The sequence below is a fragment of the Lathyrus oleraceus genome, chromosome 6 (genome assembly GCF_024323335.1).
Source record: "Lathyrus oleraceus cultivar Zhongwan6 chromosome 6, CAAS_Psat_ZW6_1.0, whole genome shotgun sequence".
Taxonomy (NCBI): Eukaryota; Viridiplantae; Streptophyta; class Magnoliopsida; order Fabales; family Fabaceae; genus Lathyrus; species Lathyrus oleraceus.
Window position 1 is genome coordinate 96926176 of NC_066584.1, and position 64140 is coordinate 96990315.

Below are 64140 nucleotides of genomic sequence, written 5' to 3' on the forward strand. Positions count from 1 at the left end.
ATTTTTTCACTCACTTGCAGGTGTGATGAGAAGCCTTTTTGATAAAAAGATCCCCGTGGAGTCCACTCAGGGACCAGGGATTGAAGAATGGTGAAAAGACGGCGAGGGATGACGATGATCCTGAATATTAATCAAGAAGACTCTTCAAAGTCTGAGGACTGGAAAGTTTGCATAAATCCAAAGAGTTCGATCTCCGTAGAGTATGGAGGAGTCGAGAATACAAGGTGATGAATCAGAAAAGTCCAGACGAGTCTAGGAGCTCTCAAAAGTGGAAAGCTGACACTAGATTTGGATGTTGAATACCAGGGTTCGACGAGTCGACGGGTGTTATATGCCAGACTTTCCTGGTTTCCCCTAGCAGGGTCGGGATGGTTATCTCCCCAGCAGGTTTTAGATCGATGGTTCCTCAGCAGCCAGGCCTGAAGGTTGCTATTTCCCTAGCGGAGGTGTCCGTTGCTGGCTTTTCCCCCAGCAAGTTTGAGACTGTTGTTTTCCCCGCAGAGTGCGGTGGTGGTTTCTTCCCCAGTGAAGTCCCCAAGCGGGTCGGGTGCAGAGGAGGTTATCCCTAGTGAGGGTGGCCTATTTCCCAGTAGCAGTGCTATTCCCCAGCAGGGTGGAGGTTGGAGTGTTAGTGGGTTCCCCAGAAGAGTCCCTTGAGGGGGATACTTTTTATGCATTCATCATGTAGATAAGCATAGCATGTTGCATAGCTAATTGCGTAGCATTCCCATGATTATGGAGCATTACGCTAAAAAAGGTCATCATGCATAAGCATTGCAAGCATAAGCTAGTCTCAAACCGTGGTTATTGTTTGAGAGGTGGTTTCGCCAGAAGGAGAAGATGTTACTCCGAGGAGTTTGGCATCGTAATTTTGAATCAATGAGTATTCCCCAGTAGTGCAATATTGGAGGGAGAGTTTCTGTCAGGCGGAGATGGAAATGATAATCCGAGAAGTTTCGGGGTCCAAAAAGAAAAGCAAAAAGAGAATAATCCCCAGCTGAGCGCGAATTGTTCGTTTGTTAGGGTTGAGTAAAGGATAGCAGGCTCATGGCTTGTTATCCCCAGCATGGGTCGTTGGCACGCGTGCCGCCTCATTTATCACTGTTCCTTATCTCTGCCGATGCTGACAGGCATGACAAGTTTTTCGGGCATTCAGACCGATGTGGCATTCAGGCCAGGTTTCCGGTGTTCAGGCCGAGGTGGGTATTCAGACCAGTTTCTGATTTTCGGATCGAAGATTTTCCGATTTTCAGATCGAAGAAGTTTCCGACGATCAGGTTGAAGTACTTGTGGCATTCAGGCCAGGTTTCCGGTGTTCAGGCCGAGGTGGGTATTCAGACCAGTTTCCGATTTTCAGATCGAAGATTTTCCGATTCTCAGATCGAAGAAGCTTCCGACGATCAGGTTGAAGTACTTGTGGCATTCAGGCCAGGTTTCCGGTGTTCAGGCCGAGGTGGGTATTCAGACCAGTTTCCGATTTTCAAATCGAAGATTTTCCGATTCTCAGATCGAAGAAGCTTCCGAAGTTCAGATCGATGCAGCTTGTGGCATTCAGGCCAATTTCTCGGTGTTCAGCCCGAAGTGGTATTCAGACCGAAGTGGCATTCAGGCCAGTTTTCCGGTGTTCAGACCGAAGTGGTATCCAGACCGAAGTGGTATCCAGACTGAAGTGGCATTCAGGCCAATTTTTTGGGCATTCAGGCCAATCTCTCGGTGTTCAGACCGATATCAATACTCTCATGTTCTGATGCTCAGTATTCAGACTGATGAGCGGCGTTCAGGCCATGATGGTTCCTGTGTTATCATTTATTTTGGTATCCAGGTCAATGTTTCTTTTCGGTATTCAGGCCGACGTTCACCGTACCAGACGGATTCTTCTTTTGAGATTGCTTCTTTGCCGATACTGACAGGCGTTGTTAATTATTTCCCATCAGAGCGCAAATTGTTCGTCTGTTCTTGGTATTCAATCACTCTTCACCCTGAGCATCTGAAAGCCGAGGCTATTCATATCGACTGGTTCACAGTGGATTGAATAGGGGCAGCTGTAACACCTCAAAATTTGCCCTCCTCTCTTGGGACTAGCTTAGCATATTGCATTTCATTGTTTAGGACATTAGGCATTTGCATGTTGCATATCATGAGAAGATAGGCAAGTCATCCTCCTAGGTCTTTCTCAGAAGATGGAGAGGTTGAGAGATGCAAGCCTGAGGGTCTCATAAATTGATCACTAATCATCTGAGGTTTGTGCTTCAATTAGGGTTTCTTGGTTCCTCAAGGAGGTTGAGTATTATCTTGGTTGAGATGGTACCTCATCATCATCATGGTTCATTATTTCTGATCAGATTCCTTGAGATTAGGGTTTTGACCTCTGGTCAACCCTAATCAGTGGCATTCTACCAGTCAGGGTTTTTCAAGGAGATGAGGTCTTTATAGAGATGGAGATCATCATATGATTTTATTGAGCTTGTATAAGCTAGGGTTTCATTTTGGAGTTATTTCATCAAGTGTTGAAGGCTCAAAACTCATCAGTGCATGTGCAAGTCATCTGAGGCCCACAAAAGTCAACAGAGGTCAACTGCAAAGTCAACTGTGGATTTGGAGGTGGGAAGTGGTTAGAGATGATTCATTCATGTTCAAACAAGTCTCATTTGACATTTCAAACATCAACATTGAAGAATTTGAAGTCAGGTCAAGACTTTCCAAAAATAGCAGGTGACCTATAATTTGAACTTTCCAAAAATGGAAAGGTTTTAGACCAACTTCAACTCAAGATTACATCATCAAGAAAGCTTCAAATGAAATTTTGTCAAACATGAAAGTTGAAGATCTTTCTCTCCCATTTCCAAAAAGTCCAAGATCATGAATTTCTCATGTGTGGTTGAGGAGATATGGTCAAATCATGGCAAATTGTGTTCAAAAGTTCAAATGAGCATAACTTTTTAACCAAAACTCCAAAATGAGTGGTTCTTTTTGCATTTTGATCCTTATAACATGTATTTTCCAAGCATACCATTACTTGACATGAATTTCATTTGCATAGGCATGTGCTCACTCATGAAGTTTTTGGAAGAAAATTGCATAACATCTTTTTGATTGATCATGAGCATACAAGACCAATTCACAAGTGTGCATGGACTCATTTTAAGGGAATTTTGGGCCAGAACTAGTACTGTTCACGTGCATGGCATGCATGTGAGGTGAAAAATCATTTTTGCACAAACACCTTCCAACTTGCTAATCACCTTTGGCTTTAGCTTAAACATGATCTAAACATGATTAGTATGAGGTATATATGGTTAAGCATAACTGTTTTTCATCATTAGCAACATTTCAGATCTAGAATCACAAAATCACCAAAACTTTTCTCTCAAATTTTTCTTGCAATTCTTCACACAAGAAGCATTTCTTTTGATTGATTCATGATGCTGAAGCATTTTTTAGAAGATTTGAACGTGAATTCAAGGCAAATCGTGGCACTTTTGTTCAGATTCATAGCTTGAAGGTTCCATGGTGATTCCAAAATCTGTTGGATTCGTGTATACTTGAGCTTCACATTCATCATCAAACACTTCAATAAGCATATTGGAAGAGATCTGAGGCTTGGCTAAGCTTGGAAGCACGTGATTCCAACTTCTGTTCTTCAAGAGGTTAGTTTTCGACCTCTTTTATTTTGCAAATTATTAGGATATTCATGTAGATCCTTGAATGTTGAGAATGCTGGTGGAAAAATCACTTGAATTGGTGCTGTTTTGACAAAGTTATGCTCGATTCAAGTTTTGGTGACAAATTTTATGCTCTTCGATTTGGCTTTGTTATGGTGTTTTAATGCAAATTGATCATGAATCCTTGATGTGTGTAGCATGATGAACCGATTGGTATAGTTTTTTGTGAATTCTGGAACATTTTTTGAAATCTGGAAAATCCAGATGAAGATCTTCATGATCTTCATCTTCCTTGTATGAAGCTCATGCATGTCCAGAATTTGCCACGGTTTGGCTACGAATTAGCTAGGAAAAATTCATGCATTTGCTACGAAACTGGACACACGCTGCATGGCTAGGGTTAAGGCAAAACGCAGTCGTTTTGTTGCGCGCGCTACAATTTAAAAACGCGCCAGGTTCGATTCCTGGCTGGGACGAATTTTCAAATTGCAATGCATTTTCCTTTTCCCTCCACATTATTTCATACCTTAGCTCCATTTTCATTTTCAAATTTTTCTCAACTTCAAAAAATCATATAAAATTGAAAAATGCTCCAATTGATCTCCAGTTTTTTGCATTGCGTTCCTTATCTTGTCTATTTTTTTATGATTATTGAATTGCAAGTTGTGCCTGATTAAAAAATTGATTTGTCCTAGGGTGATTGAACATGTGTCCATTTGTGCTATTGCCTTATTCATTTGATCATAAAATGCTTGTCTCTTATTCAATGCTTCTGAAATTTTGTGTGTGGATTCTAGACATGTTGAGTGGCATTTTGGATTTGGTTTGAGATTTTTTCCATGCTCCCATTCTGTTTTATGCTCATGCTAACTTGGTGTGACAATTTGTGTCACACATGTGATTGTTTGGATTATGCTATGTGATTGCCATGCCTAATGATGTCCAATGCCTCTAATTTTTTGTGTGATGATCATGTTATATGTCCTGTTTACTCATGAATTTTGCCAAGATTATTTGAGTCATTTTTTATTTAATGTGAATTTGTTCCTTCTGATGTCTCAATGTGATCACCATTTACATACCTTGCCATGTTTTGCTCATGAAATGAATTTGATTAATGATCTTGATGTGAGACTTTTTGAGTTTTGTTCTTGATTGAATGAGGATGATTCATGTTAAATTTCAAGTTCTGTTTTGAATGTTTGACCCTCTTTTGACCCTAGGCTTTGACCTAGTGGTTTGGACTCACTGTTTGGATTGTGGATTTCAGGTTCATATGCACATTGCCATGATTGGAGTGGCTCATTCTTTTGAGTTTGATTAATTGGTTGATGTTGGCTAACATTGTGTTGTTTTGTAGGTTTTGAGAACAAGTCCCCTTGTGCTTGTGCCTTGCTCATTGTTGCCTGATTGCTTTGTCTGTTTATTATTGCCTGATGACTGTTGTCTGTTTGTTTGAACTGTGTACTGATTGTCTGGTTGTTTGCACAGGTACCTAAGTTGCTTTGAGTTCTTTTGAACTTGTTTTGCTTTGCTTGGTTGCTTAACCACTGAGGTATAATTCCTTTGACTTCATGTAGTCTGGAAGACCTGTCCTGTTATGTGGGCAGGCACTTGTCTGAAGCCCTCCTTAAGAGGCAATGCTTGTGAATGTTTAAATTTGTGCCAAGCAGGTAAAGACCTCTTAAGAGGCAATTGGCAGATACAAGGGATGTGTAATCCATCCCCTGCTATTCAGTTGTGTCATTCACTTTGCTCACACACCTTGTGTTGATGCATTGTGAATAAAAACCCAAGATCATGTTGTGTCAGTCATCTGTGGAGTAGAGTCCCACATTTTGGACTCTCACACCTTCATTTGTCTGAAGCTCTCCCAGGCCAGGGATAAGAGCTGTAAGGTCTTACCCTCACTTCCCATTTCATCTGCTTCACCCTAACTCTCAATGTTAGGGTTAAAAGCTGATCATACCTCATTCCAGTGGCTTGTTTGTTGAGGTTGACATGACCCATTGACTAAAGCCTAGCCTTGTATGAGCCCATCTGTTTGCATATAGTGTGTGTGCTTGCTTTTGTGCTTTTGATTGATTGTGCTGTGTTAGGATAGCTTGCTTCCTGTGCAAGTTAGATAGAAACCTCAACTTAGGGATCGTATGCATGACAACTTCTAGGCTCGAGTCGTAGTCTCCCTAGTAGTTTGTGTCTCCCTTTGTATCTGGTTAGGATAGAAGTTCTTTCCCTGTTAAGGGGAACTACGTCGCCCTGATCCTCATACCAGATGAGGTACGTAGGCAGGAGATGAGTTGATCTCTCCGGGCGCCCTTTTTCTTTTTCACCCCTTTGTGTGTGTTGGAGTCTGACATAAGTCCAGCGATTGGCAGTCGGTTTCCTGTGTCTTGTTTGCTTGTTGGAGTCTGACGTAAGTCCAGCAATTGGCAGTTGGTTTCCTGTGTGTGTTTGTTGGTTCGGAGTCTGATGTAAGTCCAGCGATTGGCATTCGGTTTCCATGTTTGCCTGTTTGTGGGGAGTCTGACGTAAGTCCAGCGATTGGCAGTCGGTTTCCTGTGTGATTTTGTTTGGCGTGCGTTAGCCGAACTACGGTAGCTCTGATTCTCATTCCAGATGAGATACGTAGGCATAGGATGCGATATCCTAGCGAGTCCGTTCCCCCTTCTTCCATCTGTGTTTTATTCCAGTGTGTGTGTGCAGTTTGTGAGCAGTTTCTAGCAACCTTTCTTCTATTCTTTTGTGCGTGGATCCCGTCGAGTACGACGGATGCGTAGGGGTGCTAATACCTTCCCTTCGCATAACCGACTCCCGATCCCATCTCTCTCTGGTCGCGAGACCATGTCTTTTCCAGGTTTACTTCGAGCGTTTCCTTTCCCTCCGTTGGGATAAATAACGCACGGTGGCGGCTCTGTTGTTTTGTTTTCCCGCCGGTTTTTTCGCGTAATGCGACACATATGAAAATTATTCCAAGATAAAACTTACTTTAAATAACATTCTAAACAACTTCCATGTTGAGACCTAGAGCTAATTTTGCTTGGAAAATCATTTTCTATGTTGAAACATTATAGGTCATTTTGTCTAAACCCTAATTTGAAAGTCAACTTCCCAAGGCCATAACTTGCTCAATTTTTATGAGATGAAATATTTCCAAGTTGCACAATCAAATTAAATGTGTCTAACTCAACTTTGATGTTTGGAGTGAGAGCTAATTATACTTTTTTGAGCATGTGATATGAGGCTACATTATAGGTCACTTTTGACCTATACCATTGATAAAGTGATTTTTCCAAATTTCAAAAATGCATAACTCTATCATTTCAAATCCAAATGACATGAAATTGGTGATCATTTTGAAGGTATTTGAGAGAGCTACAACTTTGATGAATACACTTTTCTCATTTGAAGCTCACATAAAAAGTTAAGCAAGGTGGAATATTGAGACATATGGCTTGACACTTAGAAACTTTTTGATATGTCAATTTTTTCCAAACTTCCACCTCAAATTTCTCCAAGTTCCAAGCTCCAAATGAAAAGGTGTTGAAAATAAAAGTTGTTCCTCTTGATCTCACCTTTCCAAAGAGCTCAAACTCATTCGTTTTGGATGAGAAATGCATAGGCTGCGCATGGCTTAAACAGGTTGATATCATTTGGCATGGATCCAACTTCAAGCATCAATGTACATGTGCCTTGCAATCTAAGCTAACTTCAAACCATTTGATATGCAATTTGGACCTTCAGCTATCATTTCATGGGCCTATGCGCGCCCATGCACCATTGCATCATCATTTGCCAATTTTGGAAAGTGGAAGTGAGTGTGTAAATATCACTTGATTCATCTATAAATAGAGCTGCAATTGCTCAGAATGCACAACACCATTGCGCCAACTTTGATCCCCCATTGAAAACCCTTCACTCACATAGGATAAACTTGATAAATTCGTTTGAATTTGAGCTTGAATCTCCACTATTTTTGGAATTTAATTCTTTAGGAATCCATTGCTTCTAAACCTTTCCATTCTCTTCCTGCAAGCAAGTAGAGTGAGTCCAAGTGCAAGCAAGCTCAAGATCCATCAAGTTCAGACCTCCATTGAAGGTAATTTGCAGAAATTCTAAACTCTTCGATTCTCTCAAATTCTTGCTTAATTCCATTGATTCTTTGGTTGTCTGAAGTCCTACCAATGTAGGCAAGAATATTGAGTTGCTTTGAGGTCAAATCGAAGCAACTCAGTTCATGTACCTCAGATTTCAATTCCACATATCTCTCAATATATTTGGAATTGGAGTAATTGGAGGTCAGATTCGAGCTCAGTGTCATTTTCTCTTTAAGATCATGGCCTTGTTTCTTTTTTGGTGATGGTTCATCTTGACCAGTCCGGTGAGTGCCACCAGAGAAGATGATCGGAGCTCTGGCTCCGGCGATGACTTGGCAAGACTGTGAACCATAGGATCCATGTCTCACGTTCTAATTTGGAGCGTTGGTTTTAAATACCATTTGTGCCACGCGGTTGACTCGGGTTTTTATGGAGCGCGCGTTTTGGATCATCAGATTTGCCACCTCAATTAATGAGGGAGATCTGATGGTCCACGTAATTTAGAATTTCTGAATTTTTGTTTTAATTACATTTTCTTCAATAATTCATATTAAATTTAATATTGATCCAAAAAATATAGGACTTTCACCAAATATTTTCAAATATTTTTCTCTTTCATATTCTAAATTAAAATTATTTTTTGGATCATTATTAATATTCTTCATGAATTAATTGATTTTGTATTTGTTTTTAATTATTTAAAAATATTTTTAAATGTCCAAAAATTATGAAATTTTTTCTCCAAGGTCCTTTGACCTTGTTTGACTTATGATAAATCCCATGACCATTTCTTTGGTGTTTTGATGAGATTTTAGGATTTGGACAAAACATATTTGAATTAAATGCATTATTTTATTATTTTTAATTGAATAAATGTCAATTTAATTTGTGTTGACCTTTTGTATTGACTTGGTTGAGTTTTCTTTTTGTTGTTGGGCCTTGGTCAAGGTTGATTTGACTTTGTCAAGTTAATATCATTGGATTTAGGGGATTGATGGAATGTACATTCCATCTCCCAAAATGAATGAATGATATTAATTTGATAAAAATCCTCCTTTGACCAATTTGTGATCTCATTCATCCCCTCCCCTCTTCATCTCATTCCCCTTCTTTATTCATTTCCATTTGGTCCATGACATCTCAAAGTCATAATGCTAGTTGATTGAAAAATTGACATGAGTATGGATGAGATTAGGCCACACCTTTTGCATATTTTTTGTGTGTGGTATGTTTCATGAGCATAGTTCATAATACTATGTCTCCAACATGCATTAACACCAAAAGTCTATTGTCCGGCCTCAAATAGTTGTGACTTCTACATAAGTCCAATTACGATTGCTTAACATAGCGCTAAATTTGTGACACAAAAGGCATAAGCATTCTAGTTAGTGAGATTGTAAGTCTCCCCTCTTTCATGGTATTGTGTGGAAACTTGGTCTTCTTTCCTTCCTTTGGAAGATGTTTTGGTTCAAGGATCCATGCTTGTGATAAGTGGGTTGAGTGTTCTCCAAAGAATGTCTTGAAATCAAAAGCAAAGCAAAACTAACCTCTAACTTACTAACTATTAACTTTTAATTTCAAGCTTTTACTTTAATGCAATTTACTTTTAGCACTTTATATCATTTGCCATTGTACATATCATTCTAATTATTTATGTTAATGTAATTTTCACTTTGTCCATTTGGACCATATTGTGTGATATATTTTGTTTGTATATACTTTGTTTGCTTATGTGGTCTTTGACCATTAATGTACATAATAAAAACAAAAACCATAAAAAAAAACTTTGAGTGGATTGTTGGCTTGATCTTAGACAAACGGACTTAGAATCTAGGCAACCTTCCTAAGCTAAAGGACTTGGCCAATGCCAATTTGTGAAGAACCAAGTGCTTGCAATTTGAACTTCATCTGATACATCTTTGAAGACCTCTCTAGGATTCATCTACAACATGATCATTGTGAAGTTGTTATTTAGAACCTGTGACTTGTGGAATTCATCTATTACATGAGTTATTTCTGAAGAAGATCATGAAGTGGATAAGCTTGGATGAAGCCATCTTTATTTGATGCCTTTGCTCTTCAAGATAATATAATTGTGAATTTGTGTGTTGCTTGATTCTAAAAGTCCAAGGGAATTCTGGGTTTCTATTGACATTTTTGTCTATTGGATTGCTATCCATTTGGTCAGATCTTTTCAACTCTAAACTTTTAAATTTTGTGCATAGGGTAGTCTCTTCATCTTCTCCCCATTTCTTTAATTTCAAAATCTCTCCCTCCATTATCAAAACCTTCTTTGTGTGAACTATTTTTGTTTTAAACTTTGACCACTTTTGCAAAAAGATAGAAACTTTGGCCTTATGCCATTGCATTTTCAAACTTATTTTCTTAAATCAAACTTGTGAATAAAAATATATATGCACATTCTATTTGTTTGTAAACATCACTTTGTACAAAATACATATGCACATAAAAAGGGCTCCCTAGGAGTACCTAGGACACTTTGGGTGCTAACACCTTCCCTCTGTGTAACCAACCCACTTACCTGTGATCTCTGATTTTTATTAGTTTTTATTTGAAAACTTCTTACTTTTGGGTTTTGTTCGTACTTTTTTCATTTTTCCTTGGAAACAATAAAAGCGCGGTGACGACTCTTATTAATTGATCTCTAGCTTATCAATAGTTTGATGATCATGAATTTCCCGATACACAACGCAACTCATATAAAAGTTTTTGGTGAGTTTTAAAGCGAGGTCTTTGAAAATAGTAAAATATATATTTATTTTTTCTATACAGAATTATTTATTAAAAATTTAATTACGTGAAAACATAATATAATTATAATACATAAAATATCATCATTTTGTCCTTTTATTTTTTATTTTTTTTCCGACTTTTGATCCTCTATTTTATCATCCGAGTTTTTATGTCATTTTTTAAGTTTTTTTCCGGAATTTTAGTGTCAGTATTTATTAAATGAGGTTAAATGTAGTGCACTGTCGGTGTAAAAAAATATAGTATTACACTGACATCCAATTAAAATATTTTATATTATCAAATCATAACAGTATTTTAAAAATAAAAGTGTGATGTGGCGGAATACACGGGTCTTATTGGTTGACAGTATAAAAATATTTTACACTGTCAGCATATATTCTTTTTTCTCTAAATTTATAATACTGCAAATTATTTATATTAATTTAATATTATTAAAATATAAAAATTAACATCAAAATTAATTATTCTAATCTCTAAATCAAAACCAATCAACATCCAAACAAGCATGAACAAAACCCAGAAAAATTAATAAAACAAACTTCAAGTCTCTTCAATTAAATAATGACATGAAATTTAATAAATAATGACATGAAATTCTGGAAAAAAATTTAAATATGGATTAAAAATTTAAAATTTAAAATTTAAAATAGGAAAATCAAAATCGAAAAAAAATATAAAAAAGACCAAAATTGCAATTAAGTCAAAATTAAATAAATGATACGGGTAATTATCACAAAGTAGCAAACTAATATTGTAAGGAAGTAAATTTTCCAAAACTTGTAGGAACCTATGAGAATCATCAACAAATATATGGCAATAAATAGAACAATTAAAGGCATAAGAAAACATTAAAATTTTAACGTGAAAAATCTTCAAAGTGAGAGTGATAAACCACATTTCATCCATATCAAACAAATAAAACCATTATAATCAAATAAGGGTATTAGAGAGCCTCAATGTGATACACAAACTAGTGTTAACAACAATCAAACTATAAAGTAAACTAGCTTACAAATAAATAAATAAACTGAAAATATCCAAATTGCAACTTCATGTGAAGCCAATATCTCTCAGATCAGACCTTTTTTTCAACGATCCGAACAATCAAAAGGTAGACACGTGTGTTTCAAACCTTCCATTCAAAAATGAGTCTGATGCAACGATTAACAAATCTAAGAAAACATAAATTGATTTATGCTCTCTCTCTCTCTCTCTCTCTCTCTCTCTCAACCCTAAAATGACCCTATCCACTTAGGATAAGTGAAACACAAATCAGCTAACATATTTAGGTCTTTCTCAACATAGGAAGGAAACTCAACCCCAATAAATCTCTCCTTATAATTATGTGAAGTAAACCGTCAAACTGACGATATCACATGAAGCTTCAAACTTTCCTCTTGGTAACACTTTAGTCAACATATTGAAACTATTATCATCAATATATACTTTAGTTAACTCCAACAACTTAGTATCTAAATATCATGTATCCAATGATACCTCACATCAATGTGATATCGTCAAACTGACGACATCAAAACAAAACTCCAAACTTTCCCTTTGGTAACACTTTAGTCATCATATTAAAACCATTATCATCAATATATACTTTAGTTAACTCCAATAACTTAGTATCCAAAATATCATGTATCCAATGATACCTCACATCAATGTGTTTGGATCTATTATGAAAAGTCGAGTTCTTACCATGATGAATATCACTTTCACTATCAACAAATAACACATGTTTATCTTTAAAAAACCCAAGTTCCTACAAAAATGTATTCAACCATAGAAACTCTTTGCATGCTTTAGTAATGACAATGAACTATGCCCCTGTAGTAAACAATGCTACATACTTCATTAATATGGACTAACAGGCCACATATCCCCTGCAAATTTAATCATGTAGCTCAAAGTGGAATTTTTGAAATTATTTCTCCAACCATATTTGAGTCATAGTACCCCCTCTAGAGTATGCTTATCTCTTCCAAAGCAAAGCCTCATACAAGTGGTACTACGAAGACACCTTAAAATCCATTTTATAGCATATCAATGCTCTCTACTTGGATTTGAAAAAAAATCTATTGAGTGTACTAATAACATGTGTGATATCTATAATCTTGTACATATCATTGCATACATCAAACTACCCATATCAGACGCATAAGGAACATGTTTCACATCAAATGTTTCATCTTCACTTGAAGGACTTTGATCAGAACTCAACTTGAAATGAGTAGCAAGAGGAATGCTTACCACCTTAGAACTTTACATATGGAATCTCTACAACACTCTATTGATATTATGCTCTTGTGAAATCAAAGTTTTCTTCTTCTTTCTGTCAAGCATGATTCTAATGCCAAAAATATGTTTAGCTGCTCCAATTCTTTCATGGCAAATGACTCGTCCAACTGCTTCTTTAACCTATCAATGTTAGAAATAGTTTTCCTTACAATAAGAATATCATCAATATATAACAACAAGATAATGAAGTCATTGTTATGATATTTTCTAGCAAAGACTCAATGATCTGAAGTAGTCTTTTGGTATCCTTGATCACAAATAACAAACTCAAACTTCTTGTACCAATTTCTTTGAGCTTTCTTCAGCCCATATAGACTCTTTCGCAATCTACACACATATTCTTCTTTGCATTTAACTTGAAAACCATGGTTTGTTTCATGTAGATCTCTTCCTTCGAATCACCATGAAGAAAATTTGTTTTCACATCCATTTTCCCAACCTCTAAATCAAGAGTAATAACCAAACTCAACACGGTTTTGATTGAAGACATGTTTACAACATTTGAGAAAATATCATGAAAATCAACACCCATTTTTTGATGGAAACCTTTCACCACTAATCTGGCTTTATACCTTGGAGACTTATAGCCGCTCTTATGTTTAAATCTATAATTCTACATGTTTTCCAAAGCCTTTGTTCCTTCAAGCAATTTCACTAAATCATAAATGGGATTATTATGCCATGATTTCATTTCATAATGCATTGCACCCAACCACTTTTGATTTTCATCACTTACCATGGCCTCTTGAAAACACTCAGGTTCACCCTTATTAGTCAAGGTAAAATACTCATCAAAATTATACCTTATAGAAGGTTGTCCCTGTCTCTTAGACCTCATGAGTTGAATTTGAGATTATTCTGAAGCTTCGTCGATATTCTCATCATATGACCTATCATTTTCCTCTTCATCATCATTAATTGAAATATTTACCTCATATCCAATTTATTGATCATAAGCATAATCATGCGGCTCATCATTCATGTCATCACCATAAATAATATCCATACTATGAACATGTAATTTAACTGGATACATATTAGATAAACTAATATCTTTCTTGGGTGTAGTCTTATCCACCTTATCGATGTCTTCAATAGTTTGGTCTTTCATGAACTCCACATCTCGACTTCTGATGAGTTTCTTCCTTACAGGATCATATAACCTATAACCAAACTCATCTTGCCCATAACTGATGAAGATACATTATTTTGACTTAGCATCCAACTTGGATTTTTCATCCTTTGGAATATGAACAAAAGCCTTACAATCAAATAGTCTCAAATGATCATACTTGACATTCTTTCCAAACCATTTTTTTGGGAATTCACTGTACAAAGAAACAGTAAGAATGATATTAAGAACATGCATCATCGTGTAAAGTGCCACAACCCAATAACTATCGAGAAACTTAGCTTCAAAAAGCATACACCTCATTCTCTCAATTAGTGTTTGATTCATCCTTTATGCTAAACAATTCAACTGAGGAGTTTTAGGAGGAGTCTTTTCATGTGGAATACCTTGTTGTTTGAAATAAACATCAAAGTGTCCATAATACTTACCATCATTGTTAGAACGAACACATTTCAGCTTTTCTCATGTCTGCCTCTCAACCAAAGCATGTAATTCTTAGAACATTTCCAACACTTCACCTTTTGTCTTCAAGGTATATAACCCTAGTTTTATGGAACAATCATCAATAAAGTAACAAAATCAAAGTGCACCACTAAAGGATTCTACTTTTAATGGGTCACAAACACAAGAATGTACCAATTGAAGCAACTCTAACTTCCTTGAGGGAGGGTGTCTCTTGAAGAATAATTTAGTTTGTTTACTAGTTATGCAATGAGAAAAATTCTCTGTTGATTCTAAGTGTTGGCAACAATTTTGATAAAACAAAGAGTGTTCACAAGATATTGCATGTGATGTCTTAACATAAGTTATCTATGTACCTGCTGGAGTTTGAAAACATAATTATGCAGGATTGTTTCAGGATGTCATACACGATGTCATGACATCTGATATTATGTACCTACTGGAAATTATAAATGGAATTATGCAGGATTGTTCCAGGATGTCAGACCCGATGTCATGACATCCTGTACACAGAATATTCAGGGTAAATGTTATGTGTTATGTGATTGCGCATTTAATGGCTATCTATGTATGATTGAAGATCTAATTTGCAGGTGCATTCAATCATTGATTACAATCTGATTTACTTATTTTCCAAAGAGATCTAACCAGCTGTTATGAGAAGATTTAATTGGAAAATAGTTTTAGGGTTTTCAAGATGTCCAAGCCCAGCTGAAAGCTTCTATAAAAAGGGACTTGGAAAACCTGATTTGATACACAACCAATACATAGCGAAATATTGAGAGAGAGCAAGGGTTTGTGTCTTGTTTAGTCGTGAGACTTGTAAGCCATTCAATTCATCCATAGATGATTGAATTGGTTTGATTTGTGGGTTGTAAATTGTCACTCTAAGCTTGTAAGCAAGAGTGTGTGTCTACTTGATTGAAGTTGTTAAGCAAGATCAAGTGTGTGTCTACTTGATTGAAACTGCTAAGTAAAATCAAGTGTGTGTTATTGAAAAGTGTCTTCTTTTCATAAGGAATTGTTGTTTAAAATCCCAGGTGTGATTAAGGGGGAGTGAGTGGGTTCTCATATCTAAGAGTGTTTAGGTAGAAATTGCACGGGTAGAGATTAGGTGAGAAAGACTGTAACTTGTTGAAGTGTACTGAGAGTCTTTGAATTGATTCTATTTAGTGGATTTCCTTCCTGGCTTGGTAGCCCCCAGACGTAGGTGAGTTGCACAGAACTGGGTTAACAATTGCTTGTGTCTCTTACATTACTATTCTTTATCTTTATCCTGTTTGTGTTACTCAGATATTAGTGTCGTGACATTACCTTCGACATCTCATATCTGATACCAGAATTTCAATTGGTATCAGAGCAGGCATCCTGCTCTGGTTCTGGGTGAGATCTAGGGACAATACTTTATGGTACAATGGAGAGAGATGGAGGATATGTTCACAGGCCACCAATTTTGGATGGATCTAACTATGACTATTGGAAACCTCAAATGGTAGCTTTCCTAAAATCTCTGGATAATAAGGCTTGGAAGGCTGTGCTAACAGGCTGGGTACATCCTGTAATTACTAAGGAAGGAGAAACCACAACTGATAAGAAACCTGAAGAACAATGGTCCAAGGAGGAGGATGATCTAGCCCTTGGAAATTCTAAAGCATTGAATGCAATATTCAATGGAGTAGACAAGAATATTTTCAGGTTGGTAAACAACTGTGAGGTGGCTAAAGATGCTTGGGACATTCTCAAGACCACTCATGAAGGCACCTCTAGAGTAAAGATGTCTAGACTACAGTTGCTCACCTCCAAGTTTGAAAATTTAAGGATGAAAGAAGATGAAAATATTCATGAATTTCATATGAGTATCCTTGAAATTGCTAATGCCTCAGGAGCCCTGGGAGAGAAGATGTCAGATGAAAAATTAGTAAGAAAGATACTCAGGTCACTCCCTAAGAGATTTGCTATGAAGGTGACAGCCACAGAAGAGTCTCAAGACATCTCCAACATGAGAGTTGATGAGTTAATTGGTTCTCTCCAAACATTTGAGATGGAAATGAATGATGGATCTGAAAGGAAAACCAAAAACATAGCCTTCATGTCAAACACAGAGGAGGAAAATAGTCAGGATGTTGATGAGGATCTGGCAAATGATGTAGCAATGCTGGGAAGACAGTTCAACAGACTGTTGAAAAAGACGGATGTAAGATCTAAGGCTAATGTCAAGAACATCTCATCTGACATCAATAAATCCAACAATGCTGGAAGAAGAACAAGGTCAGATGATAAGCCCAAAGAAGAAAATAAGTACAGTGCTATGAATGTGATGGGTATGGACACATTAGAACTGAATGTGGAACCTACCTCAAGAAGCAGAAGATGAGTCTTGCTGTCACTTGGTCTGATGAGAATGAAACAGAAGAGTCTGCAAATCTGGTGACTGCCTTGACTGGAAGATGGGGTTCTGATGAAGACTCAAGTGATGAGGAAGTAACCTTTGAAGAGTTGGCCACTACCTACAAAAAGTTGTGTCACAAAAGTGCAGAGGTGTGTAAACAAGTTGAAAGCCAGAAGAAGGTAAAAACTCAAGTTGAGAATGAGAAGGTAGAACACTTGGAAACCATCTCCAAATTAAAAACAGAAGCAGTGGTTCTGAATGCCAAGCTAGATGAAAGTCAACAAGTTGAAAGTCAGAAGAAAGTGATAGTACAGCTGGAGAATGAGAAGGCAGAACATGAAGAAACCATCTCCAAATTAAAAACTGAAGCTATCTTCTTGAATTCTAAACTAGAAGAGATGACCAAGTATGTTAGAATGTTAAACAATGGATCTGACTCCTTAGACAACATTCTCCTAACTGGACAAATAATAGGAGACAAATTTGGCATTGGATATAATGAATCTAAGGCTGAGTGCAGTTACACTAGTTGCAAACCTAAATCCAAACCTAAGTGCAACCATATTAAAAGCAAACCTAAGATGTCACATCATATGTCACAACATCAGAAGGGAAGACAGCAAAAAGGGAAACACCAAAGATGGAGATGCCATTACTGTGGGAAATTTGGCCACCTGAAGCCCTTCTGCTATAAGCTGTATGATTATCCTAGCCCTGTTCATCATCAGACTCACTATCAACCAAGACCCAAACATCACAGACCTGTCAACAAGAAGCAATGGGTTCCTAAGACTAATGTTACAAGTCTAATAGCTCACACTCCCTTCAGAGTTTCAGCCAAAGAAGATTGGTATTTTGACAGTGGGTGCTCCAGACACATGACTGGAAACAAAGACCTGTTAACTGGCCTTCATCCTCATGAAATAAGCTATGTGACTTTTGGTGATGGAGCCAAGGATGAAATCAAGGAGATAGGTAAGCTTGATTGCCCTGGAGTTCCTGAACTTGACAAGGTCCTACTTGTTAAGGGCTTGACTGCAAATCTAATAAGCATCAGTCAACTATGTGACCAAGGTCTAAATATTAACTTCACTAAAACTGAATGTCTAATTACTTAGAAAGAAAGTGAAGTGATCATGAAAGGAGTCAGGACCAAAGACAACTGTTACATGTGGAGCTCTCAAATTGGTTATTCCTCAGAGTGTACCTTAGTCAAAGAAAAAGGGATGAAGATGATTATATCTGTTAGAGGAACTCCCAAGATTGATGAAAGACAAGTCTGTGGGAAATGTCAGACAAGGATGCCACACCAGAAACTCAGACTTAACATCACTTTCAAAGGAGAAAAGCTCATGATGGCTCAAATAGATAGGAGGTTGGATCAGATGGTTGAACATGTTGCTAGTCATATGTAGTATGAAGTTGGAAAGAGCTTTGTTGGACTTGGGCTACAAGTCAAGCAGATAGAAGGGTCTATGTGTCTATCTCAAAGCAAATGTGCCAAGAACAATGTGAAGAAGGTGGGGATGGAGAGTGAAAGGACACCTGCTCCTTTGAAAGATGAAAATGGTGTTTGTGTTATATATCAAGCTGAATATATAGCAGCTGGAAGTAGCTGTTCTCAACAGGGTTGGTTGAAACTAATGTTGACTGAATACAATGTCACACACGATGTCATGACATTATACCATGACAACCTGAGTGCTACAACTATGTCCAAAAATCCTATTCAGCACAGTTGGACCAAGCACATTGATTTTTGTCATCACTCCATTAGAGAATTTGTGGAAGACAAACTCATAGCTCTAAAGCATGAAATGCAATTAGCTGACAAACTTGCAAGGGTTTTGGATGATAATCAGTTTGAATATTTAAGAGGGAAATTGGGGATTTGGATTCTTGTGAAGTTATAGCAATTAAAGTGGAGTGGAAAAGGTAATAAAAATATTGTCTGCCCACTTAAAAGAAAGAGCCACATTAATGATAAATCATTACCTAGTATTGGAACTAGTATTTATGCCATTTCCACACGCTACCTCAACACTACCATTTCCATCTTCATCCAACTTCTCAGAAAACCTCTGCTAGGGCAAAGATTTTTTTTTCAAAAGTCCAACAAAATGTCACAACATCCCTCATCATCAGGATCAAAACCCACTCACAAAGGAAGGACTCCCTCCATGGAGTTTTTGGATGAAAATATTCTGGAGGTTATCCCCCTCTCTGTTATTCTAGGCGACGTTCTTGGCCCTTCTTCCACAACTGGAAGTAACCAAGGTAACATTCCTAATAAATCTCCTCATAAAGATGACATGCACTTTACAGATCGTGCCATTAGGAACCTAGTAACTAGGATTTTAAACGAAGGGCATGCAGTCAAGGGTGTTTTTACCCCTCTGTCTAGAAGGGACCTCTTTCCTGAGGTGGAACCCCAAGCTGAGAAAGATGATGATTCATCTAGATCAGAGAAGGAGGTGGCTGCTGAGGGATTATGTTCTCTAGGTAAAACCTTACCTAGTAAGAAACCAGCAGATCTGTCTCATGAAACTGCTAAGAATGTTATTGATCTGGAGGAAGAAAGTTATGAGGAAGAAGATGACACCTTGGTCCATCATGTGAAACCAAGTGTAGCAAAGAAACTGAGGAACAGAAAAGGGAAGACTGTGGCTGAAATGTTTGTAGCAAGAAGAGGGAAAAAGGTTGCTGGTGTAGGACCCTCAAAATCATGGAGTAAAGTTGAGGTTAGGAAGAGGAAGGTCAAAGAGAGTTCTGACTCTGATGATGATGTCGAAGACGATGTCCCAGACATCTCTCCTGCTAAAAGGCAGACTGTGAAAAAGTCCCCATCCAAAGTTGCAGTTGTGCACTTAGACAACATCTCATTCCATCTAGAGGATGGTGCTGCCAAGTGGAAGTTTGTCATTCAAAGGAGGGTTGCTGTTGAAAGGGAACTAGGGAAGGAGGCTGTAGAGGTGAAGGAAGTTATGGAATTGATTAAGACTGCTGGACTGATGAAAACTGTGGTTGCTCTGCCCTAATGCTTTGAAGGGTTAGTAAAAGAGTTTGTTTTGAATATCCTAGAGGATATTTCTGAAAAGAGTAGTAAGGAATTCTGCAGGGTGTTTGTAAGAGGTAGATGTGTGAGTTTCTCCCCAAACATAATCAACAAGTTCCTAGGGAGAGGAACTGAAGGAGGTGTGGATTTAGAGGCTACAGACAATGAAGTCTGTAGGACTGTTACTGTTGGCCAAGTTAAGGAGTGGCCTAGTAAGAAGCACCTATCAGCTGGCAAGCTAATTATCAAATATGCCATCTTACATAAGATTGGTTCAGCCAACTGGGTGCCTACTAATCATATCTCAACCATCTCTATTGGTCTTGGAAGAATCATTTATGCTATTGGAACCAGGATAAACTTTGACTTTGGAAGGTTTATGTTTGATCAAATTGTCAGACATGCCTCCACTAATGTAGTGAAGCTGCCCATTACCTTTCCATCTATCATCTGTGGGATTATCTTAAGCCAACAACCAGGCATTCTCAACACAAGTGATATTCCCAGCAGAAGAAAGCCTCCACTATCCATTCACTACAAGTTGTTTGAAGGAAGCCATGTCAATGATGTTGTCATGACATCTGCAAGGAAGGAGCCTGCCTCTCAAGGTAGCTTGATTGATCAATTAAAGGAAACTTGTAAGGAGCTGGATACTGGTATTAGGGTTGCCAAGGCAAGGAAAGAGGCTTTGGAGGTTCTTATTAGTAGCTTAGAGAAGGAAGAGATGGAGAAGGCTAGCGAGACCAAGGATTCAGATGCCAATACCTCAAGTGAGAGGTCCAATGCTCAATCTAGTGGCAACTCTAATTCTGAAGGTGAAGATGATGCTACTTCCTCAGGTTAAGTGGTAATGGTTCCCCCTGTTTTGAAGACTGTCTGTGATGTGTGTTGTGATGAAGATTGGGTTGGTTTGGCTGATATGAAGACTGGTCCCCCTGCTGTTTTGACTCTTTGGATGCTGAAGAATTTGTTTTTTTTTGTTGAAATATTTGTAATGTGTGGCAGTCCTTACTGATGCCTTGTTGTAATATTTGGGCTCTTGATGAGTTCCATGGATTTCTAATTATCTCAGCTATCACAGCTGTGTATAATTATGGTTTGTATCTCCTAACAATTATGTTTTAACATTTTATATGTTATGACATCTGTTGTGACATTCTCTGCTAGGCTGATTGACATTTATTTTGTCTAATTGGTCACCTTTGGTCTATTTTGACTAAAAAATGGGAGAAGTGATTATGTGGAGCAGTTAAATATGTGGAGTTGTGTGGAGATATATGTGCTGGTGTAGCTGAACAGATGAACAACTATTATTGAAGGAGATGTGGTTGATGTAAGACAAAATGTTGTTCTGTTTACAGATGTTGGAGGAGATGTCTGATGTGGTGCACAGGTGATGTTGGAGCAGATGTCAGAGGGTGACTCTGATTGTTATAGGTGATGTTATTACAGGTGTTGTTATTGTTAAAGGAGATGTCTGTATTGAACAGACTTAGGGGGAGAAGAAGTACCCTTGTGCATTTGTGTGTTTTACTAGTTGCTAATAGCTAGTAATTCTGTGTTTGCTTCTGCTGCTGTTTAAACTGTTGTTTAACTGCTGATAGTTTTTCTTGTGAACAAAAAGGACAGATATATGTTATAGCCAAAATTTTCCAAATGGGGAGTTTGTTGGTTCTAAGTGTTGGCAGCAATTTTGGTAAAACAAAGAGTGTTCACAAGATGTTGCATGTGATATCTTAACATAAGATATCTATGTACCTGCTGGAGTTTGAAAACATAATTATGCAGGATTGTTTCAGAATGTCATACACGATGTCATGACATCTGATATTATGTACCTACTGGAAATTATAAATGGAATTATGCAGGATTGTTCCAGGATGTCAGACTCGATGTCATGACATCCTGTACACAGAACATTCAGGGTAAATGTTATGTGTTATGTGATTGCGCATTTAATGGCAATCTATGTATGATTGAAGATCTGATTTGCAGGCGCATTCAATCATTGATTACAACCTGATTTACTTATTTTCCAAAGAGATCTAACCAGCTGTTATGAGAAGATTTAATTGGAAAATAGTTTTAGGGTTTTCAAGATGTCCAAGCCCAACTGAAAGCTTCTATAAAAAGGGACTTGGAAAACCTGATTTGATACACAACCAATACAGAGCAAAATATTGTGAGAGAGCAAAGGTTTGTGTCTTGTTTAGTCGTGAGACTTGTAAGCCATTTAATTCATCCATAGATGATTGAATTGGTCTGATTTGTGGATTGTAAATTGTCACTCTAAGCTTGTAAGCAAGAGCGTGTGTCTACTTGATTGAAGTTGTTAAGCAAGATCAAGTGTGTGTCTACTTGATTGAAACTGCTAAGTAAAATCAAGTGTGTGTTATTGAAAAGTGTCTTCTTTTCATAAGGAATTGTTGTTTAAAATCACAGGTGTGATTGAGGGGGAGTGAGTGGGTTCTCATATCTAAGAGTGCTTAGGTAGAAATTGCACGGGTAGAGATTAGGTGAGAAAGACTGTAACTTGTTGAAGTGTACTGAGAGTCTTTGAACTGATTCTATTTAGTGGATTTCCTTCCTGGCTTGGTAGCCCCCAGACGTAGGTGAGTTGCACCGAACTGGGTTAACAATTGCTTGTGTCTCTTGCATTACTATTCTTTATCTTTAGTGTCGTGAGATTACCTTCGACATCTCATATCTGATACCAGAATTTCATTCTCAAAATATGAATTCTTTAGTCCTAGAAGCACATCCTTTTTGTCCAAAACATATAGCCATTTTTCACTAATATGAATAAGTCTTTGGTGCCACAAGGATGCTTCCACGTCAATAGCATTCACACTGTCTATAGCAACCAAATTTTTTGTCAAGTATAGTTTAGAAAGTTCCCCCATATAACCACAACCAAGTTACCTTTGTTAAGTTTCTACTTTCCATGACCAAAGTGATTGTCATAACCATAATCATCAATCATATGCACATACATCAAATTAAAGTGGTTATCTGAAGAAATTTTGACACCTCCAAGAAACAATTGCATTCCCATGTTGGTTTGCAACCACACATAACTAAGATCAATTACCTTAGATACAACATCGTTATTCATCTTTAACATTCAAAAGTCATCAAAAATATAAGATGTGAAGAAATTCTTCCTCAAAATTACATGTGTTATGCACCTCAAAATAAAGATATCAGTAGACTTCAAGTAGATGCAATATATATATATATATATATATATATATATATATATATATATATATATATATATATATATATATATATATATATATATATATATATATATATATATATATATATATATATATATATATATATATATATATATATATATATATATATATATATATATATATATATATATATATATATATATATATATATATATATATATATATATATATATATATATATATATATATATATATATATATATATATATATATATATATATATATATATATATATATATATATATATATATTATATATATATAAAAGGAGTTCTTAGAGATGATATATAATTTCTTGTTTGCATTTGCATAAAAGCATTCACCCCTACTTAGTTATTGACGCTAATTTATGGGATTGCTTAGCGTATTAGATTTAAAAAAAATAACACCATCTTTTTCTTTGAGAGTTTCAAAATTATTAAAAAGAGGTTTTTCTAAGGCCAATTTGTTTTGATTTTTTTAAAATAATTATTATAGTGTAATATAATTTTATGTGAAAATATTTTAAATTAAAATTTGGTTTGAATGATCATTTTAAAATATTATTTTATTAAATTTTTTTTGAATAATTTTTTTAAAAAATCACTTAATTTTGAACTTTTTATAAAAAAAAAATTTAAAAGTTACAATTTCGATTATATTTTAATTTTCTATATATTTATCTTATAGCAGGGACGGGACCAAGTAAGTAGATATGGGGGCATGTGCCCCTACTATATTTTAAAAAATTAAATATTATCATTATATATTTATATAGTAATTAATAAAATATGTATTTAGAATAATATAGTTTATTAATTAATTTAAAGATATTTTTGTTATAGGAATATTGTTCTTTATGATTCTCTTTAATATGGTTGTGAGTTTTTTATTTTGAAAGTTTATTTTAAAACTAAAATATATTCTGCTAAAATATAATCAAACTTTTTTTGTGCTTAATTTTAAAACAATTTTTTACTATTTTTTTATTAAAATTAAAAATTGTTTTATATATTTTAATTTTAACATTAAAATGTACAAAATACGGCAAAGAACTACTCATATAATCATTAGTTACTTATATGTAAATATAAATAGATAAATATTTTTGTTCATAATAAAATTAAGAAAATTATACAAATAAAATATTGAGAAAATTATTAAATATTTCTTTTAAATTTCTCATAAAAATTAAATATGATATGCTTTAGGAAAATAAATAATAATTATATATTATATATTTATATATTAATATAATGCCCCCATAATTTAAAATCTCAAATCCGTCCTTGTCTTATAGGATGTCAAATTTATTTTTCAACATATAAAAAATAAATATAAAAAAATTTGTAATACTTTAAAAATGGTTTTAAAAAATATATTTTTAAAAATAAAAAAAAATATTTATTTAAAATTGAAACAAACCCTAAAACTTGAGCATAAAGAATCCAATAAACTATAATATTGCTTAACAACCTGTGCTCATATCTTTTAGTAATCAAAAGTCTCATGTGGGTTGTTATCTGAAACAAAAATAGTTGAAGGATTAAAAGGGCATTAGAGTGTACATTTTTCAGTTTTCAGTATGTAGAACCTTTTACTAAAACCATATATCTAAAGGTTACAAGACCAATAAAAATTCCTTAGACTTTAATGTGGACCAATGCATTACAACATCAATGGAAGCAACATACTTAATTGTTGTTGCTGAGATTTCACATATCACTATCACTATACAGACAAAATGAAGCTTCCTTGGTTCCTCACTCTCTCTTGAAATCCATATACAACTTTCTTAATTTTAACAATAATTCTATTTTGACATAAAATCTTACACTTACATTATATGTCACTGTTCACTGAACAATGACTTATTTTAATTTTGATTTTTTAATATTTTTCTCTCTCTTCAAAATAATTTTGATTAACGAAGTGTAAAAACTTGATTAATACAGATTATATTTGAGTTAATATGTGTTATGATATCAAAAAATAGTCTTAAGTGATAAAATAAAGTTGATTAATTAACATTAACTAACACTCGTCTCTTGCATCAAAATTTACTGATTTATTAATTATGGTGAAGTTGGTGTGTAAATGATGTCAAGTTCATAGACTTGATTTGTGAATTCCGTAAGCACAAATGGACATATAGATATGAAACACATATATGGAAAGTTTATGTGTTTCTTCTTTAACAAAGTGTTAATTTATTTTTTGCATTATATGCCTTCATGAGTATAATAACACAGATGGAATTTAAAAGGGGAATGAGTAGCTACATTTTTGCATTTTATAGCCATGCCATCACATTTATGGTTCGACGTCATTCTTTTTTCTAATAAATTTCTGCATAATATAATTTCCAGAGTAAAAGAGATATTTTTTAAGCGATTATATAGATTTGTTCTAGAATCCTAAAATATATATATATATATATATATATATATATATATATATATATATATATATATATATATATATATATATATATATATATATATATATATATATATATATATATATATATATATATATATATATATATATATATAAAAGAACGTATACTATAAGAATGATGTGAATTTAAACAATTTTAAATATATTTAATTTATGATATAAACTTGAATGTAGTTTACACATTAAATATTACTTGTAAGTAATTTATTTTAATTATTAAATTTTTATATGCAAGTTGATATTAATATTAAATATATTAAAATTTGTTAATATATTTAGTGAAATGAAAGAAAATAAAATGGATCAAGAAAGTGAATGATAATTGTAAATTATATATGAGAAACTTCTTTACTTGTATAGCTGTTAATGACATCCTTTTTGTTATACTAGTCTTGAAAAAATGGACGATCTATAAGGCTATTAACAACACTCTTATGACTCAAGAACTTTCGACCTATATCTTATTGCACTACTATATACAAAATTATCTATTAGATTATGGCTACTAGATTAGGGAATGTCCTTAATATTATTGTTCATATGAGTCAAGTTGCATTTGTTTTAGACCAGCATATACAAGATCGTATTCTTTTAGCATATGAGTTTATTAGAAAGCATAGCATCAAAGGTGAAGCTTCTAGATGTATGCTGCAATGGATTTGCAAAAAGCATATGACACTGTGGACTGGAGAGCAATAGAAGACATCCTGAAGGAACTTAAATTTCCCAAAAATTCATCAAGTGGATTATGATTATTGTGATTTATGTATCATACACATATATAGTTAATGGTGAGATCACCAACATCTTGAAGGCCAATACGGGTCTTAGACAAGGGGGGCCTCTATCCCTTCTTCATTTTGTAATTGTCATGGAGTATTTATAGAGAATCTTGCGGAAATTGAAGAGAAATTCCAACTTCCACTTTCACTCCAAATGTGAAAATTTGAATATAATTAACCTCAGTTTTGTAGATGTTTTTTTGCTATTTATAAGAGGTGACACAACTTCTATAGATCTTGTCATGAAAGCTCTTGAGAATTTCTCCAAATTCACTAGGTTAATAGTCAATCCCTCTAAATGTCAAGTTTACTTTGGTAAAATGGAAGATAGTATTAAGCCAGAAATTCAAAAGTTAACATCTTTTTTCAGGTATTTGGGTATTCCTCTAACTAGCAAGAAGTTATTTGTGCACCAGTGTTTAATTTTGGTCAAGAAAATTGTTGCTAGAATTAAACATTGGAGTGCTAAGTTACTCAGCTTTGTAGGCAGGATTCAATTGATAAAGAGTGTGCTATTTTTCGTTAGTAACTTTTGGATGCAATGTCTGCTCATCCCTAAGAAGGTTATTAATAGAGTAGAAGTTATTTGTAGGTCTTTTCTTTGGTTTGGTATGGAGATTATTACCAGGAAATATCCAACTGCTTGGACGAATATTTAATCTCCCAAAAACCAAGGTGGTGTTAACATCATTTTCTTGAAAGATTGGAACAAAGCAACCATGTGTAAATTGCTTTGGAACTTGTGTGGCAAAGCTGATAGTATTTGGATTAGATGGATCCACTACATATACTTAAGGGATGATGATATTATGACAGTTGCAGTTATAAAATCTTGCTTTTGGATTCTCAAAGTGATTCTCAAGATCAGACAAGACATGGGTGCAGCCAATGCCTGGAATACAATGCTGCAGCAGTCGAGATTTCATACCAAAAAAATATACATTTCAATAAGAGGAGAACATCAAGTAGTGCAGTGGGGGAAGATTCTAAATGGCAATGTGGCTAGGTATAAAGCTAATCATATCCTTTGGATGGACTGCCATGAGAGGCTAGCCACAAAGATAGGTTGAACCGGTTTGGCATGCTTGAAAATGAAACTTGTTATTTTTGCAGGGAGAGAGAAAAATTGCAGGACCTCATGTTTTCTTGTACAGTTAGGAGAGAAATTTGGATGTCTGTTTTAAGTTGGGTGAATATCAAGCACATCTCAAAAGGTTGGGAGGAAGAGTTAGCATGGATTATTATCAATTGTCAAAGAAAGGTTGGAAAATTGACATTCTAAAGTGTGATTTAACTTGGATCGTTTCTGAAGTGTGGAAGTTCAGGAACAATAATTGTTTTAAAAACAAAGACAAGAATACGAACATAGGAACTAAAATTATAGATAACATTATGTATATGTGATGGACAAAACCTAGGCTGAGAAAACACATAGGTCGATTGCTCATGCCTTAGGTTGTTAGACATTGATTTTTGGTTTTTTGATTGGCTGGATATTTTTTATTGCTTCTCTTGTATTGTTTTTTAATATTTTAATAAAGTATGTTTTATTTAAAAGAAAAACTTCTTTACATTTATTTCTAAAATAAACCACTTTTTTTTGGTGTTAAGTGTAACTTTGATATTTATTTTAGACTTTTCTATATAAAAAAATACATTGAATGATAGTTAATATTTGAAATAATTGTAAAAATAATGCATTTATATGATTTAATAAAAAATAATGATGTTGAATTAATTATGCAAATTATTTGTAACTACATTGTTTTATAGTAACATGAAAATTGAAAAATAGTGTCAAGATATTAATGACATGATTACCAAATATAATAAACTATTATATTGGAAATTAAGCATATCATATAATATATGCATGATAATTTGAAAGTAGATGTTAATTTTATGTCTATCTTGATGTTTTAATTATTTGAATTTGTTGTTCCTTGAACAAACTGCATTATACAAAATAATTGGAATTTGTTCAAGTTGTTTATGGTGCATAAGCACACATGTGGAATACAATGTTCTAACATGTGTGTTGTAACATCTAGCCTTTGACAATAAATAAATGGTATTGCAGTTTTGGTTCAGAATTATTTTATCTAATATTCATTCTATAAAGAAGATCTACAATTCGTGAAGAATAGTTAATTTGGATGTTTTTGTGTAACATGTGAATACGATGATGTATGGTTCGAAATGTCTGATTGAGATTTAATCAGATTCGTTGTAGATTATTTAACAATGTATGTTTGATTTGTTTGACAACTATTGAAGATCAAATCAGTTTTAAATAGAGATTTAAATTTGAATTTGAAATATAAAAAATCATAGCTTTTGTTGGAGAGATTTATGGAGAAAATCAAATCCAATTAATTCAGCTATTACTCTGGATGAATTTAATTCAGATATCCAAGGAGAAAAAACCCCTAAGACATTGATATATAAGGAGACTCAATTCTCATGTTTGATAAGAGTTTTATCCACAAGATTAAGTTATTTGTACCTAGGGTTTTTGAGTTTGTTGTTTATTGTATTCCACGCTAATACTATCATATGGGTTAATGTTGGATATATTTGTGTACATTACTCTATGTTTCAGTAATTTTGCATAGTTATTGGTTTGTCTTAGTTTAGTTGTAAATTCAACAATCAATAGAGTTGTTATTTAAGTTGGTCACTAGGGATTAGTGATTGAGAGAAAGTGAGAGGGGTTCTCATATTTAGGGTGAGACCTAAATAGAAAGTCAATAGGATTAGGAAGAGGAATTAAACATCATGGGGTTGATGTTCCTATAAGACTAATTTTACTCATTCGAAGTAGTGAATTTACTTTCTTGTGTAGAGTTCCCCCTAGATGTATCTGTGGTTTCACCGAATTAGGTTACCAATCTATTGTGTTATTTTATTGCTTTATGCATTATGTTATTGTTGTTGTTATATTGTTGTCTTAGTGTTTTTACAAGTTGGTCCAGTTGTCACAACATCATGTCCAACATATGTCCCCTCAGGAATAGAATTTCAATTGGTATCAGAGCAGACACCCTATTTTGTTTTGGTGAGCTCCAGGGAAGATATTTTCTATTCAACTGGACAAAGCTAAGGATGGAAGTTCAGTCAACAGACCGTCTGTTTTGGATGGCACAAACTATGACTATTTGAAATCAATGATGGTTGCATTTCTCAAATCCATTGACAGCAAAACTTGGAAGGTTGTGGTTAAAGGTTGGAACATCCTGTGATCACTTTTCAAGATGGTACAACAAGCTTAAATCCTGAAGTTGATTGGTCCAAAGATGAAGATGATGAAGCTCTTGAAAACGACAAAGCCTTGAATCGTATATTCAATGGTGTTAACAATAACATGTTCAGACTAATCAACACTTGTACTAAAGCTAAAGAAGCTTGGGAGTTAGATGTTTTAAATGTGAAGTCTTTGGTTATATCAAAGATAAATGCCCTACTTTTATCAAGAAGTAGAAAAAGGGACTATCTATTACTTGGACTGATTTTGATTCTGATAGTGAAACTGCAAATTTTGTAATGGATTTCACTAGAAAATTTGAATCTTAGAGTGTGTTTAGTGATGAAGATACAAATGATGAAGAACTAGATGCAACATACAGGCTCTTGTACACCAAGTGGGAGGAATCTTGCCTAACAGTGGAGAATCAGAAGAAACACATGGGTGTGTTTCAGAAGGAAAAGGAGAAGCTTATCTCAACCATCACAGTCCTGGAAGAAGAAGTAGCTTTCCTGAATTCCAAACTTGAAAATATGAGAAAATATGTGTGTATACTGAACAATGGTTCAAATATGTTAGATGAGATATTGTAAGTTGGAAATTTGTCCAGAAATTTGAAGGGAATAAGTTTTGAATCTAGCATGAATAAGAAAAGTAAAATTACCTCTAAGAAGTTTTTTCTTCCTAAGAAGAAGACTGGGTTTTAGATATTGAACCACATATCTCAGCATCGTGCTCGACATATGTACCCTTAACATAGAGATTACAAGAGCTCTATAAAGAGATGTCATCATTGTTGTAAACCTGGACATATAAGTCCTTATTATTACAAACTGTATGGTTACCCTTAATCCTATAATCAGCCCAGAATGAGGAGAAAAGATGGTAAGAAGTTTTAAGCAAAGAAGGAATGGAAACCCAAAGCAACTGTAAATAGTTTCATGGCTCATAAATCTCTTAGAGTTTCCTCAAGAGAAGATTGGTATTTCGATAGTCGATGTTCCAAGCACATGACTGGACAAAAGACATATCTTGAGGAGTTGAAATCCTACCCAAATAGTTATGTCACTTTTGGAGATAGAGAAAAGGGAAGAATAAAGGGCATATGCCGAATGGTTAATCATGGTCTTCCTTGTCTTAATGATGTGTTGTTGGTAGAAGGTTTCACTGCTAACTTGATCAGTATAAGTCAATTGTATAATCAAGGCCTGAATGTAAACTTCAGCAAATGTGAATGTATTATCACCATCAAAGATCAAGAAGTTCTCATGAAGGGATTAAGGTCCAAAGATAATTATTATATGTGGATTTCTCAGCCTTCGTCTTGCATGTTATCCAAAGTTGATGAGACAAAGTTGTGGCACCAAATACTTGGTAACCTCAACCTCAAAGGCGTGAAGAAGGTCATATATGTGGAAGCCATCAGAGGTTTTCCAAATCAGAATATTGAAGAAGGAAAAATTTGTGGAGATTGCCAAATAGGTAAGCAGACCAAGATGTCCCATAAAAAGCTCCAGCATTTTTCCACCTCAAAATTCCTTGAGTTACTTCATATGGATCTCATGGGACATATGTAAGTGGAAAGTCTTGGTGGAAAGAGTTGTGTTTTTGTATGTGTGAATGATTTTTCAAGATATACATGGGTTAACTTTATTAGAGAAAAATATGATACTTTTGATGTGTTCAAAGAACTATGCCTTCGTATCCAAAAGGAGAAGGGGATTGATATTGTAATGATTAGAAGTGACCATGGTAAGGAGTTTGAGAACTCAAAGTTCTCTGAATCTTTCTCTGCTAAAGGAATCAGTCATGAATTCTCAACACCTACCACACGTCAGATAAATGGAGTGGTAGAATGCAAGAATAAAACCTTACAAGAAGTTGTTAGAGTCATGTTGCATGCCAAAAACCTGCCTTATCATTTTTGGGCTAAAGCCATGAACACTTCTTGCTACATTCATAATCGAGTGACTATCAGATATGGAACCAATGCTATATTGTATGTGAATGTGAGAAAAACACAAGAAGGGGAGTTGAATTGTGTTTTCTTTTTCTTTCTTTTCTGAAAATCTCTTATTAGATTCTGAACACGAAGTCTAGAATCTGAATATGAGTTGAGTGTTTAGTAGCGAATTAAAAATAGTTCAGAGGGTACAAGGGCAAGAAAGAGAGACACGAGCAATTATCCATGTTCCTCCCACGTCTAAGGGATTTTCACTATAATCACAACTGATTACAATTTTCTCAAGCACATAAGCAAGAGACTTCCAATGCTCAAACACACAGGTAAAAGACTTATATTTATCAAGCACACCAGCAAGAGACTTCAAATGCTCAAGTACACAAGCAAGAGACTTCCAATACTTAAGCACTTAGCAAGAGACTTCTTAAAGTCTAACTAATAATTATGAGACTGTGAAAAACTACACTTGGTATACAATTAGACATGTAGACAAAATACAACACAGAAAGTCTCTTTAAGACTTAAGAATTTATAAAAATATACAAGTGTTAATAAATTCTAAGTTAAACTTGTGTTTTTTGTTTGATAGAGTAACATCTCTTTTATTATTAATAGTTTGTTATATTTCTTCAAGTCTTCAGCTCTTTATATAGAGATAAAGAAAAGAGTCGTTGAAGAGTTTGCACAAGAGATTATTTGAGAAGCTTGATTCAGAGACGTTGAGATGTTTCTTGATATGGTTAATACCATTGAAAGCTCATTTGAAATCACTTTGCTACAAAAGGAATTATATATTGCATCGCAGTTGTCTTCTCTAGATTTTTACTTAAGTCTTCACGTGATCACAAGAAGAAAAAATTCCCTCAAAGCCTGATAGTGACCTATCAGAATCTCCTCGATCCTTGTGTTGACTGGATCTTTGGAGTCTGAATCTCCAGAGTTTGGATCTTCAGAGGCTGAATTCATTTAGAGTCTGAGTCTTCAAGTCTAGTCTTCAGCTTCTGATCTATCAGAATCTAGATCTTTAGCTTCTCTTTAAATGGTTGTTCTCAGTACATGTACTAGGTTCTCTTATAAAAATTTAGTCTATGGTCCTACACACTTGAACATTTGTTAGTATACCATATTGTTCTTTAAATACTTTGTTATCAACAAAATCTTAGAGATATGGTAGAAGCCAATTTTGTTCCAACAGTATGAGCTTTGGAAAGGTAGATAACCAAATGTTAAATACTTACATGTCTTTGGTAGTAAGTGATACATCTTAGCATATCATGAGCAAAGGAGAAAGATTGATCGGAAGAGTGAAGAAGGGATATTCCTTGGATACTCTATCAATAGTAGTGCTTATAGTGCCTACAACACTCATACTAAGACTATGATGGAATCCATAAATATTTTTTCTGATGATAATCCTAAATAGAAAGTTGATGTTGAGGATGAAGATGATATTTCCCCTCAACAAACAGATGTCCTAACAGATGTCCCAAACAAGGGGTCTGACATTGAGACTAAAAGTATAAATTCTAAAGAAACCACTATCAACAAAGGACCATCCATCATAAAATAGAAGGATCATCCTATTGATAATGTCATAGGAATCTGAATGAAGGAGACATCATTGTATCCATAAATATGATTGTCAACTCTTGCTTCATCTCCAAGATTGAACCTAAGAATGCCAAACAAGCTCTAACCGATGAATTCTGGATAAAGTTTATGCAAGAGGAACTATGTTAATTCATAAGGAATTAAGTATAGGAGTTAGTTCCTAGACCTAAAGACATGAATGACATTGGTACCAAGTGGATTTTCAAGAAGAAATATGATGAAAGTGGTAATATGAAAAGAAACAAGGCAAGGTTAATGGCTCAAGGGTACATTCAAATTGAAGGAGTGGATTTTAATGATACTTTTAATCTATTTGCTAGACTTGAGTCCATTAGATTACTACTAGGAATTTCATACATCATGAAATTCAGATTGTATCAAATGGATGTTAAAAGTGTTTTCTTGGATGGTTATCTTAATGAATAAGTCTATGTAGAGAAACCAAAGGGTTTCATTTATCCCAGCTTTCCAAACCATGTGTACAAGTTTAAGAAGCCCTTTATGGTCTAAAATAAGCTCCAAAAGCATGGTATAAAAGATTAACGGAGTTTCTGGTCAACAATGGCTACAAAAGAGGAGGAATAGAAAAAACTCTATTTGTGAAGATAGATGAAGGAAATCTCATGGTAGCTCGAATTTATGTTGATGACATTGTATTTTGTGGGATGTCAGACTCAATGGTGGAACATTTCGTCTAACAAATAAAGCCTGGATTTGAGATAAGTCTTATAGGAGAACTCACTTACTTTCTTGGTCTTCAAGTTAAGAAAATTGAAGACAACATTTTTGTATCTCAAAGGAAGTATGCTAAGAGTATAGTGAATAAGTTTGGTATTGACAATTCTAGCCACAAAATAACTTTTGCTTCTACTCATGTGAAAGTGACCAAAGATGAAAATGGAGTTGATGTAAATAAAAGTTTATACATAAGCCTGATTGGAAGTATGCTCTACGTCACAACAATTAGACCTGACATCCCATTTTTTGTAGGTGTGCATGCTAGATATCAAGTAAAACCCAAGACCTTTCATCTTTCTCAAGTGAAGAGAATCTAGAGGTATATTAATGGAACATGTGACTATGGTATTCTCTACTCACATGACACTAACCCAATATTGGTAGGGTATTATGATGTTGATTGGGATGGAAGTGTAGATGATAGAAAGAGAACATTTGATGGATGCTTCTTCCTTGGAAATGGCTTAATATCTTGGTTCAAGAAGAAGAAAAATTGTGTCTCATTATCTACTATTGAAGTTGAATATATTGTTGTAGGGAGAAGTTGTACTCAATTGCTCTGGATGAAACAAATGTTGAAGGAGTACAGTATGGGACAAGATGTCATGACATTGTTCTATGATAACTTGAATGGTATCAATATTTATAAGAATCTTGTTCAACATAGTGGAACCAAGCACATTTAAATTCGTCACCACTTTATTAGTGATCTTGTTGAAGATAAAGTTGTAGCTCTTGAGCATGTGGCAACTGAAAAACAGTTGGTTGATATTTTCACTAAGGCATTAGATGCAATCCAGTTTGAAAATTTAAGAGGTGTCCTTGGTGTTTGCATATATGACAACCTATAGCAATCAAAGCTCGGGAGATATGCAATGAGACAAAGAATGTATCTCTCTCTTATTCTCTATGGTGCACGTGAAATAAGGTCTATTTTGTGTTATTACAACTGTTTATTTATCTGGTCCTTACAAGCAAGAACATCATTTAATTATTATTATCTTACTCTCATGAAATTTCTCTTTATATTATCCATGAAGTGCTCAGTTTGTTCATCATGAGTCAAAATTTTGAAAATCCAAATATGTGTTCCTCTAACAAGGGAACTAGTATCAACAAACCTATTGATAGATTTCTTGAGGTGGAGAAAAATAAGACAAAATGTGTTAATTCCAATTCTTTTGTAAACGTTGTGGATAGAAATGATGGACCATCTAATGGAACATTTTTGACTGGGAGGACATCTGTGAAGACCGTGGAGAAGGAACCTATGCAAGAGAGTGACTCAAATGCTAATGAAGACTGGTTTACCTTCATGAATGCAAGAGGATTGACTGAAGAAAAAAATCTAAAGGGCACAAAGACTTGTTTCTAGGTGTTTTTTCTTAGTTTGTTTGGCCATTTTATTTGGGATTTTTTTAATTGGGTATGTAATGGCTTTGTTTCCAATAACTTTATCTGATGCTCTAGCATCATGCTCAACACTTGTCTTAATAATTGTTAACATTTGAATACTCCTGATCTGATGTGTGTATATGCTAAGTTACTAACATCTGAGCTGAATGTATGACTTTTTGGTAACACCTTTGTCAAATTGTGGCAAAAAGGGAGAGTAATTGTGTGTGTAGTGGAGTGGTGTAACTACTGACTTGACTACTGACTTTATGATGTATGAGGATTTACTGCTGACCTAATATATCCTAATGTGATTAGTTCTACATGGTATGATTGGTACTAACTAATGTGATATGATTTCTGTATGCACACATGTTGAAGCATATGGCCTGGCATCTGGCCCTCAACCTTGTGTGAGTGTGTGTGCTTACATCTTTGTGTGTTAGTAGTAGCTTTTTTGTCTATTTGTACTTGCTAAAAAATATTAATGATTTTTTCATTGTTTATTTCTATGCTTATTTGTATTTACTATTTGTACTTGCTAAAGGTATAAGTGTGTGACAATCCCTAGTGATTTTGGGTTGTCAGCGACTTTAAGGTTGTTCTGAGGTTGAGAGATAGCTCGGGTGAGGTGACACTACTATAAAATATATATTTTGTAACACACTTTCACATTTGTCATAGTGTCCTCCGTGGTAAAATATATTCATTTAGACGATTTTCTTTCATTTTTATTTATAAGCCATTTTTTACCATATTCAAAGTTTCCAACCGTGGTGAAAAGTGGCGTTTGGTCATGGGTTTGAATTCCAGCACTAGTAGTTTTCGTTTTTAATTTATTTTAAGTTACTTTTTACCATGGTTGGAACTTCCAAATGTGGTGAAAAGTGGTGTTTGGTCGTGAGTTTGAATCCGAACACCAGCAGTTTTGTTTTTTATTTATTTTAAGTCACTTTTCCCAACGGTTGAAATTCCAACAGTGGTAAAAAGTGGCATCTTCCTTTTTTTTCTATTTTTAAATTAAAAATAAAATGGCGTCTTCCTAGTTTTATCTTTCCAATATATATAACGCTCCATGTTCATTCACTTTTTCCCTATATGAACTTAGACGAACTTCATCTTCTAGCTCCAAACTTCATCTTCCATTTACGAAACTCTATTTCTCCATTAAATCAATTTCAAAAACATCATTTCTCCCATAAAAGAAACTCGAAAATATCATTTCTTTTAGTAACAAGTTTTAGAACTCCATGAGATATTCTCCAACTTGAACAAGGAAAGGAAAACATGGATTCAAGTTAGCAATGTTAGTTGTTGTTGTTGTGTGAGGTAAAATGTTCAATGGTGGTATTGTTGTTGTTGATATTTAATATTTAACGATTTTATTAATTTTGTTATTTTCTGGTTGTTATTTTCGTTATTGTTGTTGTTGAGATTTGATGTTTAACGATTCTATCAATTTTGTTTTTATCGTTGTTGTTGATATTGTTGAAATTTAATGTTGACCGGTTATATTTACTTTATTTTTTTGTTGATGGTGTTGTTGTTATTGTTGTTGAGATTTAATATTTAATGATTATATTAATTTTGTTTTGTTGTTGTTGTTATTTTTGTTTTTATTGTTATTCTTGTTCTTGTTCTTGTTCTTGTTCTTGTTGATGTTCTTGTTGTTTGAAATTTTATCCTCAAGAGACAGATGTTGAACTATATGCCTGGGATAACGTGTACAACTAGTTTATGATAGATAATAGATTTTGGGGACAGATGTCTGGGAAATTAAATACCAGAAATTAAAAATCAGTTACACAACCAATTTATGACATATTAACTTATACAATATGATAAAGCAAAAAAGTAGTAAATAAAGCAAATAATTATTAACCTAGTTCGGAGAAACCACACCTAAGTTTAGGGGGGGGGGGGGGGGGGGGGGGGGGGGACTCTACCCAAGAAACGAAATCCACTATCTTGAATTATTAAAATTAGTCTTATAGGAACATCAACCCCATGATGTTCAATTTTTCTTCCTAATCCTAGTGACTTTATATTTAGGTCTCCCCCTAAATATGAGAATTCATCTCGCTTTCTATAATTTACTAATCCCAAGTGATCAACTTCTATAATAATGACATTGAATGTTGAATTTACAACTCAACTAAGACAAACCAACAACTATACCAAGTGACTAAAGCAATAGTGTGATGTACGCATAACAAAATCCAACATTAATCCTTATGATATGAGTGATAGCATTAGCGTGGAATACAAGTAACACAATCACTTCGGTCTCAAGCTTATAGATTTAGTGTCTTGGAACAAAGCTTTACAACTCAACTAACAAACCAAACTATATGCCTTAGGATATGAATTCAAGTGCTAGAGTGGTGCTTAACAATAACTCAAAAAAATACTCATAAATATAAACCCTAACACAAAGAGTCTTCAAAACATGTACACCTCAAGAAAGGAAATCCACTATCTTGAATTATTAAAATTAGTCTTATAGGAACATCAACCCCATGATGTTCAATTTTTCTTCCTAATCCTAGTGACTTTATATTTAGGTCTCCCCCTAAATATGAGAATTCATCTCGCTTTCTATAATTTACTAATCCCAAGTGATCAACTTCTATAACAATGACATTGAATGTTGAATTTACAACTCAACTAAGACAAACCAACAACTATACCATGTGACTAAAGCAATAGTGTGATGTACGCATAACAAAATCCAACATTAATCCTTATGATATGAGTGATAGCATTAGCGTGGAATACAAGTAACACAATCACTTTGGTCTCAAGCTTATAGATTTAGTGTCTTGGAACAAAGCTTTACAACTCAACTAACAAACCAAACTATATGCCTTAGGATATGAATTCAAGTGCTAGAGTGATGCTTAACAATAACTCAAAAAAATACTCACAAATATAAACCCTAACACAAAGAGTCTTCAAAACATGTACACCTCAAACTTTAGGTTTAAGTCTCCTTTAATAACAATTCATTTTAGGCTTTTCTGCTATGGATTTTTGATTTAATTTCGTCCAGAATAATAGTTGAATTTGTTTGATTTGATTTTCTCCATAAAAATCTCCAACAAAAGATATACTTTTTATATTTTAAATTCAAATTTAAATCTCCATTTAAATTTGGTTTGATCTTCAACAATTGTCAAACAAAACACGCAAACATTGCAAAACCATATTCAACAAATTTGATTGAATCTCAATCTGAAATTTCAGACGTAACAATTGTGGAACCTTGTTTGAAAGGTGATATGCTTTTAACAAAGACATTAACTTTTGATGATAATAACTAATGATAAGTCAATCATGAACGATTAAATGGATAAATATGCAAACCTATCTTTAGGGTTTGATAAACTTGACTATCTAATGATGGCAACAAAAATGCAATTAAAGCCTCATCTCAAGCCATTAAAGCATGCGTCAACATAAAGAGAAGTAAGTATCTGAGAAAGTCTTGAAGCAATATGCTGATCTCCTAATTTAGTAATGAGTGAAAGATTGTAAGGAGGAAAATGGACTTTATTGTAAAAGTTTGTGGATAAAGCACACACATACTAAACTATTTCAAAAATGATTTACCAAAAGAAAATATATTGAAAAACATCTAGAAGTTCTGTCAGATGAATTGGGAGCAGTCAAAATAGATATAGGCGAATTTTTGACTTTCCTAATCGATTAGAACATTTGTCTAATCGATTATAAATGAGAAAACTTAAGATCCAATCTATCTTGAAGGTTCCTTGATTCTATGCAACGGTTAGATATCTTAAACTTCCTTTTTGATAACTTAAAAATGATTATTTCTTTCTTCTAGATTAGGAATAGGTGTTAATGGATTAGATTGTTACAAAATGCTTTTATTGAAATTTCCTTTTTTAGTCAACCTCGGGCCTATAAATAGAGGTTCCATTTCTAATTTCAAGTTATCCAGAATCGTGTTTTGACACTTTCATCTCTCACTCTCTCTCTCTTTCTAAATATTTCTTTAACTTTCTCTCACTATGTTTTTATCCTAAGTGCTTTTGTGAGAAAATCTCTTTTGTGAGTGAAATTATTTTTGTAATTCTAGAAACTGTAGAATCGTAAATTTATCAAGGGAAACTTTTGTACACATCTTGGTTGAATACTGTCCATTTAGGGATTTGTTTGGGTTTAAAGTTAAACCCGTAAAAAGCTTTTTTGTTTAGGATAGTGTGATTCAGTCGTAGTTTAGGTTGGAGCAGCCTGTGATAAAGTGTCCTAGGTTCTTGGTCATCCCGGTGCAAAAAGCAAGACAGGTTGAAGCTCAACTCGGTATTAAAAGTTGTATATGTTGGAGATCAGCCTAATGTTAAAATATCTCAGGTTTTTTGTTATCCCGTGTAAAATCAAGGTATTAAGCTCAAAGTTTTTGGAACATTGGCCACTTCAATCCACCATTGGGAAGGAATATTGGCCACTTCAATCCACCAAAGTTTTTGTTATCCAAGGTTCGTGTTTATGGAGAGAAGACTATCCACTTTAATCCACTGTTGGGAAGGAATATTGGCCACTTCACTCTCAAGCTTATTCTGAAGAAAAGATGCAAACGCCCATATCTATCATCTTGTATCTCTTGGTTGAAGATCAACCATTATTCCTTGTATAAGGGGGTTCATGAGCCTTTCCTACTAAAAGATCTTAAGCTTTACTAGAAACTCTAAAGATCAATTCTTGGGGACAGGAATAATTTGTTTTTAACTGAACTTGTATAACTCTTGGTGTTCTTCTTCTTCCCTTAACTCATTTTATTTCTTTATTTTATTTTCTGCATTTTATTTTTTGCTGCTAAGTTTTCTAAAATGTTTTCAAACTCTGATTTTATTTCTAAAAGGTTTTTAAAATCAATTTTTTCCAAACCACACAATTCACCATCCCCCTCTTGTGTGTGAATTCTTAAGTCCAACAAGTGGTATCAAAGGCTAATTCTTGTTTAAGGACTAGTCGTCTCAGGAGGAACATGACTTCCAACAAGAGATCTTTTTTAAATACACCACCTTTTTTTGAAAATAGCAGATTTAATATTTTGCAAGCTAGGTAGAATTTTTCTTCAAAGCATAAACCATTAACTATGGAAAACTATTGTCAATGGTCCATTTCGCTCTACTCATCAAGTAAATGATGAAATAATATATAAACCTGGTTTTTTTTGGACCGAAGAGGAAAAGAGGAAATTGAAATAAATTTAAAAACCAAAAGATTTATAACAATGTCTTTAAATTGCATAATTTTCACTATGTTCATCATTGTAATACCACCAAGGAAATGTGGGGTGCTCTTGAAATAATATATGGCATTTCTCCACGTATCAAACAAGAGAAGATAAACATATGAGTCAAAGAAGATAATCATGAATGTTTTTCTAAATTTATAAGTATTGGAAAGTCTGTTGGTAACTCTGTTACTAAAAAATATCTTAGAATTGAGAATTGGAAGTTCTATCCAAATCTTAAATCAATAAATGGGAGCCTTCATGAATTTCAGGAAAAATCAAGAAAGAAGGAAATTATAGAGAAGATGAATGAACTGGTTGTTGGTGTAAGCCCTAGAGGCCAATACTTTTGGTACTTGTATCGAATTATTTATTAATAATAAAAGGCATTTTCTTTATTATGGTTGATTAATAAAGTCCCTAGAATAGATAGTCCGTTTAATGTATTAAGTGTGACTTAATCATGAGAACACATTAAACATAAGGGCATTATTCTTAAAGTATCGTAGTTAAGCTTTAATGTGAAGTGGGATAACATTAAAGCATTAAGACTATTATGTTTGTAGACTGATGATCACATCTCATGGATCATGGATAAAGAGTTATCAAGTCTTAAACATAGGTATGAATATTAGGAGTAATATTTATACCGGATTGACCCGCTATGAGAATACTATATAGAAAGTTATGCAAAAGTGTCATAAGTTATTCTCATGGTGATAATAGTGTATACCACTCTTCGACCTGAAACCACTATGGATCCTAGATGTAGAGTCGAGTGCTTTGTTGCTGATCTAACATTGTCCGTAACTGGATAACCATAAAGACAGTTGATGGGTACTCCACGAAGAATGCTGAGGGACATGAGTGTCCTAGATGGAATTTGCCAATCTTGCGTAACAGGATAAATGTCTATGGGCCCAATATTGAACTGGACAAGGGTGACACGGTCTATACCTTGTGTTCAATATAGACATAAGGGCAAAGGGGTAATTATACACATAATTATTATCATAGGAGGTTTTGTCAGATCACATGACATTTTCGTGACTTGGGTAGCAGTGATGTGTTGCTAGATACCGCTCACTGTTTATTATGTTAAATGCGTGATTTAATATAATTGCCAACACCGCGAAAACCTATAGGGTCACACACAAAGGACGGATTGATGAGAGATAGAATAATTAAGGAACATCGTAAGGTACGGTGTACTTAAGCAGAATACGAAATATGGTAAGGTACCAAATATTTAAGTGATTTTGGCATATTATGAGATATGGGCCAAAATGCACTTAAGTGGGCTTTTTGGCTTGAAGCCCACACAAGTGGTTCTATAAATAGAACCCCTTGGGTAGAAGCATTGAGACTCTCACTGAGACAGAAAACACAACTAAAGAGTTGGAACTTCGTATCTCTGTCTCACTCAAAGTCTTCATTTATAACAGCTAGCACTGCGATTGAAGGAATCTGTTCGTGTGGACTGAGTAGAGACGTTGTCATCGTTCAACGTTCGTGATCGCCCCGTGGATCTGTATCAAAGGTTTTGATCATTATCAAAGATCTGCACCAAAGGTTTCAATCGCCACAAGAGGTAACGATTCTATCACTGATCATGCCCATTCGTAAGGATCACTAAATGGAGAAATTTTTAAATTCCGCTGCGCCTTGGATGGCAATTCTCCTACAGTGGTATCAGAGCCACTTATGAAACCATGAATCTGATATCTGTTTTTGTTCTGTAATAATATGATTAAAGACAGAATGAATCAAAGATTAAATTGAGATCGATCAAGTTACATATATGTGATATATGTAATCCTGATGCAAAATACATTATATATGATATAGTGTTCTTGTTTCGTTCATTCAAACCCTCGATGATTTTTTTCCTTTGAGCGATCAATGGTCGTTTGCTTCTTGATCCGACATTAGTATGGTGAAGCAATGACGTGTTGATCAATCATACTGAATTAACAATCGAGATGTGTTTGACGATCTGAAATTGGTGCATCAGGGTTAGTGACGACACAAGGGTTGTGTTGTCAGAGAGTTATGCGATTGGGGTATGACTGCACAAGAGTTGTGTGTTCTAACCACTTTTCCGAACAGTGTTAACCGGTTAACGCGTATGGTTAACCGGTTAACGCAATGCGAAATAAAAATTTTTGAGTTTTCAAACAGTGTTAATCGGTTAACGCTTTTGGTTAACCGGTTAACGCAAGACGAAATTCAGTTTTCTGAGGTTTTCAAACAGTGTTAACCGGTTAACGCATATGGTTAACCGGTTAACGCAAGGCGGAAAACAGTTTTCCAAGACATTTTCAAACAGTGTTAACCGGTTAACGCATATGGTTAACCGGTTAACGCAAGGCAGAAAAGAATTTTTTAAAAGTTTTCAAACAGTGTTAACCGGTTAACGCATATGGTTAACCGGTTAACGCAAGGAAAAATTCACCGGTTCGGCTAGAAAAAGTGCTTTGAAGTATCAAGTGTTGATACGAAAAACGACATCAATTTTAAATGAATTGTTCATTAAAATTTTCGAGCAGGGGCGCTGCCCCTTAGACCCCGCTGACCGGGCAGCGGAACACCCGTTTCCGCTGTCCGGGCAGCGGACCCCCGGCTAACTCTGCGTAGTGTGATCGGTCGTCGAAATTTAATTTGATTTTAATTAATTAAAGGAATTAATAATAATAATAATAAAGTGTTTATTATTGTCTTGTGGTGATCGGTTATGACCTTAGTTTTCCTTTGTTTTGTTTTGGGTTTTTAAAATACGACCTGCGTGTCGTGCCTCTCTCTTAATCTCCCAAATGTAACTTCTTTTCTCATCTCACTCCCTCGTATGTAAAACGAGTTTCTTTTATGTAATGTAATGATATGAAGAAAGCAAAGAAGTCAGTGCCAAAGGAGGACAACCTTGAAGATCTTGCTTGGAGAAGCTTAGATCGTTGTAGGTTAGCTTAGGTTCTCTCATTGGCTTGGGAGAACAATTGTGCTAGGGGCCATAACTGTTTCATTTTGTTTGTATGTATGTTGATGCATGTGAATGTATGTTGATGCATGTGAGAGACGGTTTATATGATAAACAAGCCGGTGAGATCAAAAAAATTGCAATTCCCTCAAAATAAATATTAAGTTTTAAGCTTTCCAAGTTTTAACACTCATCAAGACTAGTATCGAATAATGTAGGTTTCGCCTACGCGAGGTGCATGTTCTATATTAGTAAGGTGCGATGGGATAATTGTAATATCCAACTGTTAAAACAATGGGTCAAACTTAACTAAACAAATTATAATAAGATTATATATATGTTTAGAAGCAAGAGTTGGGAATGATCCATATGATGGATTGGAATAAGGAGTTATTCACCCAACTGAAATTTTCGAGAGTTGTATGAGATACAATTGGAAGGAGTTCCTACCTAAATAACCTAGTTTTGTGTAATCCGCCTACGCGGACTTAGAACGAAGTGAAATATGGATCTCGATCCACTAGAAAATCTTCCAACGGGATTTTCCGAATTAGATGATGAGGGTCATTTGTTTTGAGTAAAATAGTGGGAGCATATTTAATTAAAGGCCTAATTGAATATGTCAATGATACTTATATTTTCATTAATCCTTATGTAGATTACCATGACAGCAAACACCTCTAACAACATCCTGCGATCAATCCTTGATAAGGAAAAATTGTCTGGGATAAATTTTCTGGATTGGCACCGAAACCTGAGGATTATCCTCAAACATGATAAAAAGTTGTATGTCTTGGAGACACCTGTTCCTGAAGAGGAACCTCCTAGTTCTGCACCTAAGGTAGAAAGAGATGCTTATAAGAAGCATGTCGATGATGCCAATGAAACTGCTTGTCTCATGCTGGCTACCATGAACTCAGAATTGCAAAAGCAACATGAGAACATGTCAGCGTTCGATATGATCGAACACCTGAAGTTGCTCTATCAAGAGCAAGTAAGGCATGAGAGGTTTGAAGTTTCAAAAGCCCTTTTTCAAAGCAAGTTAGCTGAGGGAGCCCCTGTAGGTCCCCATGTACTCAAGATGATTGGGTATGTGGAAAACCTTGAGAGATTGGGTTTTCCCCTCGAAAAGGAACTTGCAACTGATTTGATCTTGCAATCGTTGCCAGATAGTTTCAGTCAATTTGTCCTAAATTTCAATATGATTGATATGGACAAATCTCTTCCTGAACTGCTCGCCATGTTAAGAACTGCCGAGCAGAATCTGAAGTCAAAAGGGAAGTCCATTCTGATGATCGGAAATGGAAAGAGACAGAACAAAAGGCCCACTAAGCAGAGTGATAAGGGGAAGGGCAAGGAAGTTGCCAATCCCAGATCCACTGCTGCTTTGAAGCCTAGTGGAGGCATAGCAAAAGAAGGCACCTGCTTCCATTGCGGTAAGACCGGACACTGGAAGAGGAACTGCCCAAAGTACCTGGAAGATAAGAAGAATGGAGTAGAGACTTCAACTTCAGGTATTTTTGTTATTAATTTATCTACTTCTGCATCATGGGTATTAGATACTGGATGCAGTTCTCACATTTGTACAAATGTGCAGGAACTAAAAGGAGTAGAGATTTGGCAAAAGGTAAAGTCGACCTACGAGTTGGCTATGGAGCAAAGGTTGCTGCTTTAGCCGTAGGAACTTTTGTATTGACTTTACCTAGTGGTTTAATAATTCAGTTAGAGAACTGTTATTATGTACCTGCAATTAGCAGGAATATTATTTCCATTGCTTGTTTGGACAAGTTTGGTTTTTCATTTATAATAAAGAACAATGGTTGCTCAATTTATTTGAATGATATATTCTATGCTACTGCACGAATGAACAATGGACTATATGTCCTTGATCTTGAAATGCCTATTAATAACATTAATACAAAAGGGTGAAACCTAACGAGTTAAAACCAACTAGGTAAGAATATTAAAACTCTTCGATCAGATTGAAGTGATGAGTATTTAATCCTAGAGTTTGATGACCATCTGAAAGAGTGTTGGATCCTATCCCAACTTACTCCTCCTGGAACATCCCAATGGAAGGGTGTATCTGAGAGAAGAAATCGAACCCTGTTGGACATGGTCCGATCCATGATGAGTCACACCAATCTTCCAAACTCCTTTTGAGGACATACACCATTGACATCAGCTTACACACTTAACCGTGTTCCATCCAAAAGGTTGAAAAGACACCATATGAGATATGAAGTGGTAAGAGACCACATATGTCTTACATGAAGATTTGGGGTTGCGAAGTTTATGTGAAACGACAAATTTCAACTAAGCTTAAGCCAAAATCTGACCAATGCCTATTTGTGGGGGTATCCTAAAGAAACAAGAGGATATTACTTCTACAATCACTACAACAAACAAGACCTTAGACAACGCTTTTTTAGCCTTAGACAGCGCTTTAAAGCACTGTCTAAACCTCCGCTGCTAAAGGTTTAGACAGCGCTTTTTTAAATCTTAAAAGCGCTGTCTAAGCCCCCCCCCCCCCCCTTAGACAGCGCTTTGACCAAAAGCGCTTTATAAGACCCTCTTATTTTAAATTTTTTAGGTATACCTTAGACAGCGCTTTTGAAAAGCGCTGTCTAAGCCCCACCCCCTTAGACAGCGCTTTGGCCAAAAGCGCTTTCTAAGACCCTCCTATTTTAATTTTTTTAGGTATACCTTAGACAGCGCTTTTCAAAAAGCGTTGTCTAAGCCCCCCCCCCCCCCCCCCCCCCCCCCCCCCCCCCTTAGACAACGCTTTTGCCTAAAGCGCTTTCTAATCCCCCCCTTAGACAGCGCTTTTTACCAGCAAAACCGTCAGCTTTCTCAATGAGATCATCAATGGAAACAGCACCTAATTGATCTTTATTTTCACCGAGCAGTGATGAAGAAGGATACATGTTAGTCCCCATCCCTAGACCCCTTCCCGTTTCCTTACCTATTGCGAGTTGATCACCTGAAAGTTTTTTTTTGTAGCATGAGTATAGTTTGCATTATATAAAATCATTGACTCAATTTCAAATGACGGTGGTACTGTGATACAACGTACCAGTGATCATTTTGACACTAACGCCAAGATCAAGAGCTCTTCTGATTGTTTCTGCGCTATCATGTCTCGGAGGGTCAAAAAGAGGGAGAAGAGCAACAAACTCCCATGGTCCTCCTGCACTTTCCTTACTTCCTTCCGGTACTTCCTATATGAAAAAAAAACTTCGGTGCTAAGGAAAGAATACATGATAATTGACTTATCCGATTATGAAGAATTCGTAAGAGGGAAATAAACCTGTCTTGCAATCCCAAGAGAACGAAGTCCACGTTCTGCAAACTTGTCAATCATCGCATGAACCTTCCGTTCGATTTCTGCCTTGTTTTGTGCAAGATTGAGAATCTACACAGTATATGAGAAAAGTTTATCAATGATCGGTAGGTTGCGTGGTTCTTGAAAAGCGAGAATGAATTATGTATTACCTGCTCTGGTGCACCTTTGCTAACCCTGTGCATATTACCAGCACCATCAATGTATGTAAGGGCAGTTCTTTTATCAGTTGGATTAAACGGAAGGAAATGAACTTCTTTTATTCCAGCTCGTGCCTTGCGAAACCAAAGGACTATTAGTAGACTAACCAAATTTCAACTACACAACATGATGGAAAACAAACTTTGAAGAGTCTGTACCTCCTTTGGGTCTGCCAACATTGAAACGATTGTGCAATCAATTGCATCTTGGTTCTCCATCCTTGATGCTCTTGCAGCCATAAGTACAACCAAATCCTTGCCAACACCTTTGGCAAAAACCTGCCAGATATTCATGATTGTTAGGGGAAACAAAGTTAATATACATCCTGGTCAAAGATTGTTTCAGTCAGAATTCAAACTCGGGTTTTTCCGAATACTAATATTTATCTGTTGTATACTTTTGACAAAAAAAGAAACTTATGTCTCAAGTAATTGCGATGTTCTATTTTATCTTTAGAAAGAATAAGATTAAAACCTCAATCATTTCCTTGTCCACTGTAAGCTTGTTAAGAGTTAATGTGTCTGTTTTGTCACTGCATAACACATCCATTCCGGCCATTTCTTCAATAGCAGTCATTCTCTTTGTTATAGCACCCTGCAACAATGATGCATATGATCAAAACTTGACAACATCTTTAAAAAGCTACTGAAATGTTGGAATAATCAATGTACTAATTGCAAACCTGCTGAGATAACTTATGTGAGCCAATAGCCATTGTAACTGAAAGAACAGTTGGCATTGCAATAGGGATTCCTCCAATTAGTAGCACTAGAAGGTTATCAATACCGTTTCTGTAACCATATCCGTGGACGCCGTATATCACAATGATTTCAATAATCATTCCAATAGCAATTGAACAGATGCAGAAATTTCCAATAGATGTCAAAACCTGTAATAATATTTGTCACGCAGTGAGCATTACTATCACAACATTCGGTGATGTCAAATAGTGGCTATAACAATGTAAGTATAGTGGAATTTGAACAAATCGCTTTTGTCTGCGATACATTATTTAGTATATTATGTACCTGTTGGAAATGTCCAACGTGTGTTGTGTTTTCGACGAGATGAGCTGCCTTTCCGAAAAATGTGTGAACTCCAGTTGCTATGACTACGGCTTCAATTTCTCCTTGCTTGCAAGTTGAACCAGAATATACTCCTTCTCCGGGATGTTTAGTCACAGGGAGTGACTCTCCGGTAAGAGCAGACTAAAAGTACAAACAGCAAAAACATAACTTCAATTACAAGAAATCTAGAATCTGATATCAACATCAATAAACTCGTGGAAGATATTATTCGTTGTGACGCTTGAATCATGCATCAGTAATTTCAAAGTACTTTATAGATTTTACCTGATCAATCTTCAAAGGGTCACCTTCAAGGAGACGTGCGTCGGCAGGAATGATGTCCCCTAGCTTGATGTTAACTATGTCTCCAGGGACCAATACCGAAGCATCTTCTTCGCTCCATTTTCCGTCACGAAGTACCTATTAATCAAATATAATTAGAAATCAAAGAAACTATGAGCAAGACAAGATAACAAAGAGACTATAAGAGAAGAAGAAGAAGAACCTTTGCTTTTGGAGCCAATCTTGCCATAAGGGCAGCAGCTGCATTACCAGCATTATTTTCTTCTATGAAACTTATGGTTGAGTTTATAATTAGCAAAATAATTATGCCAACAAAATCTTGATAATCTCCTCGCTTTCCCTGCATAATCAAAGCGTTGTTATATTAAACCGGTTGATATTAAAAACCATTGTTTTAAAACCAGGACCGAAGATCTAGCGGTGAGACTTCTAGATAATGGTTCAATAAGTTGAAACACACTGATTGAACCAGCAGACGGACTAATCGGTTCTTAGTTCAACCAGTTAAACTGGACGGTCTGGTTTTAAAAACACTAGTTGAAAGTTCAAACGTGACTTTTCACCTTAACAAACTTCTACCACCAAAATCTTTCTTGTATGTATTCCATAATCCTTTTGTAAAATGAATAACATTTGTAACATTCAAATCAAGTTAACCAAAGGTTATAAGAGTACAGTTTCATAGTTATTCTAATTTTGTATGATTTGAAATAATGAAAACCATTGAGAAATAACAAAACAAACAAAAAAAGGAAGAGACTTACCCCTCCATGTGCCATAGCAATGGCCATGAGAGCAGCAACTTCCATAACCCATGACAAAGGATTCCACATAAACCCTAAAAACTTCAGTATTTTACTTTCCTGTACAAGAAGTTAAAGTTACATAACAATTTGGTAAGAAATTATATAAGCACTTAAGTCAGGATTCTAACCTTTTTTTCTTCAAGTTTATTGTATCCAAACATGTCAAGCCTCTCTTGTACTTCCTCAGAGGTTAAACCTTCTTTTGTGCATTTTAGATTATCAAATACCTCCTCAATAGGAATGTTCTCCTATACATACAACAAATTCCAAATTTATCAAATGTCTAATACTTCTGATGGAAGGTGTGTATAGTGTCTGACACGTCTCAGTGTTTCACATCGACGCAATACAGACACAGACACATGTATCAGTGTCATGTTTTGACATACCAAATCAACAGCTTCCTTTATAACAGCATCAAGAGACATAGTCCCTTCCACCATTTTCTTTATTTTCTGCTCCCCTTCAATTTTGAGCTCTAAATCAAAATGAGTTAAAATTACAAAATTATGGAACCTAATGGGCATAATTTGTTTCAAAATTATGGGCATACCTTAATTACAAAATTACAAAATTATGCAATCGATAACGAATAACCTTTGTGTAATTTGTTTCACGTATTGCGGGTTTCGGAAACGGTGAAAGACGAACAAAACGCAGTAGAAATGACGAACTGAATCAGAAATGAAAAAATGCAGAAATGAAGAACATACCGCAGTAGAAATGACGTTCTGAAACCGATTCTTCAAACACTTTCTGGTATTGAAACCGAATGATTACAATGTATTCTCGTTCGCTGTTAGGGTTCGCTGGAGGGGTTTAATCGCAGGAGGGAAAACAAAAAGAACTGAGAACGAAAATAGAAGTCTGAAATTTAATTTAATTAGACCTTAGACAGCGCTTTTGTGGAAAGCGCTTTCTAAGATATGCCTTAGACAGCGCTTTCCAAAAGCGCTTTCTAAACCCCCACCTTAGACAGCGCTTTTGGTTTTAATTTTTTTTTTAATTGAAAGACTTTAAACAGCGCTTTCTCAAAAGCGCTGACTAAGGTCTATATTTAAAAGCGCTTTCTAAAAGCGCTGTCTAAGGGGGGGTCTTAGACAGCGCTTTCTAAAAGCGCTGTCTAAGACCCCCCCCTTAGACAGCGCTTTCATTATTTTTTTAGAACATTTTCCGTATTTTATTTTTATTTTAACCTTAGACAGCGCTTTCTTTTAAAAGCGCTGTCTAAGATGCGCTGTTAAAAAACCTTTTTGGCGTAGTGAATCCTTCGGAGGGCAAAGTGTTTGTCGCTCGAATTGGAGTTTTCCTAGAAAAGGATTTTAATTCCAAAGGAACCAGTGGGAGGAAAGTAGAGCTTGAAGAAATTCAAGAATCACAAAGCATCGATACACCTATGGAGGAATTAGAGCAGGAAACACAAGTAGTTGTGTAAGAGCAACCTGCTCAAGTAGAACAAGACCAGCGTAGGTCAGGCAGGATACGTCACCTACCTGAGATATATGGATATCTGATCAAGGTGATGTATTACTCATGGATCAAGATGAGCCTGTGACCTACTCATGGAATCTTTGCTTTGATGAAACAGTAAAACTGTATGGATTCATCAAAGAACGAAGATGAGCCTTGTGTCTACAAGAAGGTTAGTGGGAACATGATCGTATTCCTGGTATTATATGTAGATGACATATTACTCATTGGAATCGATATCCCTACCCTGCAACAAGTAAAGTCTTGGTTGGGGAAATGCTTTTCTATGAAGGACCTGGGTGAAGCAGCCTATCAGAATCTATAGAGATAGATCATGAAATGCTTGGCCTAAGTCAGAGTACATAGACAAAGTGCTGAGACGCTTTAATATGAATGATTCCAATCTGGTTATGTGTTTTGCTTAAATGGTGGCACTGTGAGCTTGAAAAGTTCAACGCAAGATGCAGTTGCTGATTCTACAATTGAGGCCGAGTATATTGCTGCCTTAAGTGCAGCAAAGGAAGTTGTTTGGATAAATAAACTTGGCATAGTCCCTAGCACTGTGGATCCCATTGGTCTCTATTATGATAACAATGGTGTTATCGCACAAGCTAAGGAGCCTAGATCTCACCAACGATCCAAACACATACTTAGGCGTTATCATCTCATTCGAGAGATAATAGATAGAGGAGATGTGAAAATATGTAAAGTACCTACACTTGACAATATAGCTGACCCATTGACAAAGCCTCTTGCGCAGCAGAAGCATGATGGCCATACTAGATCAATGGGCATACGGGGTATGCCTGATTGGCTCTAGTGCTAGTGGGAGATTGTTGGTGTAAGCCATAGAGGCCAATACTTTTGGTACTTGTATCGAATTATTTATTAATAATAAAAGGCATTTTCTTTATTATGGTTGATTAATAAAGTCCCTAGAATAGATAGTCCGTTTAATGTATTAAGTGTGACTTAATCATGAGAACACATTAAACATAAGGGCACTATTCTTAAAGTATCCGTAGTTAAGCTTTAATGTGAAGTGGGATAACATTAAAGCATTAAGACTATTATGTTTGTAGACTGATGATCACATCTCATGGATCATGGATAAAGAGTTATCAAGTCTTAAACATAGGTATGAATATTAGGAGTAATATTTATACCGGATTGACCCGCTATGAGAATACTATATAGAAAGTTATGCAAAAGTGTCATAAGTTATTCTCATGGTGATAATAGTGTATACCACTCTTCGACCTGAAACCACTATGGATCCTAGATGTAGAGTCGAGTGCTTTGTTGCTGATCTAACGTTGTCCGTAACTGGATAACCATAAAGACAGTTGATGGGTACTCCACGAAGAATGCTGAGGGACATGAGTGTCCTAGATGGAATTTGCCAATCCTGCGTAACATGATAAATGTCTATGGGCCCAATATTGAACTGGATAAGGGTGACACGGTCTATACCTTGTGTTCAATATAGACATAAGGGCAAAGGGGTAATTATACACATAATTATTATCATAAGAGGTTTTGTCAGATCACATGACATTTTCGTGACTTGGGTAGCAGTGATGTGTTGCTAGATACCGCTCACTGTTTATTATGTTAAATGCGTGATTTAATATAATTGCCAACGCCGCGAAAACCTATAGGGTCACACACAAAGGACGGATTGATGAGAGATAGAATAATTAAGGAACATCGTAAGGTACGGTGTACTTAAGCAGAATACGAAATATGGTAAGGTACCAAATACTTAAGTGATTTTGGCATATTATGAGATATGGGCCAAAATGCACTTAAGTGGGCTTTTTGGCTTGAAGCCCACACAAGTGGTTCTATAAATAGAACCCCTTGGATAGAAGCATTGAGACTCTCACTGAGACAGAAAACACAACTGAAGAGTTGGAATTTCGTATCTCTCTCTCACTCAAAGCCTTCATTCATAACAGCTAGCACTGCGATTGAAGGAATCCGTTCGTGTGGACTGAGTAGAGACGTTGTCATCGTTCAACGTTCGTGATCGCCCCGTGGATCTGTATCAAAGGTTTTGATCATTATCAGAGATCTGCACCAAAGGTTTGAATCGCCACAAGAGGTAACGATTCTATCACTGATCATGCCCATTCGTAAGGATCACTAAATGGAGAAATTTTTAAATTCCGCTGCGCCTTGGATGACAATTCTCCTACACTGGTTAGCTACTAAAAGATGAAGGAATTCAAACTGAAGAATCATCGTCCTCATCTTACTTCTATCATACAACTCATGTACAATCCTTCAAAAGAATGCACTCAGTATTTGAATGATCTTTGGAATATTCAACATCAAATGAAGGATCCTCTTTTTCAAGTAACAACAAAGAAGATGAAGAAATTTCTTCAATACTAGAATGAACAAGAGGAGGAGAAACATGAACCTAGAGGAAAAAACTAAAAGAATCATCTTCCAATGAAGACGATGAAATATGCTTAAAGGCGTCCCACGAGGGAGACACTGTTCTAGGTAACAAACCTTCATATGCACAAATGTTTAAAATGAGTGGAGACTTAGTGGAAGAAAATGAAAAACTAAGAAAGTGTACCCTAGATCTTAAGGAATCTTTAAGATACCTTAAGGAAGTCAACAACTCTTTCAAAATAGAGATAACTAAGCTTAGAAACTCGAGAAGAGAATGTAAGCGATGTGTTTCCCTTATAAAATAAGTAGTTGACCTACAAGAAACCTTAGAAAAATTTACCCAAGGAAAAAAGAAGCTTGACCTAATTTTAACTAGTTAAAGATCCTTTTTTAAAAAAATGTTATAGGAAGACTAGATCATAAAGAGACATATCACATATATAAATGCAGTCACTATAAGAGAATGGGTCATTTAGAACCTTTCTATTTTGAAAACTTGAATGAATCTAAAGGTAAACCACCTTAGATCTTTGGTGACTAATGCATATGGACTCAAGAAGATATGGGACCAAAGGTGAAACCTTAGTGTTTTGCAGGTAGGGTTTGCTGCTTGGAATTTTTGACGATTATTATTGAAAGTAGTGCAAAGCAATAGTATACATTTAAAAGTATACATTTGATAAAGTCTTCGATCCCGGAGATGAAGAATGATAGAAAATGCCAATAGTTCTGATCAAAGCATTTCTTTAAGACTCTCTCAAAGCATATGATCCATAATGATCAATTGAATGAATATGTCTATAATGGACTTATTCATTTTGTGGTTTTACCAACTATTGTATACAACGATATGTAGAGAAGGATACACCATTTGGTGTCTTCCATTTTGGGATACTTATTAAGATCTCTTGATAAAGGATGTAAAATTATTTTAAGGTTGAAATAATCATGAAAGTCTGATTAAACCCTTAAAATAATAATTTTAAATATTGTACTCATCAAAATTTAAATGTTTTTAACCCATAAAGATGAGTATTTTAAGTGTTTTATAGATAAGGGGATACAAATAACAACAATGGGTGGTACTAAAACGAGAAAAATCAACATAAGGCCCAATTTGCACCAAGGAGGAAAAAGTATGTAAGCCCAATCGATTAGCATAAAATGATAATCGATTAGAAAAACGTGAAACAACTAATTTCAGATCAGATCCAAGTTTAACGTGTGCCTCAAATAAACCAAATCTTAGCATTTTTTAAGATCTCACAGAGTTTCGAGATATTGGAAAATATAATCAATTAGAACCATAAGTTAATCAATTAGGAGACTCAAAAAAAGGAGAATTTGGATTTGATTTTTGATCAACACAATCTTCACTCAATGCTTCCTTAGTCTAAATACTCAAGAAGCAGGCTATAAATAAGTATACATCTCCTCACATTGTCTTGCATCTCATACTTTCCTGTATATTTTCTTTTGTGAGATCTTTATCTTGTCATATGTATCATCGTGAAGGCCTCCAGTCAAAGACCCATAATACCACCACAGAAAAGAGATACCATCATAGTAGCAATGATGAATAAACATGAAGAAGAAAAGAAAATGATCTTCTAGAAAAAGATCATAAAGTCATGGTTTATAAACGAAACCTTCACGAGAGGATATAAACTATATTCACACATCTGTCAATCCTCACTTAGAGAATTCACAAAAGAACCCAATAAAATATTTCTAGACCTAGTACAATAATTCTACGTCAACCTGAACATTCTTGTTAAAATCGTAATATCATCAGTAAAAAATATGAAGATAACAATTTATAGAGAGTGATTTGGAAGAATGTTTGAGATACCCTTCCTAGAAACACCCTACAAACCTGAAAAGTAGGTTGACTTACATTTCACCTTGATTGGAAGTTTCAACTGCGGTGAAAAGTGCCTGACTACATTTCACTATGGTTGAAATTTCCAACTGTGATGAAATGTAGCATGTTATCTAGTTTTTCACCATGGATTTTAACCCTTGGTGGAAAGTAGCGCACTTACTACCATACTCTTTGTTACCACAGACCACCATCAGTGGTGGAATCCTTCTCCCAACTTTAGTTATAGATAATTTTGTAGTAGTGTGAGAAGCTTATGTGTGTGAGTATTTTGTGTTGTAGTTATCTCCCTCTTTCTTACGATGTTTGAGCATTTATAGTCATCTTAGGCTTGGATTCAAGGCTTCTTGGGATATAGTAACCACTATGGGAATGGGTTGTTAGTTTTCTGAAATTCATGGAGTGTGGTTAAATACATTAACTTCCCATGAGTTGTTGTTGACTCAATATACATTACTCGCACCATCATGCGTTATGGATGGAAACACGAAGGATTCAGGTGACATATTCGAAAAAAGGGCACCATATCCGAAAGTGGGGCGCTTGAACCAACTAAGGGGCGACATGGAATGAACGATAAGCAAAGCGTATGCTTTTATCCATGCTCCCCTAATCCCTTCCAATTACACCATTACACCATTGATTATAGCTAAACATGAAATTTAAAATTTAACATATATTTTTAATGGGTGTTACATCTAGCTTATGTGATGTATATAACTTATATGCTTGAATATCTCCGTGAAATAAAAGTTATAACATGTACTGACATGATAAAGTGTAATAGTTTTGTTTATATTTATAAAATAATATCAAGGGACATGAAGTAATTCATTGACATAATTATGTGGATTCAAATGTCTATGTGAAAGATTGAATATTCACAAAATTTATTAAAGTTTGAAAAATTTTCAGTTCTTTGACAAAAGGATTGATAAGGATATGGTGTCTTTGGGTATAATGTTGAAGATAATAAAGACATCATTAGAGATGTGGAATAATTTTATATCTAATTAATCATCGATGATGAAAATTCAAATCACACTTGATTAACATCAAGTTTTGAGTTTAATGATGAAAGTATGTTATTAAAGAAAGTCATTGAAGTAATTGACAATAGATATATTACAATGGATGAAAGTACTTGGATCATAAGACAAAATGTGATAGGATGAGGTTTTTGTCTTAATAGACATATATCATATATTTGTTGGAATGCAGAATTATGGGTTCATTTCAGATATAGTCTACATATATGAGAATGGAGTGGTGTCACTTCATAGAATTTAAGGGTTTGACTCTTAAATTCTCATGAAAATGATATGATACACAACACCTTATTTAATAATGTGTCATTTTGAAAATTCAATCAATTAAATAGAGATTTCATGTGTGAGTTATACACACTTGTTCTAATGAATAATTGGTTTAAAATTTGTCTACCAATGCATTTGAGGATGAGTGAAAACTTAACTTGTTAAATAGTTGTTCAAATTGTAAGATAGTTTTATTTGAAATCCTGAAATTTTCTTAATAATAAATTTAGATATATTTTAAAGATAATGGAAGGTTGTCGGAGGATTTCCAAAATATATATTTAAAAAAATTAATTCTATAAGTGATTAAAATATAATCAATGTATACTTTTGCATTAAGGAAGAAAGTGGCCTACTAATTGAATTAGTTGGTGTCATTATAATGTCCTCGGTTCTAATTTTGTCGTGGGAGTATTTTTATGTTTTTTTTTTTTAATATTAAAAATAATGCCAAAAGTGCACCCTCTCAAAATCAAATCCCAGACAACACGTATGATGGGGAGGCACGCCTACTTCGAGACCAATACAACATTTCTTGATATTATTGACCATTATTAATATATAACTTTTCATAAATGGTCATCTTAAAATAATTGAAATGATTTTTTTTCTTCGTCAATTGATACATTTTTTTTTTATAAAAAGAGATACTTATTAAGCAGACACAAAAATCAACCTGTTCTAAAAGTAAAAATTATATATATTAAAATCATTTTTTTATGTACAAGAATAAATGATAGAATTTTATTCTTTAAAATATCATTGATCATAAATTTAAAATTTAATGTGAACACGCTCTTTAAAATTTACTTTATACAATTTTCAATTCATATCTTTTCGTACATATTTTGTAACAGACCTCTGCACAAAATCTAATCTATAAAGCTTGGAACATCAGCTTCAAGTTTGTTAAGGCTTGAATGTAAGAGTTTTTCTCAATTCATTCTTTATATATTTAAATCTTACAATATATTGCTAAAAGAATTTGTTGCTGGTGTATTTTAATATATTATATAGTATCGGGCAGATTCTTCCAATAACTTGCATTTTTAAAATGGACTTGGAAACATTTTATTTTTACACCAAATCATAAATGAACCGTCCTAAACACATACATAAGTGGAATAGACATGTATCCAACCAACACTTACTGTGTGTTTATTTTGCAGTCATAAAAATTAATTTTGAATGGATTTATGGTGAATAAAAATGAGTTAAATGTAAAAGAATATAATTCTAATATATTTATAAAAGAAATAAGTGGATAATAAATCCAAGGGTAAAAAATAAATTTGAAAACTTATAAGTTATAAATTTTACCTCTAATTTAAAATCATTTTTAAAATTAAAATTAATTAAACATATCAAAATTAATTTTACACATTCAAATTAATTGTGAGTATTTCAAACCTAAAATGATATATAGATTAATTTAAATAACTTAGACAACAACATGTTGACGAAGACTTAAAAGTGTGTTCTCTCAAAGTTTAAGATTAATTGATCTCTTTGTTAATATTAATCTCCCAAATTAGTGGGTTTGGATATGAATTTAAAAAAACAAAACAAAACAAAAATACAAACAAACTTACAGCCTATCATTTTTACCATGTAAATTTAATTAATTCTTTAATTAAAAATATACTTTTATCATTCCTAATCTATACATTAGTTCGATTAATAATTTTATTGAACACTAAACTCAATCTACTAATATCTATTATCAACTAGTTTATAAATTATTTTTCATAAATTTATCCGACATAAAGTAACTTACAAGGTATCCACTATTATTTTATCTAAAAAAATACAGTAAAAAATCACCAAAAAGTTACCATATTTTTGTTTTAGAAAACTACCCTAACCTCTCCTATATTTAAATTTTTATATATGTCTTCTTAAACTTTCTCATAGATAAGTGAATGGATCCGAAGTAAACATTAAAGGGAAGACATTATCAAGAAAAAGATGAAGAAACTAAAGAGTGTAATTTTCCATAATTTAAGTGGACTACCACAATAAATTACAGATTCATGTCCAAAACACAATGCTAATCAACATGAATTCCTACATAGTTTCCTACAGGAAAGCATAATAACAAGACAAAGTGAAAAGCATAATAGCTCAAATAAATGAAATTGAGACAGTTGATTTTGTGATAAAAGAAAGTGAAATAAGATTGCAGAGTCATAAAAGTCATCAATCGGTAACTATATTCTATTGCAGCTTCAAATGTCAAGCAAAACACTAGTAGAAATTCTTCAAATAACTCTAATTTTAACATCAAAAATGGTCATTTTTAAGATAGATTAGGTGTGTACAGAAACTATAATGAAAACCAGAAAATCAACTAGAACAAAAATTGAATTGCAGATACAGTAACAAACAAATTAGGCAACCTTAAAGTTCCAATAATTCAAATAAAAGGTCTACAAATGCAACTAGAAAACAATCCTAGCCTAAGCTTTGATTGCATACTTTCTTAATGGAAAGTATATCTCCTTCTTCTTCTCTCGCTCTGTCTTCAACGATGCCTGCACCAATCAAGACGATGGTAAGATGAAGCAAACTAACCAATGAAAGTAATGATTGAGAAATTTAACAAGGGGAATGCCAAAAAGAAAATTGCCTACACCAACGACGATGGAAAGATAAAGCAAACTAACAAATGAAAGAAATGATTGAGAAAATTTACAAGGGGAACGCCAACAAGAAAATTGCAACAAAGGTTTTATAAAAGGTCCATGAAATCTAGGTTGCATTTATTTGAGTACAATTTTGGACTAGACTAAAGTATCAAGAATCGCCCTATCTAAAACCCTATCTACACCGTCTAATGCAACTAATGAAGCATTATTAGAGAAACTCAATGATGAAAAATTGATTTTGACAAGTTGGGGGTATAATTGATTAAGACATGTTTGGTTTCACTCAAGTATAATATAATTGATTTACACATTCATTGATTATGATTTGAAGCTATAATTTGGAGTTTTCGTTTCTAGAATTGTTTTACAGACTAAAGCTATTGTTCAATCGGTCTTCGATGAATGCATCATATCATAAGTAACTTCGGGGCGTAATCAATTTAAGAGAATCAACTATCTTCAAAATCAGTATCATCACCACCAAACCAACCACACTCTAAACCAAATGCAAATACCTGATTTTTGGTAAGCCGTCTTCGAATGGCACGGGTCTTCTTGGGACGAAGATCGAGTGGCAAATACTTCTTATTCTTGTATACTTCTCTAAGTGCAGCTTTCTGCTTCTGTGAAATCACTGTCAACACTTGTGCTATCGAAAGCCTAACAACTTTACTGAAAAAACAAACAAAAACACGTTTACAAAACGCGATTACCAAATAATCAATAAAAAAGAATCAAAATAAGCGAATTAGTATTTCGTATGATTTACATTTTGGATAGCTTATTCGGTGCGCCGCCGGTGACTTTCGCCACTCGGAGCAAAGCAAGCTCCGCCTTCAGATCCTTCAGCTGGTTCAGCAAATCCGCTTTGGTTTTGTTCCTCAACTCGTACACCTTAATCCTCGCTTCAACACATTCAAAATTCCATTTAGATCAAAGGTTGAAAATTTTCACAAGTTAAAATCATTGCTGAATTGAAATTCATATCCTTACCCATTTCTCTGATCCAAGCGCAGCAATGCAGTGATAGTGAAAAACGGAAGAAACCCTAAAATTGATATCGTTGAAACCAATTTAATGATGATGTGTTATATAAGTTAAACGGGTTGGGTCAGAATATGGGCTCGAGAGGTATTTTTGCACTCTCTTTTATATCCGACACCCCATATAATTACCTAATTTCAAAAGTATTTTCGCTAAAATTTGAATCAAATTTATATATATTTTTTAAAATAACCATTTTTTTCAAATTAAATACGAAAATAACCAAGTTTTCAGAAAATTTTTCAAAATAACCATGTTTGGGAGAGGATGCGCCGGGGGAGTTGGCGCATTCCTTAAAAAATTTTAAAATTTTAGGGCAGGCGTCAGACGTATTGGCGCCAATGCATTGGGCTCCTAAAGGAGGAGCCAATGCAATTGGCGACTGCTTGGGCCTCCTAAAGGAGGCGCCAAGGGGAGTGGCGCCCTAGTATCCCTCCTAAGGGAGGCGCCAATAGGCATGGTGCCTTAGTCTCCCTCCTAAGGGAGGCGTCAATAGGCATGGCGCCTTAGTGTGTGTGTGTGTGTGAAAGGTGCCACTTTTTGTGGCGCCTATGTGTATTGTCGGATTTATCTTTCGTCTCTATAAATACCATCACCTTGCATACATTTATTTTCACTCAAATTCATCTCCTAGTCTAGTCCAACCATCAATTTTACTTTTCTTTGTTTTAACAATGTCTACATACATTCAGAAACGAAATGCTGATGTAATATTTTTTGCCATTGCGGCTCCGATACAGGTTTGACTTTGGAACACAGATACGTTTGAACGTCTTAATCGGACGTTGTATAGTTGGTTATGTCGCATCCGCGAAAAACAACCGGCGGGCTGAAACAAAAACAACACAGAGCCGCCACCGTGCGTTATTTATCCCAAAGAGGGAAAGGAAACGCTCGAAGTAAACCTGGAAAAAGCATGGTCTCGCGACCAAAGAGAATGGGATCGGGAGTCGGTTATACGAAGGGAAGGTATTAGCACCCCTACGCATCCGTCGTACTCGACGGGATCCACGCTCAAAAGATAGGTTAAGGTTGCTAAACACAAAACATCACACACACACTGAAGGCAACACAGGTGGAGGAAGAGGGGAGAGGGCTCGCTAGGATATCGCATCCTATGCCTACGTATCTCGTCTGGAATGAGAATCAGAGCTGTCGTAGTTCGGCTCACGCACGCCAAACAAAACACACACAAACACAGGCAAACCTGGAACCTGAACGCCAATCGCTGGACTTACATAAGCTTCCGAACCAAACAAACACAATCAGGATACGGACAACCAATCGCTGGTCTTACACACAAGAAGAAACAAACAACAACAAGTTACTAAGGAGTCAGGCACTCGAGCCTAGCAATTGTCAAGCAAACACACACAAAAAAGAAAAAAAGTGCCCTGAGAGACCTCGCACGGTCTCCTGCCTACGTACCTCATCTGGTATGAGGATCAGGGCGACGTAGTTCCCCTGAACGGGAAAGAAATTCTCACCTAACCAGATACAAAGGGAGACACACTACTAGGGAGATGGACTTGAGCCTAGATGTTATCATGCATCATTGCCCTATGTTATGGTTTCTATCCTAACTTGCACAGGCAGCAAGCTAATCCTAAACAGGCAAAACAATCAAAGCAAACAATCACAAATAACACACACTATATCCAAACAGAGGTGGCTCAAACAAGGGTTAGACTGCCAAACCAAGTCAATTGTATCAGGGTGATGTTAGCTCTTAACCCTGACATTGAGAGTCAGGGTGAAGCCAGATGAAAGGTGAGTGAGGGGTGTGCCTCACAGCTCTTATCCCTGGCCTGGGAGAGCTTCAGACAATGAAGTGTGGGTCCAGAAAGTAGGGACCCTTCTACACTTATGACACTGACTCAACTGTACAACTATACATGGATCTTGGATTAGGATCCACAAGGCATCAACATGTAATGTGAGCCAAGGGACGACTCAACAGATTAGCAGGAGGTGGATTACACACCTCTTGTGTCTGCCAATTGCCTTAACAAAGGTCTTTTCCTGCTTGGGGACAAAAATAAACAAGCACAAACATTGCCTCTTAAGGAGGACTTCAGACAGTTGCCTGGCCAAGTAACGGGCCAGGTCTTCCAGACTACATGGAGAAAAGAAATTCTACCTCAATCGGTTTATACAACCAAGCAGCAGCACAGAGCAAGTTCAAAGATGAAATATTAGCAACTAATGTACCTGAAATCAATCAAATATAATCAGTACACCAATCACAAAGTCAAAACAGACAAGATGAGAACCAACAGTCAACACAATCAGACAATGCACTATGCAAAGCACAATCAACTCAAGTGAGCCAAGCATCCTACAAAATAAACCAAGTTAGTCCATAACAAGCATATAAACCAAACTCAATCAACTTGAATTAATCTCCTTAAAGCATTTGCTTCTTCAACCTGAAAATCACATTCAAACATGAGAAACAAGACCACTAGGACAAGCCTAGGGTCCAAAGGAGATGAAAAATTCAAAACAGCAAGTGAAAATTAACCAAAACCAAGATTAATCACTCCAGAATAAAGTCCAATTGGTCTCACATCAAAACTATGCACCAAATCTATTTTATGAACAAAACATGTCAAACTATGCACTTTGGAATCACATTGGAACAAACAGAATGATCACAATCAAACCAATACCAAAATAGCCCAATAAATTCCCAGAAAATTCAAGCTTAAACAGAACACATTCAATGAGCAACATATCAAATTTCATGCTATTTGGACCAGAGGAAGTATGGAAATTAAATTCACTAAGTCAAGTCATGCTTATACAAGTCCAAACAAGGCCACAAATCATGTATCAACTTTAGGCAAGTGTAAAACAGAAATGGCATAGGATAAATGAACCACACCAAATCCAAAATGAAATTAAACATGTTAAGAATCAATCCACAAAGTTTCAGCTTCATGTGATAAGGCATGGGAATTTCACAAGTCATGTAAGTTGAACACTCCACAAAAGTTCAAAAAATGACTAAACAGCAAAGGAAATCCCAATCAAATAGGAAATGAATCAAAGAAATCTACAAAAATTCATGCTCAAACTAGACATACAGAAGTAGTCACATGCAAAATATTAGAGCAATTGGCATAGCATAAGCATGGAAATTAAAATCAAGAACATGAACAAAGCATAGTGTGACATACATTGTCACACTCATGAAGATCACATCATATCTCCTAATCCAGAAATGCAAAATTAGCAAACCATATACCAAAATCACCAGGAATGAGTGTAGTTTAAGCACACAAAATTTCATGAATTTCTAATGATGCATCATCATTTTATGAGCAAAAGAGTGAGCATGGTGCACAAAGGACACATTCAAACAATCCCTAGCCAAATAATTTTTCCACACGTGCACAATATGATTAAAAATCACCAGAAAATAGAGCACATCACAAGGAGAATGGCATAAAAAATTGCATCAAATTTGGATCATTTTTGAAAGAGTTATGGATTTTTAAAGATGAATGATCAAAATGAAATAAAAATGAAAAGGAAAAATGATGAAATGATTTAAAATGCTGATAATGGCAATTTGGTAAATATGCGGCCACTTAAGTGAAACGCTGCGTTTCACTTAAGGGCGTGGCATCGCGCTAGTGGACAGAAGCCGCAGGAAACACCATTCAAAAACTGAAACCAGGCAAAATGGATCAAACGCTATCTGAAGCGTGTTCTTCATCATGTTCATCAACTCATCATTCCAGAAAATCACCATGAACAAATTCTCACTAAAATGGACAAATCATATATCACTGAACTCGTCTAAACACGTACATCAAGAATATCCACATGATTTAACCTAATTCCTAACATGCTGAACAAATCGATCCAAAGAAACTTTGACATCAAATCTTAAATTCCAGATTTCTCACTCAATTCTTAATGAAATTCAAAACCACAAGTTGTAACGTGCTCTATGATCTAAGACCTACACAAACCATATCATAATTTTGAGAATTAGCTCGGTCGAATTCTAACCTTTTGGATGATGCAGGTCTTGATGCGTGTGTTTCAAGGTCCAAAAGCTGAAAACAGATGATGCTTGATGCTTAGGAAGGT

General features: G+C 35.0%; 2 protein-coding genes across 2 annotated transcripts; both read right to left on the reverse strand.

The window, feature by feature from the left end:
- Positions 1–13781: 13781 nt before the first annotated feature.
- LOC127094192 (plasma membrane ATPase 1) lies at positions 13782–49710 on the reverse strand. Its single transcript, XM_051033052.1, has 16 exons — positions 49657–49710; positions 49396–49515; positions 49226–49324; positions 48664–48801; positions 48444–48578; positions 48120–48299; positions 47774–47980; positions 47566–47685; positions 47250–47369; positions 47043–47165; positions 46858–46962; positions 46624–46768; positions 46381–46530; positions 22568–22730; positions 14131–14166; positions 13782–14028 (listed from the first exon to the last, which is right to left on the reverse strand). The coding sequence occupies exons 1-16, from the start codon at positions 49708–49710 to the stop codon at positions 13782–13784; spliced, it is 2142 nt and encodes a 713-aa protein (XP_050889009.1).
- An 8980-nt stretch (positions 49711–58690) lies between these two features.
- LOC127092330 (60S ribosomal protein L35) lies at positions 58691–60131 on the reverse strand. Its single transcript, XM_051031180.1, has 4 exons — positions 59986–60131; positions 59762–59897; positions 59508–59664; positions 58691–58878 (listed from the first exon to the last, which is right to left on the reverse strand). The coding sequence occupies exons 1-4, from the start codon at positions 59987–59989 to the stop codon at positions 58804–58806; spliced, it is 372 nt and encodes a 123-aa protein (XP_050887137.1). The 5' UTR covers positions 59990–60131; the 3' UTR covers positions 58691–58803.
- Between the last annotated feature and the right edge of the window lie 4009 nt (positions 60132–64140).

What these genes read in the sequence shown, in the direction of transcription:
- LOC127092330 (XM_051031180.1), bottom strand. An exon ending in CCGAATAAGCTATCCAAAAT is followed by an intron (nt 59,665 to 59,761) that starts GTAAATCATACG and finishes TTGTTTTTTCAG; the next exon opens with TAAAGTTGTTAGGCTTTCGA. An exon ending in GACGGCTTACCAAAAATCAG is followed by an intron (nt 58,879 to 59,507) that starts GTATTTGCATTT and finishes TGATTGGTGCAG; the next exon opens with GCATCGTTGAAGACAGAGCG.
- LOC127094192 (XM_051033052.1), bottom strand. Translation starts at nt 49,710, where the DNA reads ATGGTGGAAGGGACTATGTCTCTTGATGCTGTTATAAAGGAAGCTGTT. An exon ending in ATAAACTTGAAGAAAAAAAG is followed by an intron (nt 49,325 to 49,395) that starts GTTAGAATCCTG and finishes CTTCTTGTACAG; the next exon opens with GAAAGTAAAATACTGAAGTT. An exon ending in TTGCTATGGCACATGGAGGG is followed by an intron (nt 48,802 to 49,225) that starts GTAAGTCTCTTC and finishes TTGATTATGCAG; the next exon opens with GGAAAGCGAGGAGATTATCA.